The sequence below is a fragment of the Megalops cyprinoides genome, chromosome 15 (assembly GCF_013368585.1).
Source record: "Megalops cyprinoides isolate fMegCyp1 chromosome 15, fMegCyp1.pri, whole genome shotgun sequence".
NCBI classification, from domain to species: domain Eukaryota; kingdom Metazoa; phylum Chordata; class Actinopteri; order Elopiformes; family Megalopidae; genus Megalops; species Megalops cyprinoides.
The window spans coordinates 24,993,746-25,065,834 of NC_050597.1; the positions used below are offsets into that span (position 1 = coordinate 24,993,746).

The 72,089-nt window shown below is 48.0% G+C and overlaps 2 protein-coding genes across 2 annotated transcripts in view; one reads left to right on the forward strand and one right to left on the reverse strand.

Annotated features, from left to right (window-relative positions):
* Positions 1 to 2,669: 2,669 nt before the first annotated feature.
* On the reverse strand, positions 2,670 to 32,904 carry LOC118790114 (PH and SEC7 domain-containing protein 1-like). Its single transcript, XM_036546943.1, has 14 exons — positions 32,776 to 32,904; positions 31,195 to 31,674; positions 23,586 to 23,771; positions 22,890 to 22,970; positions 22,412 to 22,524; positions 22,064 to 22,122; positions 21,529 to 21,618; positions 11,523 to 11,566; positions 6,277 to 6,467; positions 5,847 to 5,917; positions 4,855 to 5,012; positions 3,743 to 3,887; positions 3,279 to 3,422; positions 2,670 to 3,004 (listed from the first exon to the last, which is right to left on the reverse strand). Exons 1-14 carry the CDS (start codon positions 32,844 to 32,846, stop codon positions 2,765 to 2,767), a joined length of 2,073 nt encoding a protein of 690 aa, XP_036402836.1. The 5' UTR covers positions 32,847 to 32,904; the 3' UTR covers positions 2,670 to 2,764.
* Positions 32,905 to 70,725: 37,821 nt separating this feature from the next.
* The window catches only part of LOC118790119 (2-hydroxyacylsphingosine 1-beta-galactosyltransferase-like), a 4,342-nt gene continuing 2,978 nt past the window's right edge, over positions 70,726 to 72,089 (forward strand). Inside the window, exons 1-2 of the mRNA XM_036546949.1 lie at positions 70,726 to 70,974; positions 71,476 to 72,089. The exon at positions 71,476 to 72,089 is cut by the window's right edge and continues 199 nt beyond it. Of these exons, the coding sequence (XP_036402842.1) occupies positions 70,966 to 70,974; positions 71,476 to 72,089 (623 nt within the window). The 5' untranslated portion in view covers positions 70,726 to 70,965. The remainder of the gene's footprint in view (positions 70,975 to 71,475) is intronic.

Genomic DNA, 72,089 nt, shown 5'->3' on the forward strand with positions numbered 1-72,089 from the left:
ACAGTAAGCAGGAGTGACCGATTTTAGTCAGGCTGGGCACTCGTGTGTCCGACAGAGAGAGAAACTCCTACACACCCAGGTCACCGAGGAGTCAGTCACCTCTCAAACCTGGAGCGACGGCCATTCAACATCAACAGACAACCAAAAATGAGCTCTGATTGTTTTCTTATGACGAGACAGCGCTTCTAGAAGACTGTTTCTAACAGTCATGGTCACCAGGGTGGAATGTAGGGGGATGGAGGTGTTGGGAGAGGGCCTGGAGTTGTAAAAGGCAGACAGCCAGTGTCCACATCCATCAGCTTCAGTATTACACAACTGCCAGACAACAGGGGGAATCAGATTTCACGCTCTGCTAAGACTTTCTTTTGTCTTCAGCCACATTCCTGACCTCATTCCTTCCAACGTTAGTGGGATGAGGGCAGAAACCTTTGCAGTCTGCGTGACGTTCCTAACGCACCAACAGAGCAGCAACAGGTGGAGAGAGGCCAACAGCACCACCTGAAGGTTAAATACAGAAATGCACTTTTCAGAGGCCGATTTACCTCATCACAGTAGCAGTGTACCCAGCTAATGGAACTGTTCTGCATGGCGGGAGCCGTTTAAAATATCCAGCATAACAGCACCCTCTGGTGGCATTACCGATATTACTGCATGTGGTTCACTTGTGTACTGGACATTGAAGGCCTGAGTAGAGAATGGCTTATCAAGTTGGGACATGAGACAACATACGCTCTAAATATATTTACACATTCAAATATTTTACATTCTTATATATCTCTCTAAATATACATATATAGATACATATATAACACTGCAAGTGTTTTTTTAATAGTCAGTATTACAGTTCTTTCTACCATTAATAATATATACAATTTTTGCACATTGTACGAAGTAATATAACCTCTCATTGGTTTCACACATATAAAACAGCGTCTCAGTTGGACTGATGTGTCATACATGTGCCTGCGTGGAAATGCTTCCCCTGTGGTTTTTCCTTCCAGATGAAAAAATAGGGGGCTTTTCATAATATCTTAAAAAAATAAAAACAACATCAAGAACGGCAATAATTACTTAATTCATGCTCAGTGTACCTCTATAAAATTACAGTGAAGAACACTTCTTGCCTCAAAACAAACTGAAATGATAGTGTCATTTGATATCACCAGCACAATGGCCTGAGAAATTATGTACTTAAATGAGAACTTGAACCATGTGACCACTGGGGAGGGGGGGTGTTTGACCACCAGGAGCCACCAAACTGGGATATCTGGCGTCCTGGTGTTTTGTGTTTACAGACTAGGCATTTCATGATCTTTTTTTGTCACATAAAATAGACCCATAATCTAAGCCATCCACTTTTTTAACACAATAAAGATGTGCACATTATCGGACGGACTGAACAAGACATTCAGATTCTGCCTGGTGAGTGTTTAAACAAGCTCCGCTAACAAGAATACATCTCTGTACACACGACGAAATAAATACAGCAGGTTACGAATGGGGAATAGTGAGGACACACTGCAATAAATAGAGCAGATGAGCCACCGAGCCGTTTTCGGCCCACTAGAAAAGCAAAGAAAACATTCGACACTAAAGCAAGCGGGCAGATCAGGCAGGACAACGGCATTCGGCCAGCACAAGAACAGCTGCACTCCAAGAGCAAAGCCCAGCACACAGTACAGAGTGCGCTCCATCCGCAGACAGAAAGTGACAAGGTTCTCCTCACGTCTCTCTTCCCTGGAAAACGAACAGCCGAGAGATGGCCAGCAGGAGCCGGCGTGTTTCGGAGCGGAGCTGAGAGCGGAGTGCAGGCCATTCCGGAGAGAGAGAGCGCGGGTGTCATGCACAGGAACCTGGCAGTGGGAAGGTCCAGCCGCTCGTCACTCTGCTCCATCAAACAGAGGGGCGGTTCCTCGTTCCGTGGGTGTCGCAAGGCTGATATGAACCACGGGTCACTGTGGATGCAGCTCTGAGGTACTGACCTGAGTTCTGAGCTGAGTTTCTCCTGACCCGTCCAAAAAAAGTTTGGGGTGCGAGGCTGGGCCACTGACTCCAGTCCTTTGCCTCAACAGCTAACCGATAAAGAGCCACTGCTCAGGACAGCTGGCCAAGGGGGGGGGGGAGTGGCTATGGTCACCACCAGGGTCAAGTGATGTGACCTTCTTAAATGAACAGACAGGGTTCTGTCAGCAAAAATTGACCATCTACAAATGTCCACATAACCACAATCTTAAAAAGATACAACTTGCGGTGATCACTTAGCTAGCATTATTTTCTGTTTTAAATAAGCACGAATTCAGTGGTTTGAGACAAAAAAATTGGTCCTGGTTAAAAATGTCAAAGAGGTGTTTGCATAACACTTGGTGAATGGACTGGGTAGAGGGGGCGTTAAGTGTTAGGGGTCAGAGGTTAGCAAGAGTTGTTGGTGCTGTCTGAAAGAAACTGGGTGTTGTCTACGGTAGCGTTCTCTCCAGAAGCCTTCACCCCTGTGGTTGCTATCAGCCACACCGCCTTCTCACAGACTCTTCAGTCCCACGATCTCCGGCCTCTCCGTCACGCACCTCCCACTGTCGCCGTCCCACCTCCGCGCCCCCGGCCGCGTCAATCACGCGGCCGCCTCCTCCCCCGCTGGCCAAGGAGGCTGGGGAGAGGGGAGGGGCCTCGACGCAAACGACCAAGCCCCCCTCCCCATCCCGCCCCACCTCCGGAATCTCAACGTAAAACCCGTTTCAGGGGGGGCCGCGCCCCGTCCGCCCCCCTTCCCTCACTGCTTGACGGCCTGTCGGTAGCTGTGCCTCTGGGCGTCGCCGCGCTTGCCGCCCCTGGCCCCGCCCCCCTGGCCCTCCTTGCCGCTCTGGCCGCTCTCCTGCGGCAGGGTGGGGCTGGAGTGGGCCCGCTGCAGCCCGCTGTCCTCGAAGAGCCGCGACTCGAACGCCGACAGCTCCTCCTCCCCGCAGCGGATCTTGGCCCGCAAGAGCATGGCGTACGTCCCGTAGCGCGTTTTCTGTGGGGGAGAGCGATGGAGAGAAGAACAGTCATCAGCATACCACTCCTATTTAATCTTCCGGTGGACTACGGATGCAAATTAGCCTTCTGACTAATCCTGGTACATTTGCATTGACGTGTAAACTGAAAAGCTGACTAACGTGCACTGTCCTTGCCAAATAAACTGCTGAAACAAATTAAGTAAATAGCGAATGAACTAATGTAACAAAACAGTGATGATGCCACTCGGCTTGTAGTAGCAGCGTATCTCAATAGTGGTGACAGACACACACCTCAAACTCCAGATACTCCTCTCGCTGGCGGTACTCCTCCAGCTCGCGCCCTTTGAGCTTGCGGTCGGGCGGGTGGGAGCGCAGCTCGGTCAGCTCTGAGGACGTGGTGCGGAAGCGCGCTTCATGGGACTGGACCTGCTCCTCCTGACAACACACACGTGTCAATGCGGTTGGTTACCGAGGAGGTCGAGGGTCATCTCACTGCCTCACTGACATTAGCATAGACTGTAAAATTCAGTGCAGTTAATCTTCATTAACTGCAATTATCACCAGGGCTAATGGTCATTACAGGGCTAATTTATATGCCAGATGTATACATTATTGCTTCACAGGATCTGCCTCTATTTGAGTTCTATGGCATATAGGAGGGTTATATGGCCACAGTGGTAGTGGATACCTAGAGAAGTTTTGAAGGGGTGATTCTGGGGCTCTAAGAACACCCACGTAAGGGTACTGACAGGTACCTGGGACAGTTTTGTGGTGGAGCCCGGGAGCAGTGGGCGGCTGAACTTCTTCTGTGACCCGATGGCTGCTGGGAAGGGCGGGGCCGAGAACATGGCCGCCACCGTGTTGATGCGGGTGATCCAGGACTGCATCTGCTCCGCATTGCTGCGAGAGAGAGAGAGACAGCGTGACTCACAAGCAGTGTCACATCACGCTGACACACCACACCAGTGACGACACATACACCCCAAGCACTGCATCTAAACGACTTCCAGGTCAGTCCTACTCAGCAAGCTCAGATAAACAGTGTGTCATCCCATTTCCTTGAGCCTCCTCTTTCCCCAGAACCCAGCCCTAACCTGAAGTCCATACAGTACCCATCTCCCTCTGTAGAGCCAGAAGCCAGGCTAACACGGGCTGGAGCCAAAGCAGGCTCACCCAGTGCAGCTCCATTGCGTTTCCACTGTATTACCCACAACCAGATCTGCAACATATGAAGCCACACTGGATGCTGCAGTCCACCCAGCCAAGATGCCTGGGCTTTATCTGCAGTCCAAGGCTACTGCTATCTACAGCTGCCTGTTTGCTGTGATCAGTAACATTCCTTCTTCCCTTCTGTGTGTTGTCAGCCTCAATTATTAATGGAAGCAACACAGACACCCAGGTCTGTGGCCGCTGCCCGCAGCCCACTGGTAAGCAGGCCACAGAAGGTCAACATGGGTGATAAAGATGATGGAAAAGTACCCTGGCCCTGAACTGGGAGAGCCACCCCCACAGCGGGAGTGAAGACTGCTGTCTGACGCTGCCCTGACAGGTGATATGGAAGGAATCGGTAATTACAGGTCTCGGTGACAAAGCAATTTATGGCCTACGGTGCACTGAGGAGACCGGGACACTCCGAAGGCCCCAGTTCTACACAATTCAGGCTGAAGTGCCCGACGCAAACTGGAACTGCAGTCTGCTTCTGGAACTCTATCTGGGACAGCAGAGACGGCAACTGGGGCAAAGTGTGGTCCCCCTGGGGAGGACGCTGAGATACTGATCCGGGCAGGTCCTGGGGGCTGGGACTGAACGCGGTCTCCCTGGAGGAAGGCAGGAGTGGGCGGGGTGGGGGGGGCTGGGGGACACTCACGGTGCCTGGAAGAGGAACACCCTCCAGTCGGCGGTGCGCAGGTAGAAGACGTTGGGCCTCTTGCTGTAGTCGGCCGCCCGCATGGCCAGGGAGTGGTGGATGGACACGGCGTTCTTCAGGTCCTCGTCAGACAGCTGCTTCTCCGGCCGGTACTCTCCCTGAGGGTCCGTGCAGAGCAGAGGGGGGTAAATTCACAGCTGATCGCCAATGCGAGAGCAATTCACGCTCAAACACTACAGGGGGCGCCGTTCACACCTGAGCGCATCAGTGTCCAGTCAACACAGAAAGGGTCATTCACATTGAACACAGGAGCATTTACACTTATTCAGTCCCTGGCTTACCACCATCATTGTGATTTCAACAGAGGTACATTGAAATTTATTGAATATGTACAGAATTTAGTTAATAACCCAGTTACTTCAACTAGGTGATTAATTAAATACTATACATATCACTAAAACTAAACTTCAGTCACTGGACTTGTGTGTGGTTCTTGAGATCACAGTGTTACAGAAACAATGCCTCAAAAGTGGCCAGAATCACAGGGTTATATGACCCGCCAGGGATACACAGGGACCCACAGAGCTAGGAACTGTACTGTGCCCAGCACACGCTGTCCAGTACACAGGAGACAGTGAGCCAGGAGCTCCGCAAAGAATGAGGCCGATGAGCTGTGTGTACTTTATGAATTATGTATTTTTTCCTGTTTGTTGTGATGTGAATGGCAAAACTGGGACATTGATATTCATGCAGTGCTGAGTATTGTGAGGTTTCCTTGTGCGTGAGAAATAAGAGGATACAGGGCCATCCTTACCGCTCAATTGAAAACGATCCTCTCAATTTTAATTTGATTTTCTGTTGTGATTTAATGAAAACCGACTGAAGTAGCATAAGAACGTAATGCTGACGACATCAGGTCTCTCAGCGCATCCTGCCTGTATGTAAAATAATGCTAGCAAAGTGGTAGTGAGTGGGAGAGCAGACCACATTACCTTCTGCAGGTAGAGGATGAGCCCCTTCAGTATGGCATAGAAGGTCTTCCAGCCTCTCTTTCCCCGAGGAGCTGTAAATTGCAGGGTCACAGTTAAACCATACATTGATACAGATCCACACAGTCACAATTAAACAACAGGCTGCTACAGAACATGGTCACATGGTCTCTGTATGCCCATCCTGGCGCTCTATCAGTCCTGAACCCCTTGCATCAGAACAAAAACTATTCTCTGTGTTCTTTGAGTACAAAGAAAATGTGACACCACCTAATTCAGCTGTTTCTGTCCTAAAACATGCAACCAAAATGTGTAACTGAACACGCCGTAATTGCAGTTTGGACGCCACTGAATAAGTGGTCAGATGACAGCAAACGCACAAAGTAATGAAAGGGTGTGGAGGTGAAAGCTGGAGAACGGTGGGGGAGCGTACTTTTCTTGCCGTCGGAGTCGGCGTGGACCTTGCGCACCAGGAAGCCGTTCTTGTAGAGGATGGCCCCAGGCTGCTGGGCCACGCTGGTGAAGGGGTTCCCCCCGGCGCTGATCCGCTTCATGGTGTGGGAGGCGGAGTCCGTGCGGCCGTCGGCCAGCTCCGAGAAGGACTTGCGGAGCTCGTCCTCGTCGCTGCGGGGACAGAAGCGCGTGAAGCGTGTCAGGTGAAAACGTTCTGAACTTCAGCAGCATTTTCATGTCACCAGTGATGTATGATGTTTGCGCACAGGCAACCTCATCTAACGATACAGCAATCCATTTCTCTGCGAGTGGAGCTTGGCAGCTTATTGAACCACAGAGACTAATGATTCTTATAGTATGGAGTAGTTTTTAGATGTAGACCAAATTCCTGTGTACAACAGACAACAGACGAGCATTATTGAATCAACGTCAACGGATGTCAAAAGGTGGCTGTGTAGCATAGTGGCTAAGGAGCAGGACTTGTAACCAAAAGGTTGCTGGTTCAATTCCCCGCTGGGGCACTGTTCCTATACCCACAGTTGCCTCAGTAAAAACCCAGCTGTCTAAATGGATAACATTGTCAAAAAAAAACTGTAACCAATACAGGTTGCTCTGGATAAGAGCGTCTGCTAAATGCCAGCAATGTAAGGTAATGTAAACGGTTACCGTTAACATGGCAACGTGGAATATGACAACTGGTTCGCAATGGTGACGTTCTTCGCCCTGGACTATTAAGAGAGGTAATGATACCCCGGTCTATATGTATTATACGAAAGGTTCGAGCATTGCATTTGCCGCTGGGATAAGATGCAGTTGGATAGGCATCTTATGTAAGATTCACATTCTGAAAGGTTCAATGGCTGAGTTTCAGAGCAAAATGTGACTTCTTACATGCCTTCCCAGAATGCCCTTCTCTGAGCGGCTCGTTCTGAGACACCTCCCTCCTATCTTTCTTAAGCCTGACCCCTGCCTTTACGAATGTAAGACGCAACCCTGTGAGGGATTACCTCTCTGTGCGGGGGACTCAACAAAAACACTCCATAACATTATCCCATGCAAAGTTACTTCCAGTCGCTCCTGATTCAGATATTAATATTCAGTTCTGTGAAGATGTGTCTGAAAATATCGCACACAGCGCTTTAAAAACCTGGCCCTGAAACCGCTCAGAGATGATTACCTAAAGCCTCTCTGCGACTCAATAATGAACTTTTAAGCGCTAATTTCAATGAGAGCAGACCTGAGGGCTTTTAGAAGGGAGATCCTAAAGTGGGAGAGAGTGGAAGAGAGAGAGGAAGAGAGAATGGGAGTGAGAGAGAGAGACAGAGAGAGGGAGGGAGAGTGAGAGACAGAGAGAGAGGGAGGGGGACAGAAAGAGGTGGAGAGAGAAAGGAGCTGTAGCTGCCTCATTAGAGTGGCCCCTAAAGAGCCACAGAGGACTCCACTGGAGCAGCAGGCAGCTGCTTCTATAAACTGACTTTTAATTACCAAGCGACAACCAGCTCTTTCAGGCCTCTGTTAATTACAGCACAACTGGCTCTGCGTCATGCCCACGCCCCCCTCCGCCACCCCCCAAAATGACAGCTGCGCACTTTGACGCCCTCTGATCTGTCACCCCCAGATCCCTGCACGGCGAGAGCTCGGGGATAAGATCAGGGGCTGCGATTACAGGCATTAGCGCGCAGGCACAGGGGAGGACAGGCGGCGACATCACTCATCCAGACCCACGGCATGCTGGGAAACCTGACGCACAGATTCTTAACTCCTCAGAGCAGAAAGTCACCAGACAGAAGCTGCTCACAGAGAAGCTTTTTAAGCTTTTTCTTTGGTTGTTTCCTGTACCTAATGACACTCTCGTGTGATCAACCATTAAATACAGCTAATGACTGAGGTTTTTTACCAGCTTGGTAAAGAAAAACAACCATTTACTGAACTGGCTAATTAAATGACCTTTGGTCTAACTAAATGCCTGCAGATCTGGTTGTAACAGGTGACACTGATCCTCCATGCAAACTGCATGCTTGCCATTTAAGATTTGTTACTGTATGCATTAGGTAGGAATAAACACAACTATTCAAAAGTAAATATTAGCATTCGGTGAGACCTCCTGGCGGGTTTCTAATGACTGATCCCTCTGGGCCTGAAGGACACAACAGATACCAGGACACTGCAGTGTGTGCACTCGAGCTGGAAGCAGTCAGAACCAGAATCTTCAGCCTGGATTGATCTTAAATGCACAGCCTGTTCTGTTACATAAACACCAGCACTTCCCAGCCCACCACAACCACTAATTTCACACAGACCGTGAATCACAATACAATCTCTACCTGACCCTGCTGGTGTGGAGATGGTGAAAAATAACTATCAAGCAAAACTAAAATGGATCCTGCACCCCTCATGTTGCCTGTGATACTATGAGGTGTTTCTGCTAACATCTGCGGTTAACCCACTGAGTGCCAGCGCAAGGAGGAGGGGGAGAGAACTCTGTCAGTGAGCACGTGTAGTACAGCCCTTGCCTGTTGCCTGGTAACTGCTGGCCTTCCAGAACCCTACTCTGCACCCAGGCGCAGGGAGGAGAGGAGAGAAGGAAAAGAGAAGAGTAAAAGAAAAGAGGAGAAGAGGAGAAGAAAAGAAGGGAGAAACAGGAGATAAAGATACACAATGCTCGCTGTTAACTGATGCGCTGTTTATGTTCTTACGAATGCATTTTTTTAATTAAACTGGAGAGGAGACAGAAAAGAACAGAAAGAGGATTGGAATCTAGGGGAGAGAACAGTGCTGCTCTCAGGGCTCCAGAGCGAAAACCCTGAAATTGGTTCAGAATACAGAACAGTTCAGTCACATCGGCACCTGACCTCTGTTCTGTGGCTGCCACTGCCACCGAAATAACAGTTCTTCCAAGCTGAAAAACCCCTTCGAAAAGGTGAGCCAACCATTAAGGCAGAAACCCATGCAGGTGTCATACCAAGCACAGTGTAAGTTACTGTGAGTTTTTACTTCAAAAGAACCCACAGCTGTCAGTCATGCAGAGGGGGCAGAACTTCAGCACAGACGGAGCTCTTCTCACTCCCTCACAGCAGCGTACAGAAATGGAACCTCGCATTCGTGGGAATCAGGTGCGGGGAGAAGAGCGGGGAAGCTCGAAGATGCAGGGGGAAAGAGAGCGGGGCGGCGATGGGATGTGGGCAAAGCCACTGATTAAAGCAGCCAATGAGAGACGAGCAGGGAATGAAAGGGAATGGCAAAGCAGACACACTCCCCCTGAGCCCTCTGCCAGAGCTCAGCCACACACACACACACACACACACACACACACACACACACATCCCGTGTGTGTGCACATGTGAGACTGCCCTGCGCACGTGAGGGAGGGTGTGTGTGCCTGTGTGCATGTGTCTGCACGTGTGTGTGTATATGTGTCTGTGCCTGCTTTTGTGTGCACGTGTGTGTGTATATGTGTCTGTGCCTGCGTTTGTGTGCACGTGTGTGTGTATATGTGTCTGTGCCTGCGTTTGTGTGCACGTGTGTGTGTATATGTGTCTGTGCCTGCGTTTGTGTGCACGTGTGTGCGTATATGTGTCTGTGCCTGCATTTGTGTGTGTGTGTATGTGTGCGTGTCTGCATTTGTGTGCATGTGTGTGTGCACGTGCGTATGTGTATAAGAGAGGGAAAGAGAGATATTACATGTGTGAGTGTGTGCGGGACAGAAGGACAGATAAGGAACTTGTACAGTACGAGACAGAGTCTGATTTCTCAGTGTAATTTTAATTAAAGAGCTCCCAGTGTGCCTGCAAGTTTGAGAGTGGAATTTCAATTACATGGCATTGAAAATATTTATATTCTCATCTTCTTCTTTGATTGACTAAACTGCCTGTCTCATTTTCTCTTCTAAACTGCATATTTTACTCAAGTAATCAAAAGAACTTGAAGCTGTCTGTACACACAGGGAATGTGGCACTAAGAGTATGTATGTCCATCTGCTCCGTACATGTTTATTTATGTGAGTCCAGAGAAATGGCTGTCACTCTTAGGTTGTGGACCCTTTGTGTGTGTGTGTATGTGTGTGCATGTGTGTGTGCATGCACATTCGGTGTGACTTTCACCCTCAGCCCATAATTACAGAGGCAAGCCGGGACCTGTAGCTATGGCAACAATGCCTGGAAAGCCGTGGTCTTAATTAGTGGCTCTGATCATCACAGAGGCCGGTCCAGAATAGCAACCCTTGACACCCAAACACTCAGGGAACACGCACATTAAATACATACCGCAGTCACGGCGGCACAAAGCCCACACACCTACACAGTCACGCATCCACCCACACACACACACGCACAAACGTACACACACGCACAGATCCCGAGGAGGAGGAGGAGGAGGTGGAGAGAGTGGGGTTTGGTAGTCCGAGGCAGTGCCCTGTGAAGGGGAGGTGCAGCGCCATCGGCCTGGTGTCGGCTCGCCGTCGGCCCTCCGGCGCACGCCAGAGGCTGTCTGTCCTGACTGCCTGTCTCTGTGAAGTGTATTAAGAGCCCCTCGGTCACTGACAGAGCCCTGAGAGGACCTGGCTCCGTACCCACCGCTGTAGGCACTCTGCCCAGGATACCGTCTTAGAGATCAGCCCCCAAAAACAGCCTCCTGCCAAAACCCCGGGCTCCACTTGACAGCCCCCAGGGTGCTCATCTCTTCACCATCCATCCATCTAAATATCTGTCCTCTTTCTGTCCTCTGTACCACCAATCCCTCCATTCACTTGTGTACAGTCGAAAACCAGGTAATGCTACTATCCATCTGACACTAGAAAACTACTGTATTTTACACACCCTTTCATCAGTGGCAAGTTTCCAACTGCCTGTGCAATAACACACCTGCCTCTATCTCCCTCCCCTGCTCTCCACCCATTCATCTTCCCCAGTCTAATTTTAAAGATGGATGGATAGCGCCATAAGAGCAGACCCGTGGACACAGTGCTATTTATTACACTGTGCTGCAGATCTGTCTCCCTTGTTGGTGGGTTGAGCTGGGCGTGATGAGCAGGAGTGTTAACAGCACTGCACTCTGGGACTGATTTTCCCTGTCTGTGTGCAGGGGAGCAGGCAACTGACACTCACATGCATGTGCGCGCACACACACACACACGTACACACACGTACACACACACACACACACACACACACACACACACACACACATACATGTATACGCTAAGAGCAGAAGTGAAACAGCCAAACCTACATGGTCCACTGCAGCTTCTCGTTCTTGATGGAGTTGTACAGAGCCTGCAGAAGGAGAGAGAGCGGTCAGTTAGACACTGCCAGCTGGGGGGATTTTGGACAACCAGCCAAAACAGAGGAAGGGTGTGTGTGTGTGTGTGTGTGTGTGTGTGTGTGTGCGTGTGTGTGCGTGTGTGCATGCGTGTGTGCATGCGTGTGTGTGTGTGTGTGTGTGTGTGCGTGTGTGTGCGTCAACCCCATAACCTTAGCTAATGTCACAAACTTCATAAGCACTTAGTGTGTTCCAATATGTCTAACCTAATCTTTAAGTTCTTTCCATTTTATCTTTATTTTTTAAAGGTGGACTACAGGTTTCACTCAGGTCACAAAATAGCTGGTTTGAAGACCAAATATCCTCTCATAATGCAGTCTTGAAACATCTGTTAAACCACCAGGAAAGAAGACATCCATTAAATACCCACACTCTCTTGTAGAGGAAACACAGTCTACAGAGAGAAGACTGTCTGTTGCATTTCCACCCTGCAGCCCTGATAAGCAGGCTTGGGGACGCAGCTTTTAGGTTCATAAGTGACGGGATGTGTTGTGACAGCCAGGGGGTTTATACATTTCCCCTTTAAATCAGCTCCCCGGGACAATGTGGATGTGTGAGTCCAAAGCTATGTTTGCAGTCCATTTAGCATTTATCATTCTCTGAGAGTGGAGAAAAGGATCAGCATTCAATCAAACACGGGCAACAATTTCCTATCATCTACGAACACGTCAGTTCCACATGACTGACAGACACACGTCAGGAGCACAGCGGCCAGCGCTAGACAGCCCAGCATGTCCTCACAGGGGACTCAAACCCCCAGCCTTCTGGTCACAAAGCACAGTTCCCCTGACCACAAACCAGCACAGGTGCCTTGACAGACAAGAAACCACAACCAGATGAGCAGCCGGAGCCTCAACATCAACGTCCGGGACTTGAAGCTGCAGCCGGCATACCGAGCTGCAGTGAGTCGCAGGTCCTTATGTAGCATTTCCCTCTTGTCCACCGTCTCTTTGGTTTCATAGCTGTAATAAGCTTCCAAAATTTACAATGAGGGAACTAAGGACATTGGGCCTGAGTGCAAAAGAGTAACAACCTAAGTGCAGCTTTCAGCTCTATGACAGTCTGACAGGCGAAGAGAGTCTGCTCCCAGCACAGAACAGCTAACCCTCTCCTGTACCCCTCCAGTCTCGCTGGGAGTGAATAAAAACTCAAAATTCAATATTTATGAGGTTCTCAGACAGTTTTCCCGACTGCAATAAAGAAGGGACACTGGTATTTACTGCCTGCCTAATAGAAACTAGACAAAAGCCAAATTGAGTAACAGGTGCTAAAAAGGCTTGATATTTTTAAAAGTAAATCTCTAAAGCACTAGAAACAAATAACATAAGAAAACAATAAAACTGCAAGAAAAAAATGGCAGTGATGGGAGGATGAAAAAAATGAAAATGTTCATTCATAAAAACATGACAAATGGATGCCAGCATCTTAACGAGCTGAAAATAAACTCCTGAGTCGATGCGGTCATGTCTTTCCATGGCAACCCAAACTAGCGATGCGTGCTCGCCGAAGTGACAGGTGACAGGTGACAGAGACGTCTGCGGCAAGCGACTCGGCACGCTGATGGCAGAAAGGGACCGTCCCACAAGACAGGGGAGCGCGACAGGTGAGGACATGGCCACGGACGCGGTCGACTGCGGGGGGATGGGGGGGGGGGGCGTACCTTTTTCTTGCGCGCCTGCGGGTGGTTCTGTCCGTCCTGCGCCTTCCCCAGCAGGTCGGGGAACACCAGCGGCTTGAGGGAGCGGGAGCGGGGCGTCCGGGGGTAGCGGAAGGGGTCCATCACCCGAAAGTCACGGCCGTAACGCACAGAACAGAGAGAGCGCGAGCGCAGCCGCCCGGTGGAGTGCAGGCTGTTCACCCCGATCATGGCTGCGGGACGGGGGGGGGCTTGCTGAGCCAACGACGGGACAAGTTTTCAGATCAGAGCCAAACCCCGCTCTGCGTTATTCCCCTCTCTGACTTTCCGCCTGCTTCTGAAAAGCTCTGCAATGGTCCACTAGTGTCTCTCTCCGACAGCTGCTCCTAACGTAGCGGTGAGTGACGGAGGGGTGACTCTGGCGGCCGGTTCAGCCTCAGCGCGGGCGAGCGGGGAGTGGAGAGGGGCGTCAGGCTGTCTGCGTCGCTCACGGCGCTCTGAGCTCCGCGGCCGCTGTGGGGCTCTTGAGGAAATCCTCGAAAGTCACGTGGGTCTCAGCGGAGTGGCGGTGCTCCAGCGCCTGAATAATGCATCCATGTATATTCATAATACATGCTAAACACAGCCATGTGATCAGAGATAGCCTCTGTCCGAATGCAGGCGCTGGCTTCCGCTCAGGATCGAAGAAGTAGCAGACCTTTTTTACAGCCCACAGAGGTGTGATCCATTAGCCTGCCCAGCCAAAGCCAGCCTGCGTGCTGAATTATGGTCCCTAACAGTCCAATTTTCACAGTCTCCACAGTTGTCTGGTCTCCAGAGCTCTCTCTTGCACGGTTAAGAGAGTTTCTCTGGCACTCTTTACAGTGACAGTCGGCGGCAATCGTTCACCTTTCCCGAGAAGAGTGTCCACCTCCCTCCTCTCCTTCTCTATCCTTTTTTCTCTTTCTCTTTTTTCTCTCTCTTCTCCTTCTCTCTCACTCCCTCCCTCTGCAGTGGTAGCTGGCTCTTAGAGACTCCCAGTCCCAGGCATTGGCAGCCCCAGATCCAGACTCCAGCTCCAAGTGACTGCAGGTGGTGTGAGGATCAACACGCAAGCACACACTCGCGGATGCACAGCAACACCTACACACAGGTGCGAAGGGGGAGGCCGAGGAGGAGAAGACCGACAGCTGGAAACACTTTCACATGCACACACGTGCACAGCGCAGGACGAACACACACGCAATCGGCAGAGGTGCAGACTTCCTCCCCCTCACAAACAGGGATTCCAAAAAGTCCCCCTCGATATTGCGTCACGTCACACTGGGGGAGGGTGGCAGAGAAAAAACACCGAAGGTCCGGCAAGAATTTCAGAAGATTTCTGAAGGACAGAGGAAAGCAGGGGGGAAGAGCCAGGCTAAGTGGACGGTTAAGTGGACGGTCAAGAAAGCAGAGGATATCCTGTTGCTTGATGGCCAAGACAGACAGTCGCCCTGAGAAGGAAGGGGGTGACTGGCACTTCCCCTCCTCTCTGCTCACTCCGCGGATCCCTCCAAATCCCCCGTACCGGGAAATGGAAATCTGTCGCTCTCTTTTCTTTGAAGTCCGCTCGTTTCTGCAGCCTCTGCGTTGGTGTCTTTCGCTTTCCTTAAATCCCTTAAATCTGTCTTCCCGTCGCCCTCGGAGAGAAAGCGAAGACCCTCCGCACTCCGTGCCTTTTCCCTGTCTCCTTTCAGTGGCCGTTTGCCTTATTTCTCTGCTGCGGCTGAAAGCTGTCTGAAGCGCAGTGAAAGAGAGCCGATGGAGACAAGCGCTCTCTCTCTCTCTCTCTCTCTCTCTCTCTCTCTCTCCCTCTATCTCTCTCCCCCTCTATCTCTCTCTCCATGCGTATCTCTCACCCCCTCTCTCCGTGCCTTCTGAGCAACGAATCACAGCCCCCCCCACCCCCCCCCACCCCCCCCCCCCCTACCCTTGGATGGCAATTAGCATTCAGTGCTTGTCTCTGCGCTGAGGTAGGAGAGAGGTACGGAGGGAGAGCAGCGAGAGACCTGCGGGGGGGAGCTGCCAGTTTAAAACACAACCCGGACACCACTCCATCAGCTTCACCCCATACGCGACACGCACAGGGCTGTGTTCCACACAGAAAACCACCAGCAAAATAAACACGAGCACAGCTTCTCCTCACAAATCGACAGTGACAAAAAACCAGTGTATTTTGCAAGCGTGAATGGTAAACAGTGTTGTTTTGTGTGGGTGGGAGGCAGTAACACTGGCATAAGGGGTAAATATTGTTGCAGGTGCCAGGAATGGTGAAAACAAGGGCACAAATACTGCATTTACAGCAGAGAGGGGGTTTCTACAGTGCTGTAGACAAAAGTGAGATCAGATTGTTGACAAAGATTTGCAGCTCATCAGACAAGCAGAATCTGACTGTCCAGGATGTTATTTTTAAATGAGAATGCCAGACACAAACACGATTCATCAATCACAGGTTAGACTGGCATGATTATTGACATAAAGATCCTGTGCTCATCACGCAATTAACCACACACTGGACTGGCATGATAGATCATGACATGCTTGTTTTCATTTTGATCCACGTTTATGATTTGTTCCCAGCCGTAGCAGAAGAGGTGGCAGTACATGCGAGAGAGAAGAAGGAGAGGGGACGCAAACTGAACGCGGTTGGGGGTCGACGAAAACACAGCCAGCCTAGAGGTGCCCCACCATGCGTCCTGTCCTGGGAGAACAGCGGCCCCTGTTTCAGCATGAGGGATGCCGTGACAAGCTGATTGTCCCCCGTTCCGTAACCAAGCACACGTCAGCATGCAGCCTGAGGAAAACTACACTGGACCGAGGCCTAATCTTACTGACAATGAGCAGCTGAAACCTTGAGCTCAAGGCAGCCCAAGCTGTGTCTAGAACTCCACACTCATCCCCAGCTTAAAAACACTACAGGTAGTTTCTGACTCCTCTCTGTTGTCCGTTGCTTCAGCAGAGAAGTAAAATAATGGCTTTAATTCCAATTGTCTCTCTCTCTCTTTCTGAGTCTCCCTGTTTCTGTCCGTCTCTCCTTTTCAATTCAGTAGTGCTTTTTTGGCAGGACAACCAACACCAGCATTGCCAAAGCAATAACTTAAATAATATTAAATGTAAGTTAGACTCTAAGGTAAAAAAAAAAAAAACCATACATATACAGAGGGACAAGCAGACTGCCTGTCCCTCTGTCTCTCACTCTGTCCTTCTCTCTTTCTCTCTCCCTCAGTCAGACAGCTCGGGGAGCAGGGGCTCAGCGCTTTAAGCCTCGGCCCTCCGCTGATGTAAGCACCGAGCTCCCGGCGCGTCTCCTCCGAACGTGACCAGGCCGTCCCGGCCCCGCCTCTGCGCCTCGGCCCGAGCGAGCAGGACAGGGCCCGGGCTCCTTCGCGCGGAGGAGACGGTCCCTCGGGGCGCTGCGGTACACCGGACCTGGCTGTCACACGCTGCCCGCACAGAGAGCGCAGGGGGAGCTGCAGAGAGGACGACCGTGCTGGGGTTATATATAAACCTGCCAGACAGATGTCAGGAACAGCTCAAATCAAAAGGGCAAGCAGTCGTCCATGCTGGGCGTGCCTGGATGGGACCTGCAGGGACTTCTTACCCGCCCTGGTGGAAGTCCTTGAGTGACCCGATCAACATCTGCCGCAACATCGTTGACCCCTCCCTACATCACGGACTACCCCTTTTCGAGACTGCAATCATAGCCCATGCATAAAAACACACAACCATCCAACCAAAGTTCAGAGTGCATTTCTGACGTCATCAGCAAAAGTCAGAGTGTATATCCTAGCACAGGACCTGTACTGAAGCTTCAAACAAAGAGTGAGGAGGACAATTTTTGGACAACCCTAGGCAATCAACAAACCCATCCCATCCTAAAGTATAAAACAACCCACTCACCACTTCCTTTTCATGTCCACTGTTCATAGCATCCTTTCTCCACCCCATCTCCTCCTTTCTTCTCTTTCTTTCTAAGTATGATGTTCAAATGGGGGGGTCAACAACCTTGGCACATGGCAAGGTGCGAGCCCCTCCTATGACTTCAAGCCAAAGAACTGTACCACTATACCCTCAACAGCAATGTCACTTCTTGTATTAAAACCCCCTATTGGATGTAACTTGGTAAAAAAAAATTCCCACAGCAGATGCGAGAAAATGATTTGCAGTGCTGTTCTACTAGATCTAGGACTTGGACTCAATTTCGACTTTCATGGTCCATAACTGGACTCCTGATGATTTGAGACTCGGCTTGGACTCGGGTGTAAGTGAATTGAGTGACAATTTGCACGACTGTAACTACTACGGTGAATGCGTAATGGAATGTTTACATTTGCATAACCTGCATAATTTGAATTCATAAAACGGAAAGATGATATTCATACATTATGTTAATTAGGGGACTGAAACTGAAAGAAAATCCGATCAAAGGATTTTTCACGGAGCCTTGAAACTACGCTGTGTGTTTGTTTCTCCTTCCCCAAGGTTAAGTGATGTAAAAAAAATCCCAACTTCTTCCATTTACACGGGGGAAAATGGAACACAGAAAGAGTATGCAAGACTCCGCTCAAATCACACCCAGCTCCTGCAGCAGACACGACCAGCTCATACTTCTGCCCTGACTCTAGGGGCAGTGTCACATTCTGTGGAGCAATCGTGCACTCATCTGAGTGCTGAAACACTCTCCCCCTCCATTCTCCCATAGCAAACTCAGCCAATCAGCACTGGTCCACAACATCCACAAGTCTACGGTGTAACCGGTGTGGTCCGAGCAGGCACTCCAATCCCCGACCACTGTAATTAAGCCTCACAATTCCGACAAGAGACCCAACTAGTTTACACAGCTAAAGACTCAGGTCCCTGGCAAAAGGAACCAGTAATGCTCTGCTCCCAACTCCGAGGGTTGACATCACCTTCTGCAGCTGACTCATGTGCTCTCCCGAGCTCTGCCACAGCCACTCCGGAGTTCGCAGGCTGGCTATACTCCACGCTGCCGCGGCGGCGACAATGGAAGCGTATCAGCGGATTTCATCAGTTAAAACCCAAGCCGAGAGGGAGCCAGAGGCGAGGCTGTCATGCTAATGCCACGACAAAAAGCCCCTCTCAGCGGGAGGCCGACGGGGGTGCTGAGCTGTACGGCTCGGTTTCCCGCCACCCTTGGCAGATCTGCAAGATCCGCCTGCCGTACCTGCCTCTCTGCCCACTGCTTTACCTTTGACCTCTGCCAGCGGGCAGCATATGGCCTAGGGGCACTGTGGGAGCCCATCTCCCCAGAACAACAGCAGGCTGAGCATTCATTACCATCCTAATGACCACTGTATCCATGCAGGGGAGACCAAAACCTCCTTCAGAGTTCCTTGAACCGCGGTACAGTATACTGCCGCAGAAGGCCTGAAGGCCATCTCCAGTGATCAGGCAGAGTACTGAATTACGAATTATGACTGTCATTCTGTGGGTGAACATCCCACAGAACAAAGGGGCCCAAACAAAAACAACTTACAGGTCAGGTCACAAACTAATGTCTCAAGTACATAGTGAAATGACGAGGTGGTCAGGATAAATCATGAATCTGAGAGTGGAAGTCATCCCCCACAACTAAAAACTATAGAATTTAGACAGGCAACAGCAATTTATCCTCCTTGTCTGAACAGATCTGACTTCACCCCAGCTTTCATCAAAGACCACCAAACCTTCTGAAGACTACAGAGAAGGAGGGAGAGAGAGATAAAAGAAAGAGGGAAAAAGATGAAGAAGAGAAACCGAGAGGTGAGGAGACTTTCTTTCCACTGCACTCTAATCCAATTCTAAAACATTCACAAAATATCTTTTGATTTTTAGATAAAGCTAAAAAATTCAAATGTTTCAGCTTACTGCCTTCTTAAGTGGCATTGTGTTATTCTTTTGGCATCCTTTTTTAAAGCTATCTCTACAGCACCACAGTGGATGTATGGGTCAATTAGAGAAATGTTGCTAATCAGTTATTAATTAGATACTCGTGGTCCAAATCCAATCCAAAAAGGTACATACATTTTTAATAGGAGAGCCTTTTGCTCCTATTTCAACCTACAGGTTAAAAAGAATTTCACTTACTTCATACTTAAATGTACTGTAATAAATGTTTTTTCATAAAGATTAGGCTAAAAAAATTCAGTATACCACTCATCAGTAAATCAATGATAGCGTATTACTTAGTTTACATATTTTAGAATAATGAAAGTATGTACACATTTGCATATAACTATCTTTTTTTTTGTTCATGAACAGCAAAAAATCAGCTGTGTCATGCCAATAAAGCAAATTCAGTTGAATTAAAGAGGGGAACTGAATGTGAATTTCAGCTGCACCTTTACTGGTTGCATCTCAGACAAGCATTACAATTTTACAATGAGCTCGGACCAGAAGCAGCAGCATTAAAATCTGCTGTGCCTTTGACACACAGTAAACAGTGTCTAGCCTAACTACTTGTGACGGCTATTCAGAGGGCCAGAGAGACAGAGAGAGGGGGGAAGAAAGAGTGAGGGAGAGATAGACAGAGAGAGAAAGAAGGAGTTACAGAGGGAGAGAGTGATGGAGAGAGATAGAATGCAAGTGCAGGTGGTGGTGGTGGTGGGGGGTTGGGGAGTGAGCGAAACAGAGATTTCCGTAACATTGCACAGAGCGCTAAGCTATGCCATGAATACTTTACTCTAAGTGCCGGGGGAGGAACACAGCCTGGCCATTTCTGTAGGATGCCAGCCTGCGGTGCTCAAGGAAGGGGGGGGGGGGGGGGGGGGGGGGGAGGGGGGCAACCGGTGGGAGGATATAGGGAGGAGGGAATTACATGGATCTCAGAGAAGGCAAGAGACAGAGAGACATGAGAGAGAAAAGACAGAGAGAAACCAACACTACGACAACAGAGACACGAAGAGCGATAAGGTCTCCTGGCAGTGATAATACATATGTGATGAAAAGAGAGAGGGAGAGGGAGAGAAGATAAAGGGGCAAAGAGAGTGGGAGGTGTAAGTGTTCAGAGGGACGGAGCGAGGGATAGAGCAAGAGACAGCGGGATGGCCAGAGGAAAGAGAGAGAAAAGAGACAGAGTGGGAGGCAGGAGTTCTTAAAACTCCCCCTGAATTTAAGCTGTGCATTATCAAAACGGTTACTCTATGACAATCTGCTTCTATTCTTTGTGTTGTCTCTCTTTGTACAGCTCCTAGACACAGCACAATACCGGGTGGACAACATGCACCGTGCATTAATGAGAAGAATAACATTGTGTCAGTCATTTCAGCAGCTGTCCAACTCCAATTATCACACTGGACACCATTACCTAATCGTTACACAGTACAGCGCCTGCTTATAATGACAGTTCTATCTTTACCGCACCACCACCTGTGACTAATGTAAGGATGCTATTTTTATCCCACAGTCCCACAGGAGAGGGAAGGACTGACCTAAACAGCAGAGTTACTAGTACGAGGTAGATCATGGCAGAGTTTGCAAGGACGTACAAGGTAAGCAAAACATTTCTGCCACCAACTCCTCAACAGAGCCTTGCTTTCATACTTGATCGAGAAAGAAGAGACATCATCCCCTTCTCCATTTTGACTCCTAGCAAAGAGCGCCACCAACACGTCAACCAATGGCAGCAACTGTTGCTGGATGGCAAGATCAGGTCTCACGAGGATGTGTGCGGTCGCAGCCAGTTAGCGCTGGGCTCGAGTAAACCAACCATGCATGACTGCACAAGCGTAAAATCAACCATCCAGGTGCATCCCATGACCACAGCCCTCTCTGTGAAACACTTCCACCCTCTGCCCCTGACACTGTCCCTGTCAGACCGGCCCAGAAGGCCACGGGTCGCAAGTGACAGCCTCACATCGCTGTTATGGTCCCTCTGGAGCCACATGCTACCCTTGGGCATTTATCAAGAGCTTAATAAGGAAGAGAAAAGGAATGGACTGGAGAGCCACAGGAACACGCAGACCCATGTATCACTGTATTTTTAGCACCATGAGCATTAATTCATCAGCATCCACTGATGAGTCACTGGAAAGTCTACCTTGATTAATCCTTCCCAGTGATAGGTGCGTGTGTGTGTGTGTGTGTGTGTGTGCGTGCATATGTCTGTGTATGTCTGGTTATCTGTGCATATATATATATATATATATATATATATATATATATATATATATATGTATATATATATATATGTGTGTGTGTGTGTGTGAGTGTGTGTGTGTGTGTAAGCGTGTGCACAGCAGACCAAGCTCCCCAGCTCCTGACCTTGAGCAGGTCCTTAGGGAAGTCCTGTCCATCATTCAGTCCCTCTAGATTCCCGATGAACTGCATGCAGGACATCCTCTTTCCAATGTTCTGTGAAAGAGAGCAGAAAGAGTCACCAGAACCACCCTCCTGATGGACTCTTACAGTCTCCATGCTACACACAGGAACTGAGTGCTCAGGGGTGCCGTTTTCAAGGGGAAGATGTTCACTGCAGCATCAAATTGAGCCTGTGCCACTGTTCTTCTCTTCCCTCACACCAAATTTAACACCCTGTGACTCATCTTGGCTGAGGTTCATCAGGTGTTAGCACCACAAACTGAGGACCACCTGGGCACACCTGGTAGGCTGGACTAGCCTTTTGTTAGTTTCTTATTTTCTTACCACTTTTAGGTTTGTAGCAGAGCACAAACCAGAGCATGTAAAATGCTACCAGCAGATATTGAGCTTGTTGCCTGCATTGGTCTACATCACATTAAGTGCCCCCCAAACACACAGCCAATTTGAACCAATGCCCTCATCCCACCCCGGGACTCACATGGCCATGCAGGTCAGTGTTGAGCAGCATCAGGGCGCAGGTCAGCGTGTGGACACTGTCTGTAATAGAGAGAGACACCAGTGAGGGTTACACGGTATCACAAGAGCTACACTTCTGGAGGAAAATGACCAATTTCATAAAGTTTCCTGATATGACTCACCATACTTCATTGATAACATTAACAAAACCAACCGTTACCAACATAGAGGTGTATATACTTTTGGAAGCTGATGACGACATGACAATTTCCACTGTAAACATACAGGAAGTCTTATGAAATGGGTTGAAACACACCCATGCAAACATGCTCATGCAGGTACACACAGGTTAGCCCTGATCTCCTCTTACCTTCAGATGGGATGGCGTTGGGGTTGCAGTGGAGGTACCTCCTCGAGAAGTGGGACAGCACCCGCTCCCTCTCCTGTGTCTCGCCCATCAGGGCAAACTCCTTCAGGAAGGCCCTGCAATAGAGAGAGGGCCCGGTGGACTTGACAGCATGCCCACACATATGTGAATCCTATTTATTCCCCGCTGTGTGGCAGGGAATATTGAAAATTCCCCCTTTTAGTTGTCAACAGAAATCTGGGGTTGGCCACACAAAGCAAATGATGGCCATAGAGCTAAAAGCACTGCCAGGAGTATGCACTGTGTCCCTCTTTTCCTTCTACAAGGGAAAATAGCAAAATGTGTAACATTCCCTCAAATAGAGTTTGGATGATACAACTTATGAAAGACTGAGAGTGTTTTCTGGTCATAGATAAAATGCTCTTTTTCATTTCACATAAGAGTAAAACTGGGATTCTAGTACCAGTTCCCAAGCTTTTACCTTAGCGCCTGGTCCAAGGTCAGTCCTGTGAAGTTGAAGAACCGCAGATATTCCTCTGCCACCATCCGACTGAAATCATTGCTGCAGACAGATAAACAGATAGACGGACAGATGTATCAGGTGTCTTTGGCTGAGAAACAGGCAATCACTTCCGTTTCTCAGGATTCAGGTTACTGCAGCCTACCACAAGCTGGCAAAGATGAAAATGTTAAAGGTAGTTACTAAAATTCATTGCTAAAGTAGTCCGTTAAAAACACATTCTTTTTTATCCACACCATCAAACAGTGACTCAGCCCAAAGACACAGGCTAAGGGGGACCTGTACCAGCTAAAATCCACACTGAGCAAAGAGACAAGCTGTAATAGATCTGCATCAACCTCTGATCCTGATCCATAGGCTCAAAGGCTGACCCATTGAGCGTCAATATCCCCTCAAAATCTAGGCCCAGCAAACAGAGTGAGAAGATAGCACAAACACTCTACCAGTCTTTAATCCAGACCCAGCAAACAGAGATGCAAGCTGATACTGGTTCTACACCAGCCTGTGATCATGATCCACAGGCTAGAAGAGGATCAGCACCCTCTCAAAATCCAGACCCAGCAAACAGGGAAACCGGATGGTACAGGTTCTCTACCAGTCTAAAATAGATACAGCAAACAGGGAGACAAACCGCACAAGCTGTTTCCGAGCACTCACTTCTTGCTCAAGTGCCTGGCCACGTCGGACTTCTTGAAGCCGTCCAGGTTGAAGAGCCTCTTAGCCAGTCGCTTGGCGGCCTCCACGTCGGCCTTGTTGCCATTGCTGAGCGTGTCGGTGCTGCCCAGCCGGTCACTGATGTCCGGCTCTATCTCCGAGTCGGTGGCCAGGCGTGGGGGCCTGTCCCTGTGGGCAGAGAGTGTTTATTAAGAGGGCTTATTGCTTCAGCATGTACCTGCCAGGCCAGGTGGAGCCAGTGGAACATACAAACAGGTAGCTGACCCCGGGACTCACACCCCAGCTGCACCTTAACATCATCCATTACCATATTGACTGTCAAGCTCATAGCCAGCAGGTGTGTGACAAAGCAGCAAGTTTTGAAAAACACATTGCTAAGTCTGCGGGGGGGGGTGCGTCATAACGTCTCCTGTGTCAGGAAGTCTAGCTTGACCCCAGAAACGGAGAGGGAGTTGTGTTGCTGACATCCTGCCCGTGTTTTACCCCAACCACGTGCCTTTTTTTTATTATCTTTTTTATTTTCAACAAAGCGCACGCACGAGACCACGTGAGGCAGACTTCCAGTTCGCATCGTGGCAAACCTCCCTTTCATTGTCTGCCGCCCCGCGGCGCCTTTCTGATCAATGCCAGCTAACAACAGGCAGCGACCTGTGTTTGCTTTCGGTTCCTCTCCAGAGTTATTTTTAACGGCGCTGTGCTGTAAACATTGCTGTTTGGGACGCAAACAAAATCCGCTCCCAAGTGGTTCTCTTTCTATTCCTGGCCTGGCTAAGTGCTGCGGGTTATGCCTGTTAATTAGGTTTTTTTTTAAGTTGAAATGTCTTTTTTACCACTTCAAAGGGTACGGCGGCAGATATTTCTTAATCTTTCCTCTTCCCTCTCTCTGTATCCCTCTCCCCTATTAAGCCTCTGTTCTTCTCTAAGAGGTTCAGAAGTGCAGCTCATTCTCCCTCTTTACTGCCTTAGTATAGAATGAAAGCACACTTCACCGTACGACTGTATCCACCCTGGCATGGCTAATTCGGGTGAGATTTTTATCTGAGGATAATTATCACTCCATTAATGAGTTTCCCTCTGACTGGTATCAAGGAGAAATGACATCCATACATATTAGACACACATAGCCCCTCCATAGCCTTGTCTTATGTGGAAAGTTTCTGTAATGGGGTGGTTAGTGGTTACCTCAGACTGAAAGTGTTTTTGGAAGTGCTCCTTGACTGACATACTCATTTTCTAATGATATGATACAATGAGTATACTTTCAGGAAGATGTTATATCACACTGGTTAACACAGTTCTGGAATGGAAGCAGTCTCATGCAGCAACACAATTCACTTCTGCCAAAAGTTAAGGATCACTCAACACAAGGTTCTGCCTCATGGTAAAAATTCACAGTTGTTATGAGCTGAATTTTCATACCATTCCATCAGCAAAAAGTAGTACATTTGCTTGTTCTTTCTGACAGCGATCCAGTTTCAGGAAGGTTACTGAGAGAGCAGAGCTGTTGGCACGACTCTCCTACACAGTCAAATCTTTTCCTTGATGGCAGCAGCGCCCCGGTCTTCACAGACTGGGCAAAACCGCAATGCCAACTAGCCTCAGCAAACAGCCCTACCTGACAAACAGCATGTTCCTGTGGGTATACGTCCCATTCGGCTTGGTTTTAAGACTTCTTCTGCCATCAAAACTCCCGGTTTGTTTTAATTCCCAAGAAAAGAAAAAGGACATGATCCAGACTACGGTGCTCCCCTCCCTGGTCACTGCGGTTGGTTCATCCCAGAGGCCTAGCAATGGCCCCTTCCAAGCAGGATGGTCCACCACAAAGGAGAAGGAGGGGGGGCAGGCGGGGTGGAGGGGGGGTTACTTTGTTTATTCTTGAAACAATGGGTTCGTGATCCTCTCCACACACACACAAAAAAAGACTTACATGCACTTTCCGGCTCATTCTCTAGGCTGAAGGGAATGCTAGCTCACAGCTGCAGACAGAGGCCGACACGCTCCCATCAGGGAGTCTCGTTGGAGTCTTTTAACACCATAAAGACAATCTTGTCATTTAAAACCGCTTCTTGCCCCTAATGGCAGGAGTTATGTTTTTTTTCTCTTTGTGAAACACAAAGTACAGGCAATAGGTCAAATTAGCAAATTAGTAGAAAACTGGCACATTCATGGTCATATACACACACATACATACATATACAAACACACACACACGAACACATGCACACACATACCCACACACACACACACAAATAAATACAAAGCCAGCTCCTCGTAGACTCTTCAAAAGCATATCCACAGTCTCATTATATGTAAAGCAAGGCTGAGAATGGCCTGTATCCAATCTATCAACTGAACGTGACCCTTGGACATCATCATATCCCTCCCATGAGAGGATATTGTTACAGTGTTGATGTCCTGTTCTGATTTTCTGTGCACAGGCCCTGTTAGATGATTATCAGGCTCTGGCAATGCTGTGAGTGCTGAGTGCTTTTCAGCCCAGGTGGTGACAGACACATCCCCCTTCCCTTTGTGTACCTGGGCTTTCTCAGGGGCCACATTCCTACTGTCACCTGAGACAGGCCGCGCCCTTGACTGCGACCGCACCTGACGTTCAGTGCCAAGGCTCAACGAGACGGTGTGTGACAGGTGAAGGGCTCCCCTAGCATCTGTTTCCAACCACCTGCCTAAATATTCGGTATTTACCCACTCAGCGAGGCTGATCAGCCTTTCTTACATAAGGTTTATTTTCACCATGGCTTCTCTATCTGCTTTATAAGCATGATACCAACTTATACCTGAACAGAACAGACTTGATTACACATCTAAAATTTCCCTGTTGGGCAGCCATGATGACAGAGTGACTGATCTGTATGGCCACCATTCCAGCTGACACTGAACTGCACCAGTTCGACTTTGCCACTTTGGGGACAGACACACTCTACAGCAAACACATTTAAGGAACCACACCAAATCCGTCTCTCTGACAACGCTGAGCGTGGTGCGCCCCGTCATAACGTCAAGGCCGATATCCCACGTTTCAGCACAATGTGCCATTGTGATCACCCCTCCTGGCGGTTAATCATTGCACCCGATGCACAGATAGAGCCGGCATTACCTCAGGACACACAAATCACAGACCCCATCAGACAGTCTCTGTAGGAGTGCATCACAGGGCCCGCTGAGGGGGACCACAAAGCCTTTTATCCTCATGAGTCCCATGCTGTAATCACCCTGTCTTTCACACCACTGTGGATTAACTGTTTCCCAATGATTCATTATGACTGTTCTCTGTCTACCTGTAGCTCTATTCGGATATAGGAGTTAACAGCACCCCCGGACAACGGCGCCTGTTAAATGACTTGATGCCGATCACCTGAGCAGTCAGACCGGGACGTTTTACGATGCTACTGACCTTAAATGCCCTTGTAAACCTTTGTGTTTCCCATCGTAAAAAAAACACTCAACTCACCGTCTTGCTTCTCCTCTTCAAATAGTCCCCCTCTCTGTCTCTCTCTCCCTCCACTTTTCAGTCTCTTGTTAAAGGCTAGCAGTTTTATACTTTGACAAACAGACACCAGGTAAGGGGCAGAGGGCACTTACCTGGGCCTGGGGCGGTAAGGGGCGTGAAGGTACCTGTCCTCCTGTGCCCTGCCCTGCCAGCACAGCACAGAGCGAGCCATCCTAGCGGAGCCACGCCCCGGGCTGTCCGCGCAACAACCAGGTCACTCCGCCAATGCCCTGCCGGCGCCTCCGGCCGGCCACATGACACCTGTCCCCCCTGTCCCTGGAGAGGTCCCAGAATGCTCTCCTCTGGATCTGTCAGCCTGTCACCGGCTTGCTTTACCCCTCTTCCCTCCTGCTCTGCCACCTTCTGTGCTTCCTGCACTCTCACCCCCCTCTGTGCTGGCCTTTTTCCCTCTTCCCGTCCTTTCTTTTTCTTCTTCTTTAATTTGTGTTCTCCTGACGAGCAAGCCCTTGTCCAGCACTGGCTCACTTCTCCCTCCCTCCCTCTCTCCCTCCCTCTCTCCCTCTCTCTCTCTCTCTCTGGAGCTGTTTCTGACCCCCCCCTTTACCCCTCCCCCACTCTCCTGCTCTGCAAACTTTAGAAATGTCCCCTGCTAACCTTGCAGCCAGAGCATGGCACAAACTTGATGTGTTCCAGGTTCATTTCTCACCCTGTCTGTTTCACTCCCTTTCTCTCTCTGTGCATGCATACGTGTCTCTCCCTGCACAACTCTTGCCAGCCCCATAATTTAGTGCTGCTGGACAAGGTATGCATTTCCTCTTTTCATAAGCCCACAATATCTCTCTCTCTCTTTCTCTCTCTCACGCACACACACACTCACACACACACACACTCGCATCACGTCCATGATATCAGGTTCAATACAGATATCACATTACCAAGAATATAGCAAGGGAAACCAGCAAAGGACAACAACGTGCAGAAACCCTATGTAAATACACACTGATAAGCATCAGGCAGGCTGTGGTGAGAGCCGCTATGTTTTCCTGAAAGCTCCATTCACTCCCTCCCAGAGCAAGAGGGCAGAGTGCTTTACTCTGCGTGTGAGCGTGAGGGGACGTCTCAGGAGGGTGATGTTTACCTGGCTTAACCGAAACTGACAAAAAAATGACCTCATATTGACTCCATCCTGACTCTATCCTGACGCAATTCCTCAACTATGTTAAATTAGGAGCAGAATATAGCAGGATGTTGTCTTGAGGAATGAACTATTTCAAAAGCGGTGGAGAACAGAGATACTTATGATGCTGAAAGAGTTACTGCTGCATACCACGCATTCAGGAATGCATTAGCCTTCAAGCAGGCCAATTTACAGCTGAATGCCTGATATTCAGTTGTTGTAAATCTGAAGTAGCCCGTAACTTAATGTTTCTCTAGACCCTGTTTGTGCAACAACTGCAAATACCAAATCTGGCACTGATAATTGTTCTGTAAGCTCTTAATAAGTTTCATGCAAGCACAAGGCTCCAGTCAACAGTGCTCTTTTCAGGGAGCGGTCAGACTGAAGGCTGGACTCGGTCCATTAAACGGCAGTGTCTGGCAGGGGTCGTGTCCCACTCTGTGGTAATGTGTGTGTGGCCTGTTGTCATCCGTACTGTGAATTCAGCTGCAGCTTTAATGGTTAAGACGGCACAGCAGGCATGGGCCTGGCCTCACACTCAACCCTTCGTTTTGGTTCTTTTTCTATTTTAAACACTGAAATCACAGGGTCCAGGAAGTTAATCTGCTGTGTCCATGGTGACCGAGAACGGCTGGCCGGGCTCCAGATCTGATTGGCTGCCTCACAGGAAAAGGAGTGCAGGTGGCACAGCAGGAGGGGGGGGGGGGGGGGGGGACAGCATTTATTTGCATTATCTTACTGGAATAGAAGCAGTAAATGGATACGCAGACACATACTGCACACACACACACACACACACACACACACACTCTCTGTCCACACACACACTCTCTGTCTTTTACTCACAGACACACACACACATACACACACAAACAGAAACTCTCCCTCTCACACACACACACACATTTACATTCATAACCTCTATCTCACCATACTCCAGAACAGATTGGTGTAGATTTGACTGTGTCATAAAATTATCGCAGGAACAAAAATGTAAATTTGCAGGAGGGTTCTATTTTTCCGTCTATCACCATCAGGAGAGAGGCCACTCAGTAATCTCAGAAACCCTGCCCCCAGACTGGCCACAGGGATCATGTACCCTGCACCTCTCTGCAGCTTTTTCCATAGACTTCCGTTCAAATCTAAATTAATGCTCCTTTCCCACAGGGTCTAAAAGTGCCCGACCGTCTGCAATGGCATCTAAAAACTACTGACAGTTGGACACTGTGCAAACACACCCTCTAACACTGCAAACAGAGCAGGACACAGCAAGAGGCTCAGTGCCAACACCCTCAAAATAAATTCTGACACCTTCCAGGATGAAAAGATTTCACCACTTCAGTCCCCCTCTCAGGTCTGCACGAACTCTGAGTCAGCTGCGGCAATGGATTGGCAAGGGAGCGCAAGCTGTCCTGTTACTTGAGGAATTCCTGCTCACAATCGGCTACTCCTGCCACTTACTCCCGACTTAATCAATGTCAGACTCAGGGTAGAATTTACCCACAATTCTCAAAGCAAGCAAGATACTTTTTCATTTTGGCTCAATGAAGTTTCAGGGCACATTGTCAGAACTCGCTCACTCTCCTGTTTTGAGTAAGCATGCCTCACTGGTGCAAAGCGGAAGGCCTGATAATCACTGTGGCCTGATAGCGCCATCTAGTGGCAATCCTCACATCTTAGGAAATGCTGGATCTCTGAAATCTGTTTTTCACAGCCACCTTGGTTTACTCTTTCAGTGTATCAGGACACAACTACACCTGTGAGAGAACACTCCCACCTTCCTCAAGCTTCAGAAAGTGATATGTTTGTTTCACTGTGTGTGGCTCCTGGATTCAAATTTGGAATCAAAACTGCCAAGTCATTACAAGGAAAAGTGACTAAGAAAAATTACAAGGAAAAGATCCTACCAGTTTGCTCCACAACCATACTGGATTCAATGAAATGTGCCACGCCATCTTAAGGGAAAAAGACACTTTATTTTAATATAGTGCCAAAATAATCTGGGAAGCTTTATTTTTGCTTCTGAATGAATAGCACTTCTGCTTAAGACGACTTGGCAGTTTTGATTAAATCTAGAGATGGGCTACAAAGCTGGCCTGTGCTGGAAAAACCAAGGAAGCAGTCGCTAATGCAGCTGCTGTGATACTTCAATATTTAAAAACCCCGAGAAAAAATCTGTCTGGAAATGTTAAAGTACTCGGATGATGAGAGCCGTATGTCACCCAGCAGTGAACCTCGCTGCCATCTGTCCCCAGTGAGTCCAGAGGAACGCACAATGGTGACAGCGCTATGTGTCAGTTTAATATTAACAAGCACATAACTTTTGTGTGCTACAGGTGAATGAAACCAGTGAGAACAGGTAATAGCTTATAATGGCTCAAGCAGTTGGGGGGCTCGTAACTGAAAGGCTGCCAGTTCAATTCCCAGGTGGGCCACTACATTTGGCAAATTACCAAAACCAAATTTTGCCAGTAAATATCCAGCTGTATAAATGGATAACTAGACTCCATTATACTGCCTACCCCTGGTTGCTTGCTGTGATCAGAGGTGGTGGTACACTCCTTTCTCCTATCCATACTCATGTCTTCACTGCTGGTAGCACTGATGCTAATGGGTGCCACACTGTTAGACAGCCTATGACCACAGTATGCTTGTATGAAGGCCAGCACCACTGACACTAGTGGGCTGTGCTGACACAGGTCCGCAGGACAATGGAAATTGCAGGAAACCTGAACTAATTGAGCCTTCCTGGTACAAATCCAACAGTGCAAAGGGCTATAAGGTTATTATTTGTCTCACCCATATGCACGGAAAGTCAGGTTAAGTGACAGTACAAGGGTGGCTCTGGGAATCAAACCTGCAACCACAGAAGTCTCCCAACTGCTTTGCCACACTGCCGCCATGAGTGGGGTAAAGTGTGGCCCTGCCTGATGTGCAACACTGACCTGGGGGAGTGTGCGTCCTTCCGGCGCTCTGGCTCAGACCTGGAGCTGCTCCCTGGGGGCGTGTCCTCTGCGGTGCTGCCCAGCCCCTCCCCGGACGGGGGTTGGGTGGAGTCGGAGGCGCTGCGGGTCCGGGCAGGGCCGGAGGCGGTGGCGCGGGTGGACTCGGACACGCTGGGCGCCTCGCTCTGGGCCAGCGGGGCGAAGCTGAGCTCGATGATCTGCCGGGCGCTCTGGCAGATCTGGCCCTGGATCTCGGGCGTGAGCGTGGGCAGGTCGAAGGTGAACACCGGCTGGCTGGACGTCAGCAGGTCCTCGCTGTCCAGGCTGCTGTAGGACGTGCCCTTGGCCCGGTGCGACTCCATGATGCTCTCGAAGTGGCGGCTGAAGGTGTCCAGGCCGTCCTCCGAGATCCGCCGCGGGCTCGTCACCACGATGGGGGACTTGAGCGCCCCGGGGTAGTCGGAGAGGCTGCCTAAGGGCCTGCACAGACACACAGCACAGGCAGAGACGGGTCACTGACCCTAACACTCCCATAAGTCCGCACGCATTTGCTTCTGGGTCCTCTGCTGACTCCCATTCCACACTGGGCATAATTATATGCACGTTGCATAATTACAGAGTACACATAATGCACACTGCATAATTATTCATGAAATCCAGCTATAAATAACCCTGCTGGTAAGATGAATGAATATGGAGTGATTATAGTACAAATCTAAGAGAATCCACTCTGTGTGAGAGGAAACTACAGTATCAATGATAATGATTTGTTTAGCTCTATTTTTAACATAAACCATGGAACCAAGGGATAACTGAGCTCTAACTGAGGTCTTTCCTAAAAGCTGAATGATTGTTATTTTTGTGCATACAAGAAAAGGCCAACATCTACACAACATATTGTAAACAGCCAAGATTAGGCAGCCTTCAGTACACCGTGGAAAAATTTTGATTTTAGTTGCAATTTCCTCAGCAAAGGAAAAAAAACTATACTATAAATTCTCCAGGTTCCACCATTAAACTATGCAAGTAATGTAAATGCTGGTGATAAAAAACTATCATGGGGTCATAGTGCTGACCTCCCACTTCTGTGCAATGAGTCTGTCGTGTTTTGTCAGGACTTGCGGTAATATTGATCCTCACACAGACTTCACAGTGACACCACTGCCCTTTAAAATGACTTCCAAAGAGAGATGAGCAGCCATACAGGAAGTTGAAGTAACGTAGCATACAAAAGCACAAAGCAAGGGGTCAAAATGAAGCCTGAAAGTGAAACATGAAAGACACCTGATACAGAACGTGACAGACGAGTCCCATGTCAATCTTTCAGACAGTGCTGCTATAGCTGGTGCTTTCCAAAAAACAGAACTGCAACAGAAAAATGACATTATCACAAAGGAAGGGACGTGTGTCAATGGTCATTGACCATCAGGTGAGAGTGGACAAAACTTTAAGTCTTCAAATATACATGTGGCATTAAACCATGTAAAAGGAACGTGTTACAAAGGAGCAAATGATAGCTGATGGAGCATGGGGATGAGCTGAGGTCAGTGCTGGCCCAGCTGCAGGTCGAGGGTCTCTCACCTCCTCAGCACCAGGCTGAAGACGTCGTCCTCCTCGCGGGTGGCGTGCTGCCTCTTCTTGTAGCCCTGCATCCTCACGCTGGCCCAGCTCACCACCTCCTCCTCCTCCTCCAGCTCCTCCTCCTCCTCCTCTTCCTCCTCCCCGTCCGTGCGGCCGCACAGCGTCCCCCCGAGGGGGCTGCTGCCGGTGCCCGAGGTGCCCATCACGCTGCGGTTGCTCCCGAAGGCCGAGTCGGCGTCCTCCTGCTCCGCCAGCACCTCGTCGATGTTGGTCTCCCGGTAACAGCGCAGCGGCACCGCGTCCAGGTCCGTCTCCGAGTACTTGATGGTCCGGCGGATGATGCCGGTCTTGGGCGACGCCCCCGCCGCCGCGGGGGGAGGGGTCACCAGCTCCACCTCCACGTGCTGCACGTTGTGGCTGGCCAGCCGCTGGGCCGCCTCCTCCCGCTCCTTGTCCTGGGAGATGGGCATCAGGGGCAGAGAGGTGGGCGGCGTGGGGGTCGGGGACTCGCTGGAGGTTCCACTAGGGGGAGCAGTTGAGGCATCTGGAATGTCTTTACAGGTAAAGCATGTGGAAAAGATTTTTTTATTCATTTAGATAATGTAAAAATCACCAAACCTATTTTATAATCATATATTTGTAGATGATAACTCATAATGCATACTCCATTTCAACATTAAGCAAGATGGTTCGATACAATTTAGTGAACTCTTACAATGGGGCAACATTCTATCGAAATCTCAAGCAGGGCCTCTGTATTATTTTATTAGGGATTTATCTGTGCCCCACAAGCTCTTTACCTGAGAGGAAGGCTTAAAACCTTGAATCATTCTGAGAGGGACAGGACAGGACGTCTACTTAGGGGCAGCAGTGCAGCCTAGTGATTATGGAGTTGGGCTTATAGCTCAAAGGTTGCTGGTTCAATTCACAGATGGGCTGCTGCTGTTATAGACTTGGTCATACTTCACCTGAAAGGTCTCAGCTGTTTAAATGGAAATTATGCTTCAGATACAAGTGTCTGCAGAGCAAATTTAATGTATTTAGATCTTACAGTCCTGGACAGTCTGCAATAAATGAATGAATAAATCCTATCACAATAAGGACTTTAAAAGCAAAGGCCATAAACCCAGCAGACTGATGAGGGACATTAGGAAAACGTGTTAGCACAGCCTTCTCCCTCTGTCTACTGCAGACTCCAGCAGTGATCAGTGCCTTCCTCCTGTAATCCACTGACTCACACCGGTAAAGTGGCTTGACGTCACGCCGGGGTGGCGCTAACCCGGCGCGTAATTGGATTGGGGTTGTGTTGTAAAGCTGACGGTTTGTTTTTGAAGGGATCCAGGTGAGCGGAGAGAGAGGGGGAACGTCAGGGTTTAGCGTCTGACGCACCTTTGCTTCCGGTGTTGGCATCTTCGGACGGCGTCCCGAATAAGAACTCCCACTTGGCACGGGCGATCCTCTGAGAGTGCAGGGAGGGGCCCACTGAGGAAGAGCCGCTGTCAGACTGCAGTAAACACACACACAGTGGTGTGAGCCATGCAGAAATGTACACACACACACACACACACACACACACACACACACAGCAGTGAGAACTATGCAACAACACACACACATGCACACAGCAGAGTGAGCCTTGCAGAAATGTACACACACACACACATACACACACACACACACACAGAGCAGTGAGAACTATGCAACAACACACACACACACATGCACACAGCAGAGTGAGTCTTGCAGAAATGCACACACATACATACAAAGACATACATACACATGCACATGTTTGACCCACGGATACAGGTTTCACAAAAAGCAAAATAAAATCAGTAACACAGGAAAACCCACCAAAAGACACATGCCTGTGCAACTACATACACACTCACTTACATACATCAACACACAGGCATACAAACATACTCACACACACAGGCATACAAACATACTCACACACACAGGCATACAAACATACTCACACACACAGGCATACAAACATACTCACACACACAGGCATACAAACATACTCACACACACAGGCATACAAACATACTCACACACACAGGCATACAAACATACTCACACACACAGGCATAAAAATATCAGTGTGCATGCATACACACATACACACAAATAGAGATACAGGCATGCATAAATCTGCACAAGAACATGGATTCACGCTCATATTCTTTCTGGAGACATGTGTACAGACATCTACATAATTTCTCACACTGTATGACAAACAGTCAAAAAAGAAAACCTAGGGATTAAAACACATACACGCACACAAACACACACACACACACACACACACACACACACACACACACACAAACACACATGCATACACACGCGCACACACACACACACACACACACACAAGGATTCACATACACAAACCCAAGGGTGCAGACACAAATTCAGAATCTTTAAATAAGATGGCCCACTATCCCCCATCCCCCCCACACCAAAACCCCCCCTGTGTATTTAGAAACCATCTGTCAACCAAACAACACAGTCAACAAACACCTTGCCATCATCTCTCATCCGGAGGGAGAGCTAAGATGTGTGACACTGGTGCTGTCTGCCTTCGTGACATGACACCTATAGCACTGTGTTACTGCAAGGATTAACCCAATCTGGTGGGCATGACACCACAGACGAGCAGACAGTCCCAAACAAGCTTTTGGTGTAATCCTGCATTCAGTACTCCTCCTCCTGCCCAAAACTGTGAGAGCCAGCATTTCGGCTGAAAGAGCTCCTGCTCGAGTCCACTTGGAGGCTCGGCTGGGGAGTGCGTGTGCTAATCTGTATGCAGAACGGGTTTGGGGATGGTGTCTTCCAAAGGCCAGATCAGTGACATCACGCTGATGTCAGACACGGCGAGAGAAGGGCACTGAGGGGTGTCAGACGAAACACACGAAGGCAAAACTGGCACCATTTTCCTGGCCCAATTCCTGTCTCTCGACTGATCCAGGGTGACCTTGTCAGACAGGGCCTGTGTGTAGCAGATGGTGGTGTTCTTTACAACCACACCTAAGATCACCCCATCAACACCCTCCACACACTACATTACATTACATGCATTTAGCAGACGCTCCTATCCAGAGGGACTTCCATCGCAATAAAACAAACCTCCCAGCACCCCTTTCCAAATACTTTCAAACCCCTACAACCCCAGCTAAATCCCCTACCAACCCCTCCCCTCCCCCGACTTCCTAGCAACCCCCCTAAAATGCCCCCCTATACCAACCTGACCCCCAGGCAGTTCCCCTCCTCCTCCTCTTTACACGCCCCACCCCTTCAATAAGCCCTCACATAAAGTGCAATTAAATGCACTTACCTGCATGTAAATACATAATGCATAACATGACATATTAATGTTGTATGACTCGCAGCCTCATTTTCGGGTTGCCAGGAGAGATCCCGTGGAGACGGTGGTGTTGTGCGATAGATTTCCGTGCCCTGACACCGCTCTGTATCTTCTGCAATTTGTCAACATGACATCACGCGGGCAGCTCCGTTTCAGAAAGACGAGCTTGGAGACTCTTTTTTTTTCCCCCTCTCGCTGTCTACGTATTCCTGTGTTGCGGGGCGACCGTGACACAGACGCACAGCAAACGGCAGGAAACAAAGGAGCCTTTCAGCCGTCAAGATCCAGAATGGAGGCTCGCTCGCTCCTTTATCGTGCCCATATGTGTTCCACAACATTACAAGGACTGCCCTGCACACACACCTTCCGTTTCTAAAGACGACATCATCAGCAGGCGTCTGCTTTCACAGACGAGGTGAGGGACCCCTGTGTGATGCATCAGTGAACACAGCAGCTGTGTGCTAAAGCCTTCCATTTTGGCTCATTACTGAAAATCTGTAATCAGTAACCGTCTTACTGGCCTATCATTTATGGCATACTGCCCTACTTTATTGATTTTTCAAGGACCATCGAATCAACAATGATTAGAACAAGAAAACAGTTATGGTATATATTTAAAAAAGGAGTGGTCCCACACCCGTCTAAACACACACACACACTCCACTCTATACCTGTATTCCAGAGGTGGCATGCCCCGTGTCACTGCTCTTTTGGCTGGACTGGCTGGACTCTGGGGAGATGCAGTCCCTGTCCATCTGGCTCCCCTCCCCAAGGCTGCCGGTGACTCCACTGGAGCTCTGAGAGGACCCCTCAGGGTGCACCTCAGCCTTCAGCAGGATATTAAAGGTGTGCATGCTCTCGTCATACGCTGGCGCCCCCTGCTGGTGCTCCAGCGTAATGGGTGTCAGTAAAGTCACTTCTCTCTTCTGCTGTTCTGATTTCTTCGACAGTAAGACCGGGGAGGCCCCGCTGACGTACTGGTCAGGCTGGTGGCCCACTTTTGGGCTGTCCCCTCCCATCGGGGACACGCCCCCCCAGTGCTGTCGGGATGTCCAGCTCACCGGCACCTCCGCATTGGACACCCCACCGTACTGTTCCATGTAGAATTTCCGGCCCCCCTCGGGGCTGCCCCTGGCCCCCCTCTCGTACCTGTTTTCGTGCCTTCTGTCCAGGCTGGGCGACACGGACCCCGTGTACTGCGGCTGCTGGTGGCGGTGGAGGGTGGGGCTGTCTGTCAGCAGGAGCTCCGCCCTCTTCTGGCGGGGGTCTCTGACGGGGGAGGGGTTCAAGTCGTCGGCGTGCAGGCCGGGCCTGTGCAGCCTGGCGGGCATGGCGGGGGACCCTGCCTCGACCCCTGGCTGCGCCCTCCGGTCCCTCCTCGGGGTGGCGGGAGAGGCGGAGTCCCTGGCGTGTGAAAGTGGGGACGCACTCCCGGGCCCCTGCTCTGCCCTCGCCACATCGGGTTCCAGCCTGCTGTGGGCGTGGACGGGGATGTTCATTTCGGCGCGGGGAGGCGTGGGCGACGCCGCCCCCGGGCTCGGAGGGAGGGGCTGGGATTCCCGCGACTGGCTCCCGGGCCTGGGGCTCTCAGACCCCAGCGTGTCGGAGGAAGAAGGGGTCGGGGAAGGGGTCCGCCTGGCCTCCTGGAAAATGGAGGACAATTTGGAGGCCTCCTCGGCCAGCTTGCGGGCCATTTCAGGACTGTTGGTCGGAGAGGTGCTCTTCCTCCCGCTCAGCTGGTTCATCCCCTCGGTCGGCTTGCTGGGCGGGTTCCCCCCCAGGTTGAAGTTGACCCTGTGGGCCGAGCGAGGGCTGTCGCTGGCGCCATGGTTGGCCCGTTGGATGCCAGGGCTTTGGCTGCATGCCACAGGGGGTTGGTTGTGGGGAGGCTGAGCCGGTTTGCCCGGGGCCTGGCTCACTTTGGGGGCAAGCCTAGGGCTCTCGGCCTGTGTCCACTGCCGTGAGTTCGAGGTGGCCTGGGACCTGGCTTTTGTGGAGGGGGACAGGGTCAGGGGGGACTGCCGGGTGTGGGAGGAGAGCTGGTCACTGGCCGGGCTCCTCGGCAACCCGGCAGGCTGGTTCCTGTCTGGGTCCATTAGGTGGGTGTTCGGGAGGGTGCTGGAGCTTCGCGCCAGGACAGGGGAGCCAGCCCAGGACTGACATCGGGGCTGTTGCTGCTGCTGCTGCTGCTGCTGCTGCTGCTGCTTCTGTTGTTGCTGCTGCTGTTGCTGCTGCTGCCGGTCCCCAGGGCTGTCGGGCCGCCCATTAGCCACCCTGCGCCTCAGCTCGGGGGACCCAAACTCCTCCAGGGCTCGGTTGGTGGCGGCTTTGGCGATGGAGTCGAGGGTGGCACGGCGCAGGTTGGGGAAAGGCACCTGGCTCCCCCCCGTGGCCGGACGGGACAGCTTTGGGCTGGAGCCGCAGGGCGACTCGGGGCAGCTCAGCCAGACGGGGTCGCTCAGCCTCTTTCGGAGGTGGGCGGGCATGGGGGTCTCCTCCAGCGTCCGGTTGAAGGGGTTGGAGGGGCCTCCGCTTTGGCACGCGGCGCCCTGGGTGCTCTCCACCGGCCTGATGCTGGCCTTCTCGATGTAGCTGAAGGTGACGACCGACCGCCTCCCCTCGCCGTCCTCAGTGGCCTCGCAGGACCTGCGGCCTCCGCTGGGCGTGGCGGGGGCGGTGGTCCTCCCGGAGGCCGCTGGGGAGTGGGGGGCCCTCCCCAGGAAGGGCTCGCACTCCGACGAATGGGAGCGCAGCAGCGAGGTTGCCCCACCGGGCGCCGGCTGCAGGGTGGACAGCAGCTGGCCAATCCCGTCGTAGGGCAGGCTCTGCCTGTGGTGGGCGGGGGCCAGGACCGGCTCTCCCCCCGGATGGAGGTGGAAGCTGACAGAGTGTCTAGAGGGAGATTTGGAGGGGCTGACACTCTGGCCGCCGCTGCCCCTCCTGCGCCCTCCCTCAGGGAGCGCAGCACCCCCCGCGGAGGCGCCCCTGTGCTCCGTCGGGACCTCGGCCACCTGTGGCCTGGCCTGGGCCACCCCCTGCGTGTCCCCCTGGCCCTTCCCCTCCTCCTCCGGGACCGACCTCACCTCCACGTACAGGTGCAGGATTTTGCCCGGCTGGGACATGGCGTCACCCCTGCCCCTTCCACTCTCAGCCTGTTCTTTTTCTCTTTATTTAGCTGTTCCTTTTCTTGTTTTTTTATATCTTCTGCTGTTACTGTCTTTTATGTCCCCCCACTTTATCCCACGATGTGGCGGCCCGGGTCACTGAGAGGGAGGAGGGTGGGCCTGCTCATCTTCAGTCCGCCTGCAGGAGAGAGACAAGCACCTCCGTCAGCACCAGGACACAACAGCACACTGGGAAAAAAATCTATCATGGCTGCATCTACCTCAGGCCTACATGAGCAGAAGCTGAACAGAAGCTTTGTATCTCATTCTCCATATACACTATATGGACAAAAGTATCCGGACGCCTGACCATTACACCAACAGGGTGTAATGACATTGTACCGTACACCGTAATGACATTGTATAACAAATGCATATACTTCAATATGGAGTTGGTCCCCCTTTCGCAGCTATAACAGCTTCCACTCTTCTTGCAAGGCTTTCCACAAGATTTTGGAGTGTTTCTGTGGGAATTTGTGCCCATTCATTCTGTAGAGCATTTATGAGGTCAGGCACTGCTGTTGGACGAGAAGGCCTGGCTCGCAATCTCCGTTCCAGTTCATCCCAAAGGTGCTCGATGGGGTTGAGATCAGGGCTCTGTGCGGGCCAGTCAAGTTCTTCCACACCAAACTCATCAAGCCATGTCTTTATAGTCCTTGCTTTGTGCACTGGGGCACAGTCATGTTGGAATAGAAAAGGGCCTTCCCCAAACTGTTGCCATGAAGTTGGAAGCATAGCATTGTCCAAAATGTCTTGGTATGCTGAAGATTGCCCTTCACTGGAGATAAGGGGCCTAGCCCAAACCCTGAAAAACAGGTGTGCCCATATACTTTTGTCCATATAGTGTATAAACATACATATAAAATATACCGAGAATGTATTTCAGAGTATATACTTTTTAGCTCAATCAATGTATTGAAACTTTGTATTTTTTGCCATTTTGGTATAAAGAGAGCCAACAAGGAGCCATAAAAACTGCCCAGACAAGACCTTTGGCATGTGGTGTTCACAGCACCCAAAAACAATTTTATCTGTGATAATCTTTTTATGTTTGAATGTTTTCAAAGAAATCTATGCTCCATGTTCGTATCATGTTATGTTACATTGTTATTTACAGTGTTTCACTGCCGCTCTGACTTTCTCAGAGTAAGATCTAAAAATGATTGCATTTGAAAGAGAAGCCATCCACGAAATCCACAGAAATTGATCTAAATACAAAAGGGATGGAGAGCCTCAATTAATTAAAACTGAGTACTGTAAAACCCAATAAATCCATTCGCTCTTTCACTAAGTAGGTTTCAGCGATATAGATATAAAAACGATAATACTGAAAACACTCAGGGCAAAATGTAATTAAGATAGTCCGGTCTCCCTGCTGGCTCTGAACAGAGGTGTCTTGCGTCTGACAGTTATATAACTACAGTACAGTTTTAAATCATACAGGAATAGTAAAAGCCTTTAATAATATGGTTTATACTTCCACGCCTGGGGCTTTGGAACACTTTATGCACACTGTACATGAAACGTTTTCACTCAGTCAAGAGTCATGTGACAGCCTGATTAGGCACCAGGAGACACTCATGGGCCCACTCCTCTCCACTCCACTTGTGTGAGAGAAGCACATAAAAGCCTGACTTCTACACAAGACTTTTATACTTATGCTACATCCCTAATTTACATACAGGACAATGATCATATGTTGAACAGTGTGAGAGGGCTCTGTGGTGGGGGGATTAGGGTATTGTTCTTTGATGGGACACTGCTGTTACATGCTTAAGCCCGGTTCTTCTTTTTGTAAAACAACAAAGTGAGCAATGCGAGTCAATGTGACAATGTTCACAAATTGTAAGAACTTTGTTTTTAACTTGGGCTTGGCAGATTAATGCACGTGCACTGTAAGACATATATTCTATGTATGTGGGTGTATGTATATGTGAGTCTCTTGTGTGTATATGTGTTTATGTGTACTTGTGGAGTGGGGGGGGGGAAGTTGAAGGAAGGGACGGGGCAGGGATTAGGGATTAGCTGCCCGGTTTATCTGCAGTAAAGCTGGTTATTACCTCCTCTCTCCCTGCTGTGGCACTGCTCCACTCCTACTCCCCCCCCTCGCTCACTCACGCCCCCTCCCATTGTCACACCCACTCGTTCGCTTGCTCCTCAACTCCCGCTTCTGATATCCCCTCTCTCGCCCGCTCACTCACTCGCTCACCCACTCCTCAGCACTGCGCGGATTCACGCACGAGTCGGCTCTGCGAAGTCCCATACACATGTGAACACAGACACACATTCTGCTGAGAATATTAACTCACTGGCCCACACAAAAAGCTCCACCCCTACTAACAGTCGAGGCCCTGTCCATCCCTACTAACAGCCAAGGCCCTCTCTCTATAATCAACAGCAGAGGCCCAATGCCTGTGGAGCAGCTATGAGAGAAGGAATGGTGGCAGAGCGACAAAATGAGGCTTGTAACTAGAGGGTTGCAGCTTTGAGTCCCAGGCACAGCACTACCGTACTCTTAAGCAGGGTAGGTCAGAAAATATATATGACTACTCCCCCCCCTCGCTCACTCACGCCCCCTCCCATTGTCACACCCACTCGTTCGCTTGCTCCTCAACTCCCGCTTCTGATATCCCCTCTCTCGCCCGCTCACTCACTCGCTCACCCACTCCTCAGCACTGCGCGGATTCACGCACGAGTCGGCTCTGCGAAGTCCCATACACATGTGAACACAGACACACATTCTGCTGAGAATATTAACTCACTGGCCCACACAAAAAGCTCCACCCCTACTAACAGTCGAGGCCCTGTCCATCCCTACTAACAGCCAAGGCCCTCTCTCTATAATCAACAGCAGAGGCCCAATGCCTGTGGAGCAGCTATGAGAGAAGGAATGGTGGCAGAGCGACAAAATGAGGCTTGTAACTAGAGGGTTGCAGCTTTGAGTCCCAGGCACAGCACTACCGTACTCTTAAGCAGGGTAGGTCAGAAAATATATATGATGAGAAATGGTCAGTGGTCATGACTGCCATGTTGGCCTTTTCAGCCTCTCTTGGCACCCTTGTTTCTGAGTCCCTCAGTCAGTCCCTAGTAACTGAAGAGCACTGAAGAGCCTAGATCTGCTCTCTTCAATTGCCAAGCAAACAAAAACTGCAATTAAAGTAAGTTTTAAAGTAAGTCTTTCAAGCTGTAAACAGACAGGTATGCACACTGAAGTTAAAGTCTGCATGTCACAATCAGGAACTCTTCTAAAAAATTCCACCTGATTTCACCTGAAGTCATATCTGACTGATAAAATTCAATGATGTTGATGTTGTTACAATATTCGACTAGCAGATAATTGTATTTTGCCTTTTCATATTTCTGTGCATCCACACTGACAGCAAGCCCAGTAAGATGCACTGGATATGCCTGTTCCCTAGGAAAATAAAAAATATTAACATAAATGATAAACAAAAATTTAAAACAGCATATGATGGAACATATCTATCCAGATCATGGATTATCATTTCTAGGTGATAATTTTTACTCAAAAGGAAACAAAGCAAGTGTCCCTTGCTGTCCCATGTTTTTCTGGAATCCCAGTGTGTACCACACCCACTCAACGGCCTCTCACGTAGTTCTATTAGTCGATAAGACGTGGGTGGCTTCCTCTGCCCAGAGGCAGAGCCCAGTGGCTAATCTTCAGATCAGAAGTCAGTGCCAGGCATCGGAACCGAGATCTGGCCTCTCATCACGCCTGTCTCAGATATCCCTGCCTCGAGACAAGCCACCAGGCTCAGAGAGGACGCCCGTGTGCCCTGCTGTAAAATTCTCTCACTCACTCAGACTGCTGAGGAGACTGTAACTCATGCACCGAATGCTTCTGGAGCCAAAAAGTACACTGGGCATCACAGCCCTCTTATTTAAAAAAACATACTGATACAAAGCCTATGTGCATTTGTAAGTATATACATATACATATACACACACACGTATATTTATATATATATTTGTGCGTGTCCATTTTTATAAATATAGACACACTTTTATAAATATACACACAGATTAAAGGGTAAAGGGTAAAGATTTTATGTTTTCTCAGCAATGCGTTGCTCTTGAATACCATTCTAAATAAAGGCCACCATGGCCTTCCGCCTGTGAGAATAAAATGCAACGCTGTAGGTGTCATGCCTGTTACATCATTTCCTGTAGTGAAAAGGATCCTGATTGTAAGTGACACAGATCCAGATAAGGGCCTGATCTCCATCCAGCTCTAGAGGAGGACCTGACCCCTGACCTCCTACTTCCAGGTTGACCCACAGCGGTCACCTGGGTGGGGGCCAAGGAGGGGGGGGTTGGGGGGGGTGGTTACGCAGCGCTAGACTCCGCTCTGTCCTCAGCACACTGAACCAGACAAAAAGAACCCTGTCGCTGACAGATGTCCACTCCCAGCAATTAGCACAGATTAAGCGGTTCTTTCTCCTCTCCGGCGAAGCCATTTTGACAGAGGGCATTAGAACGGATCACAGCCGCTGTCTGCAAACAGAAACTGAGAGCGCGTGCTTGTCTCTTGTGTTGATCCTGACTGCGGGTCCGCTGGCAGCGAATGACATTCGATGCAGAGAGCTACCACGTTTCAGCTGGGCCTGCCCATGTTTGCCCCCGTGCCCCACTGTCATACGCTGCCATGCAGGCGCTGGCCCTCACTGCACCCAATCCACACTGAGGGCACTCCATCTTCCTCCAAAAAATTTATATCCTTTGTTAATGTGTCTTTTTATGGTCTGCCTTGTACAAGGCAGGGTAAAGTAAGGTAAAGTAATATATTATCAAGTACTTCTCACCTCTGGCTCACGAATAAAAGAACTTGCTGCAAATCATTGAGATTTGAAGAGACATACAGACATAAGCGCAGACATGAAGTAGCTTACAAGACAGATTCCAGAATATTCTTAAAGGTCTTTTAACTGGAAAAGCAAAGCTGGCAAGGAAGTAAGACTGACCCAACATTAAACTCCTACAGTAACTCATACTTAGCAAAAAAAATTTCAGCATGATCTTGTTAATGATAAGGAAATACAAATAAGAAGATCCCACAAGAAATGAGTGGACACAAAACTATGAAGGTCAGAAATTCTAGGACTGTTGTAGGTCAGTGTATTTTAAGAATATGGATTCTAAAAAAATGGATTGTAAAACTCATGCACAGGAGGATCTAGGAGCAGGGTAACGATTTTGAATGGGTCTGGGATGTGGGAGTAGGATTATGTGGGCAAGTGCAAATTGTTCTGTTTCACTAAGCATGCCTGTGACCTGAAAAAACCTGAGTGTCATACCAGAATGTAAAGGACACATTCCCAAGACCAAGTACGTTGCATCCTTAATAAATATGATTGAAAATATAACATGATTACTACGTGTAACAATTTATGGTCATTCTAAAAAGTTACACAACTCAGTATCTTCAAAGCATACTACTAATTTACAGACAGATCTGGATATTTTTCTTTCAGTTTGAAAAAGACCAGCTGGAATTGACTGCCAACACTGAAGTAGGTCTGTGAAAAAACAGGTCAGAGACATTTACAAAGAGAGGAATCCCGCAATGGCCAGTCTCGGCTCAGACTGCCCCGTTGCCTACTAGGTACTGAGAGCAGCTTTGACAGGACAGGGCCACCTTCCAGGAGGGAGGCAGACGTGAACCCCGTGAGTTTAGCACTTGCTGCTAAAAATAGCCACCGCAAAGCTGCTTCCTGGAGTTCAGGTGAGTGTATCTTGGGCAGCTCTACTTTACACTCACAGACACACCGGCACACTGGCCTGGAAGCTTACATGTGTTTGTGTGTGTGAAGGGGCAGAGAGGGGTTCATGTTGAAGAGAAGACAACACACCATATTCTAGTATTCATATTAGGAAGCTCATTATGGGGCCCAACGCACTGTCACATTTATGTTATATCCAAAAACACCTGCTGCATGGGGAAACACCATCATTGTGATCAGACTAGTATTCATTAGCGTTTCTGTACCATGAAAACTTTTGTCATGTGTACAGGGTGTTTTTTTTGTTAAGAAAGATTAGCAATACATTCATTAAATGTGGGGTGAGTGAGGGGAACCTCCTTTCTAATGCGCTGGCAAACAGAACCTTGGAGAGTTAATGAGAGATGAAAGACAAAGTATATTTGGGGCGACACTACGTCCCACACAGCTGCCGTGGTCCCCCTCGGCGGCGCCTAGCACTGCCATCACTCTGCTCCTGACATCAAAGTGCAATGTCACCCCGCACCCTGCACGGCGTGTCCCGGAAACCCGCAGCTGCTCGCTCTCGGACAGCCCTGTCCACCTTCAGCAGCTGTCCCGGCTGTGATTTCTAGCCACTGCTCCCTGGCATCGGATGCGCCGTAATGGCTGCATGCAACAGCAGAAGGCCGAAAACACCGCAGCTGCGGAGAAACCGAGCGGATCGGTGAGCTGCTTCCCTGTCATTGATGGTGTCCTGATTAAAGCGGTTACATGGCCGCACAGCTATGCTTATTGACTCGGGATAACAGGTAATCAATGGGGACTCCTTCACATCAGGGGAGAGGAGCAGGTAAAAGGAAAGAGCGTAACGGTAAAAAATGTATCTGCTGTGGGCGAGGAGAGCGGTGAGGAGGCGGCCAAGCGGCAGGCCCACTGACACACTCCCACACGCGGTGCGCGCACACACACTCCGGAGAGCAATAACCGGATTACAGGGCTTACGGAAACAACGGACGACAGCGCAGGCCCCAGCGAACATGCACCGAGGCTCTCCAGGCAGGAACAAAGGCCTGCTTCCCACTCTCCGCTCGACGTGTTTCTACCCACACACTGCGCCCGTGGGTCAGGAGTACCTGAGGGGAGCCAGCTTTGCCATTGACTCAGGCTAAGTACTGGCCAAACCCAGATATGACCGCTGGTTAGCCTCGAGACCAAGTGTGTCATGCGGACATATACCTGTTCTTCCTGTAAAACAGCATACACAGCAAAATCAATAGCGTTACTTCAACACTATAAGTGTTCATTAAACTCTGAAAATCATCTACATTGTCACATTTTCACAGCTATAGTGTTGAATTAACACTATTGATTTTGATGTGTAGCGATAAAGTGTCTTTGACAGCGCCCACTCCTATGGAGTTAGCACGGTCACGTTCACACACCATCGCGTTAGACGTTCACTTCCCCTGCTGGGTGCTGGATCTGCACGTACCTGACACTGGCCCCTGCACTGTGGCCTCTCAATCACAGGGATAAACAGAAAGAGCGGATCGGGATATCGTCCTCCATCGAACGCTTGCTACAAAAGCGCAACGTGACCCCGCTCATTTATTTACAGACAACCACGATGCAGGCAGGCAGAAACAACCAAAAACACGTGAACTCTAAACACGCTCAGAGGGTCAGCAGTAGCTGAACCTGGATCCGTTTCAAAAGAGAGGCCCTGCAGCGAATTCAGAACACTCAGCTGTTAAAAAAGGGGGGCGGGGGTCACCACAGAGATGTCATGTCTTTAGAAAAACAATAAAAGATACACTCTGAGGGGTACTGCCTTTGTCTTTTTTATGTTGAATCATCTTAAATTATGATCATTTAAGAAAACCTAGGGCAAAATAAAGACAAAGAACATTTTCATGACAGACCAGATCAGTTGGAGTACAAGCCGTCATATTGGGCATTAGCGGAACGATACGCGTACAGAGATGTCGGACAGGCAGACACAGGGCTATGCGGTGCCTGCACCTGCGGTGCCCTTGGCTCCCTGTGCCAGCCCGCCAGCCTCAGCCTGCCAGGCACACAGAGCTCTGCTGCACTCTCTACCTCAGTGCCAGGTGTCCCATCAGCAGAGAGCAACTGGGCTCGGGTCATACTGGTCTAGCTAGTGAGGTGGTAAGCCGTGTTTTTCTGATGAGTTACTGATGACTTCCTGTTTGTAAATGGCATACTGTCCACTTACCTAGTTTTAGCCAGCTAGCTGCTAGTTTTGCTAAATGGTAACAGAGTGCTTGGTGCAAGTGGAAGTTCTTTTAAGGTTTATTGCCTGTTCACAGACAGACCCCTGGGCTGGGAAACATGCAGCTAACTTAGTCTGCGTTCAGAACTTGCACTCATCCATGTGAAGGTTAATGAGCTTTGATACTTTGCAATGGCAACCTCATTCCTCTCAACCTCCACCTGTACTACAAAACAAGCCTGACATCCTTCCATCAATCAATGCGGTCACTCATGGTTGCTCCCTGATAATCCATCAGTAGAGCAATGTTTTAACCATTTTTAAGTTGGTTAAGTAGTGTAAGAAGTTTGACCATTACTATAAATATAATTTAACTAGCACATCCAATTGGAATGCAAAACATTAGATATTCTGGAAAAAAGTCCATTGTCATTTGACAATGCTCCTCTGGGGAAGTATTTGGCTAGAAATACCCTGTTCACACCAACATAATGCTCCTCGCAAGGTTTTTTTTAATAAACTCTTTGTACGTTCAAATAAACGCTTCTTTGTTTTCTTTGGGAAAAAAGTAAACTATCTTCTGAAAATGAACCTTACTGGATCTTGCAAGCGTGTGTTTAAAATTCTCGATATGTTCATCCACACACTTCCTCTGGGTTTATTTCTCAGGGGCAGGAATAGCAATCCAACACCCGAGCTGCTGGCAAAGTCTGTTTTTTTTATTGGCAGGCTGTGCTTGGCTATCTCTCTCTCACATGACAAGACTGTATGAGTGTGACCTAGTGGTAAGCAGTAGGGCTTGTAACCCTAAGGTTGCTGGTTTTATTCTGAGGTGGGGCACTGCCGTGTACCTTTAAGCAGGGTGTTTAACCCATATTCCTTCATTAAATATACAGCTTTAGAAATGGATGATATGTAAGCTATGTGAGTTAAGCTGTGTGAGTCTGGACGAGGGTGTTAAGATAATAAATAATGTAAATGTAATGTAATATGTAATGTAGTAATATATCAGTGCAAGTGCGTCAGACTTAATTATAAACATAATTACACATGTAAAAGCAGCATCCACAGGTCTTACAGGAACAGAGCAGCACAAATGAGATACACAAAGCCTTTTTTAATGTTAACTTCACTGAATATGATGACTATATATCTTTAACTCTACTACATTAAGTCTATATTGAAACACTCCTTATTGCTTTTAATAATTCAAAAAAACACCACCCAATTTGAAACCCTATCATGACCTCATGATCTCATTAGCACCTTTTCGGCCTATATAGACTTCATTCAGCATACTCCTTCTTCAAGCCGTTGTCCTTAAAAACTGCTCTCGATCACTTAAAAGCATGAAGAGAGCTAAGCTGCAGATACAGGCTTCTCTTTTGTCTCTTACAGCACAGAATTTGAACTAATGTGCATATTAGCAGTGTGGCAGCTTCATGTCAACAGACAATGAGTTTCCCAGTGTGTTCTGGGAACCGGAGGCAGACAAGGATAAAGTGACACAGAGTGCACTTGGTCTCAAATAAAATGTGAGGAAATATCAGGATTTCAAGGAAACATGCTTAAATGTTTCCGGACAGCCACCTGGCAGCGCTACAAAGGCTGATATGAAGATGGTAAAAAAAGTAATCTGACTTGTTGCAGGAAGTTATAAATCAAGGGCCCTCTCATCGCTCATGCATTAGAAAGGGGGTGCGTCACCCACTGAAATCAGAGAAAGTAAGAAGCATTCTGAGAAAGAGAAATTTCTCTGCAATGAAATTATCCCCGGCTTTTTATTATGTCATTGTACTGTGGTGTACTGTACGGAAAAACAAAAAGATCTGAGTCTTTCAGAGGTTACTCCTTAAATGCCAGTTTATCCACTGCACTAAGAATAAGCAGCACCTCAGCCAGGGCAGGGAGCTAAAATGAGCTCCTCGGATGCTGGTTTTTCGCAGCTGAGATTTCAGCAGCATGACGAGGTTTGCAGAACTCTGCCAGCCTGTGCTGCAAACAAAAGGGCTTAAAAAAGTGCTGAAGAAATAACAATACATGGGAGGAGAAATGCCTGGAGTGGTATTAGGTTTAAACACATTTACACACACACACACACACCATTTACACACACCACAGAGACGGCCAATGCATGCACACATATCACACATACACGCACACCATGGACACAGACGCACGCACACACACACCCACACCATGCACGCATCATGTACTAATACACCACACACAGTACATACAGACACACACCTCACAAACAGTATACACACTGCATACAAAGTATGCACACACACACACCTATTACACACAGACATATACACACAGAACATACACAGCCTACCGACATGCAAACCAAGTATATACACACACATACAGTACACTCAGCATAAGCAATTATACACATACACAGAGATACAGTACACACAAACACACAGTAAAAAGACACATACACACCTACACACAGTATACATACACAGAGTCTCTTCAGCAGTGAGCAGGAAGCAGCAGGAGGAGTGTGGTTAGCCCTGTGACACTGACTGCAGGAATCACCCATCTGTCCACTGATATCTCTCTCTCCTTCCTGCCCCTCCCTCTGTCTCTCTCTCTCTCTCTCACACACACACACACACACACCCTCCCTTTGTCTGTCTCTCTCTAGAAATAATGAAGACACGCGGGAACACTTGACCTCGGTCACCACCGGGACTGCTGTGTCAGACGGATGGGTCAGCCTCATTTTGCAGCGCCAGACCCTGCATGAGCAGAGTAACCCAGAATTCACGGTCTGCGCACCTTTCCGGAAGCCCTTGAAGTATACTGGTCTCAGCACACAATGCAACAGGCTCCTCGAGGGGCTCTGTTACATACAGCAATCACTGATGGATAATTGACTGCACCAGGCTAAGCTTTCTTCTGATGCCTCAGAATGGATGCAAAGACCACATCTGACATGTGCCATCCCATAAGGCCATTTCAGAATTTTTCTTCATTTGTTCCCACAGCAATTCCCAGAGACACCTGCTACTGCAATTCGACAGCGCACCTGGACCCAGTGACTATTTCAATGGACACGTGCATGCACACGTGCACTCCACATAGACACACAGTGCATTGAAACACTCTCACATACAAACACACATATTCAAATGAATACAGTGCACACGCATACACTTGCTGCACACACACACATACAGGAAATCACACGCATGTGCACAAACACACATGATCCCCGCACACAGTTACCAAAACACATGGCCTGAGAACGGATGTGCAGGTGCACTCTGCTGAGCTTGAGCGTCAGCCGGACGCCAAGGCCCCCTGTGAAACCACGCCTGTTCCACAACCTCCTGTGACAGAGAGCCAGACATCATTCAGGGCAGCGTGACTCATGCGTGCGCTCAGCTGCACAGCGCAGAGCCGCCGCTGCGGAGAGGGGCGGAGGCGACGCTCCTTTCCTGGAAACCGTAAACACATCTATCAGGTGGTGCTGCAAGCTTCTGAAAGAATCGCTGGGAAACGGGCGCCTTCCTAATCCTCTCCCCGGCACCGCATCGCTCTCCTGATCTGCCTAAAGTGCAGTGACGAGCTGACGGAGTCCTGGTGACAAGAAAGGACAAACACAGATGGCAGGTAGAGGCGTCTCTTGTTGCTCGTACGCGTGGACACACAGAGGCACACACACACTCAGACATACACACACATGCACGGACTCAAGTCTAACCACGCGTGTTCTCAAAGGTGTCACTGTTTATACTTGGCATCGGCCATTGATTGCAGTCTTGTCCCGATCGATGGTGTTGTGTGACCGGCTTGCTGATGAACTTCCCAGACTCTGCCTGTGTCACCCCCCTCTCTCTCGTCTCCACTGCCACCCCCACCCCACGCCCCCCCACTCCCCCACCTTTAGCTGCAGCGTCAGCCGCTCTCACTCCTGCTAATGGACCCAGGCCAAGGTGAGGTATCGCCTCAAATGTTCCACTTCATTTAATTACAGTGTGAGGCTTACTCCAACACCTGGGGGAGGGGGGGATGCCTGGAACAGTCTGAGATGCAACCACACACCAATGTAACCAAGAACAACCTGAAACATACACCTGTTCAATTAAGTTAAGAGTCCGGGGAAGTCTTCACCAGCCTAAAGTGCATCTATACTGTATACATGAGCACACAGACAGGCAGACAGATAGACAGAAAGGTAGACAGACAGAGAGAGAGATAGATAGATAGATAGATTGATTGATTGACTGATTGATAGACAGACAGATAGATAGATAGTTAGACAGATGGAATGTTTTTTGGTTCACAGGCCTACCACAGAAACTGAAGTCAGGCCTACAGACAGTAACCACAGAAACCACACTGTTGACACAGCAGCCTCCGCCCCCCTCTTTGACGGACAGGCTCCTCTGTGTTTCCTGTTCACCCTCACTGGTTGGGCTTGTGAGGATGAGCAGCACTGTAAGCTCCCAGCGGCCTGGGCTCCTCCGGGAAGCGACAGCAGCGGCGTGGGCGGTGCTGTCCTGTGCTGGAGCTGCCTGGATGCCAGAAGCTCCCAGCATGCTCTGCAGCGTTGGGCAGCACCATTCCCCACAGCGCTCTCTACAGTGAGCCCTTTCTGATGCGAAAGGTGCAAAGTGCACTTCACACAGGAAGGGACCAGACGCAGATTATTAGGAAACATTATGCTGTCACTAAAAAAGTTATTACAGTGATTACACAGGAAAGAAAGCATGCCACTCAAAGCCTGGCTTTCTGAGAGAAGGATTGAGAAATTCAATTAGAATCCTGTCTAGTGCAAATTCCATCTCAGTCAAAGCCACACACTCTCAGAGATGAAAGAGATCTTTACCACAGATTTACACTAAAAAGATGATCAAATGTTGTGACACAGTAATGCACACCATGAACACACAGGCCAGTCCATAGTCTTTTTATCACATGGACATCCACAGTGCCATTAAAATGCTTATAGCTTGGAGAGGGCCTGGATACAGCAATATGGCTACTTTACTGTAGGCTGTGATGGCAGTTGTAGCTGTGGAGATAAAGTGAACAAAGACAGGCCTTATCTGGAGTGGCTGGTCACATTGGTACAGTATACATGCATACAGAGATGGTTAAAGGACCTTACAATACGAGCCTTATAAACCCACTTGCAAAACATGCTTTGACGCTGGTGACACAGTTGCTTGACACAGATACGCAGTTCTCGCTAGACCTTAAAACCTCACGTTTGCACCGACTGCGTGACTCAGAAACCTCACACAGACTAAGAGATGCTCCACTGAATTAAATGGAGTTGAAATGAAATTTGAGAGGTGGCAACATGCAATCAAGGCGAGAAATAATGAAGGACGTGGCCACCAATACAAAGCCATAGCTACTATAGGAGTTTGGATCAGGTAAACTACAACAAACAGAAACAGCACAAGCTCACTCTTTCTGCCCCTCCTCTCACACACATACACACCCCTATATACACACACAGACAAACACATACATATACATACACACCTCCATTCACATGGACACAAACACATACATAAACATACATACCCTCATACAAAAACACACACAGCAAAAGCATGCACACGCACACACACACACACACACACACACACACACACACAAAAGCACAGACACTCATAATCAGGACAGCCAGCCCTACTTTTCCTTATTCAGACTAATAGGATTCCCTCCCACCCCCTTCTGTCCTCCTCTCCTTCACCCACATCGACACGCAGGGGTCCTTGCATTCCGCCGCCACTCTTTGTCTTACCTTAGAGAATTGCCCATCTCGCTAACGCTAGCTGTGCGCGCTGGACCGGCAGCGACGCCGGCAGTTGAAGGCTGCTCCGTCTCTCTCTCTCTCTCTCTCTCTCTGACTCGCTGCTCGCATCGGCCCTGTCGGCTCACCCATACTGGATTTACGCCTCCCACATGACTTAGTGTGCCTGTCTTTTTCCTTCCACCCCTTCCTTTCCCCGGTACAGGTCTGCAGACCTGTCCAACTCCCAGTCCGAGCCTCCTTTTCCTGCCTGCCTGCCACTCAAAGACAGACCCGCCCCCTAATCCGCCTCCTGGCAGCATGTCTAGCCAATCAGCGCAGCCGCTCCGGTCCCCCTCACCACCCCCCACCAGGCGGTGTAAAGTAGCCTGTTTAGGCTGACAGATGGCAAAGAGTGGTTTAGCTATCAGTTGTTTTTTTTTTTTTTTGCATAAGGAACAGGGTCAGAGGGAAGGCATTGATTGGCCTTCCTCTTCAGGATAAAAGGGTGGGCGTGGGGGGGTGTTGTGGCAGATGTGATTCACGCGGAAGACAAAAGGCAAATCCTGTCCGCCGGCACCTTCACATCCACACTCACCGCGGGAAAGGAAAACTCTCTGCTCTCAGCACCTTCCTCCCCCGAGAGTTTCGTCACGCCCTGGCCTCAGCTAATCTCCCTGCGTGTCTCGGAGCTCTCCCTACATTCACAGATCATGGAACGACATCGTACAGCCCTTTCTAAAACCGCAGTCCCGCTTATAGGAGGCTGTCGCCACTGCTTGAAAATTTGCCATACAGCTGTACAAATGATACTGACCATTTACCTGTTGCACAGATGAGGGTTTTTAACTTTCATATAACAGCGCACTCCATCTATGTTACTGATATAATAATCAACTGCATATGGTGATCTAAAAACAGTTAGCCAGAATCACTCAAATGCTAATGCTGTTTAAATACTCTGATTGTAAGAATCAAGCAATCCGCTTATAAGAATCATTTTGGGCTCAGTTGCAAAATGTAATACGATACTCAGCTGAGATCAAAATTGCATTCAATAAAGGGCTGTATTGCAGTAAAGTTTACAATTTTTTCTCTGTGTTTAAAGGATTTAGCTAACAATGTTTCTCTGCTGAATAAGAGGAAAAAGGCTCTTTAAACCATATGCCTGCATTTCAGTCATTTCTTTGTAATTCCGCTTTTATAAAATTAAATCACTTCTAGGAATCAAACAGTCCTGGACTAATATAATTCTTAGAAATAGATCAGAAACACATTAATATGATTCCGAATATTCTACAAGTAACCTTTGATCCAATGATTGGTCAAAGGTTTGTACCATTTGGGAAAAATATTGAATATTTTTGCTAATAAACAAGAAAATTCAAGCTTCAAAAATGCACTATGGCAGGAAACATTTGGCAATGAAGCACATGAACTCCCAACAGCCCATTTACATTACATAAGTTACATTACAATATGTAATATGTAAAGACAATTTCACATTCTGATGGACTGCCCTGAACTGTGATGACCTGCAAAACGAACCACAGCTGAGGACGCCAATGCCACAGCCAATCAGAAACTGCATCCTGCCTTGTTAAATAAATAAAATAAAATAAAAATAAATCCTGCCTGGTGCGTTCAGCTTTACAGTGAGAACATGTCTATTACAGCACCGTGTCTCACTTTAGCACAAACTAAGAAACAACCCCAAGCTATATTTATATCTGGGTTCAGCCAAAGCCAGCCCAAGCCAGGTGGAATCTGGCCAGTAGTTATTATTAATTCAGCTGAATAATTCAGGCAATGATAAGGTTACAGTGGACAATGTATGTATTTGAGACAAATATATAAAAATGAAACAGCAATGGGGAGTGTTGGTTTGGTTGTGGCATTTGCAACAGCCTCTGTAAATAAAAGTTTTTTTTTTTTTTTTACGCACAATTACTGTGTACCAGAGGCTATACTTGCACTTATTAACTGTTTGCATTTGTACCCTCTAATGCTCTGAGGGCCTCGCTGGATAATGGAACCAGTTAAACAAATGAATACTAAAGTAATCTGCAGAAACAGCAACAACATTCTTATTGTTACTCATAACAATGAAATGTACAAGAAAAAAGATTAATGATTCAAAGCAATCTTGCTTAACAGGTTTAAGTATATGTCTCTTTGAGTAAAGGTGACACATCCCTTGGATATTGTCCATGAATCTTGCTAGGATGTGAAAAAAGGATATTACACTATAAAGGGATATTACACTGAAACAATGAGAGCTCAGAGAAGGCGTGACAGTGATTCTTGGTGATACGTGGTTGTAAGGGACTAGACTGAGGGTGAGTTCCTTCTATAATTATGACTGGAAAGGAAAGAAGAGATGACCACGGCATGCTTTTTGAAATGCTAGTAAAAGGATAAAATGAAAAGCCCTCTTGAATGCTAGCCATACGTGTGTGTCAGGATTTGGAATGGTAAATAGCTGCTGAAGCTGCCATTCCCAGGGGGAGTATTTACAGGCTGGGTCACTGCTCAGACACAGACACACTTGGGGGGGGGGGGGGGGGGGGGGGGGGTGCAGACGCACTGAGGGACAAAAACCACTGAGGGAAGAGGAACACAGACACACTGAGGGAAGGGGAACACAGACACACTGAGGGAAGGGGAACATAGACACACTGAGGGAAGGGGAACACAGACACACTGAGGGAAGGGGAACACAGACACACTGAGGGACAGAAACACACTGAGGGAAGAGGAACACAGACACACTGAGGGAAGGGGAACACAGACACACTGAGGGAAGGGGAACACAGACACACTGAGGGACAGAAACACACTGAGGGAAGAGGAACACAGACACACTGAGGGAAGGGGAACACAGACACACTGAGGGAAGGGGAACACAGACACACTGAGGGAAGAGGAACACAGACACACTGAGGGACAGAAACACACTGTGGGAAGAGGAACACAGACACACTGAGGGAAGGGGAACACAGACACACTGAGGGAAGAGGAACACACTGAGGCGTGCAAATGCACTGAGATGTAGCACAGCAGCACTGATAGTGGGGGTTGCAGCCACATTCTGGGGTGAGGGAGGAGTTCAGAGAAACAACGTAGGGTGCTGAAAATGAACAGACCATTACTGCAGGCCTGATGCGACCCTGTGTGACCCGGTGTGACCAAGGGCCCATCACAGACACAAAGAATAGAAGTCAGTCTAGACTTCACTAGAGACATAAAAGAGGAGGGGATGGTAACTGCGAGGAAGGGACTGTCCCATGTAACATGAAAATATCACTGAGTGCTGACGTGCTCTGGTATAACAGTGAATATAATCACAACATGGTAAGCATTCATAATCAGTGGGAGGGGAACCTTTGAGCCTCTATGTCCACACTTTCATTCAAGTGTTATAAACCTTAATGAAAGAGGCTTATTTGCTTTAATTCTGTGAAAGGGCTTTCAAAAAATCAACCAATTAATACATTCACCTATGAAATTCAAGTTAGAAGTGCTCTTTCAGATGTATTGTAAGCTTACCAAATAAATGCCTGACTATTGACTACTGACATGACGTTTTACAGACATGAGCTATTCTTTAGAGCTAAACTGTTCAGACTGATTGAAATGCCAAGGCCTTCGGTGACTGTGATATTGAAGCGTTTGCACGTACACTTGCATTCTTTCACGGTTCAGCGAACCAGCTCGCTTAGGTCTCCAGAGAGTTCCCCCCCCCGCTGTCATGCGTCGGAGCAGACAGAATTCATCCTCCGACACGCCTTACACCTTTGCATTCTGGAACGTGCGCCGGCGACAGCCTATGACTGCTTTAGGCTTCCTATCATCATGGCAACGCACCCGGCACAAAAATAGTGCGCTTATCACACGCAAAAAAGGTATGAATGTGCCTTCGTTTGTAGGCTTTAAAAAAGACAGGGAATAAATCCCACCACTGCACATATTTTTATCCAAACTGCACAGACGCACCATCGCTGTGCAGTGACACATTCCCCCTGCAATGACACGGGCTGGACAATCGCCAGGGGACTCAGGGCGAAGGACGACTCTGCAGTCCGCTCACACTCGGACACCCCACTGTCCGCGAGAGGGGGGGTCAGACGCAGAATAATCGCTTTTTAATGACGTTAATTACGCCGCAACCACCACGGGCACGGTGGCCCTTCTGATAGCGGCGCCCAGAAAGGTGTCAGGCACCTGCCGGCTCTGTGCTGTCCTGTCATTGGCTGTGGCTGGCCAGACATGAGGAACAGAGCTGTCTGCAGGATGGCCGACTCACTTCAAATGAAATGGACTGTGCTGAACGTGCTCAACCGCTGAGGTCTTAGGAGGCACATACAGCTGCATTTTAACGCCATCTCTATTACAGAGTGCACAGTGCTATAGCAGGTGTCGCGCTAACAGCTCAGGTATGATGGCTAACAGGTTCTGGCATGCTATGATGTGTGGGAGATGCTGTAATGAGGGCTTATGAAGCCAGAACAATGTAGTCCATTTGTCCTCAGATAGCATAGCACTATGTTGACTGTCCGGTGCATTTTTTAAAACAGAATGCATTAATCTAGGCTTTGCATTTCTGAAGTTCCAAGCCATCTGTGTTTGGTAGCATGCTTTTGTTTTGAATGTAAGCGTGCAAACTATTGTGGATGAGTTCTCTATCACGATCAACTCGTTATGAGCTCCTGAAGCTGCTTAATAACAAACTGATTATTTAAATCAGCTGTGTTAGAGCAGGGAGAGATCTAAAAGATGCAGGACAAGGGGTCCTCCAGGAGAGGTTTGAGAAACGCTGCTCTATCAGACTCTACAGTCTCTTACAGGCAATGTAAGGTACGTTAATAGGTTCTTAGCATAAATCAACTGGCTAGCTTTAGCACACAAAAACCCAGACTGATCCACTGATATCTGGGAGTCCAAAATGGGTGAATCTAAAGGAAGCCTCTCTCTTCATCCTTCTGTGAAATTGTTTGGTTTGTAAACTGATACAGACAGTGTTGAACTGCTCTACTTTTACCTAGTATTGAAAGTGATAATTATTTTTTCTACACACATGTTCATGCGTAATAAAGTGATGTGCTGTAAACCACTTTGAATAGCATGTCTGTTTCAATGGCATTATACTACTAATCAAAAATTTAATAACAACAAAAATAACTATAAAGACAAAAAGAATACCTATGAAAGCAATAATGTGGTCCTATTAAATAAATAAAAATTTTTAATATTAAAAAATCCCCACCAAGAGGTCTTACTGATTCACCAGAATGCCCTTTGGATAAAGCTGAATTCCTGCCCGGATATACATTGCTGCTTAGAGTGGGACAATTGAATTTGAATTCAAAGCACTGTAATGACCCCGCCGCCCCAGCCGTCACTATCCCCCCCCCCATCCCCTGAGGGGGCTGTGGGTTCCCCAGCTCATTTACTCTAATGTATATTTTCTCCACCAGTATACCGCAGGGACACAATACAGCCCAGTGCACCTGAATATACATCCTCTCCATCCTGAATTAAACCTCAAACACAGGGTGGCTTGCTGACAAAGACACACACTAGATATATACCGCGTACAGAGTACATCAGTTCCTGTGGTTTCTCCAAATCGCTGTTCTCCGCAACCACTTCTTGAGGAGCATTGGGAAGAGAGAGGCACTGAAAGCAGATGCAGGGTGGAACATCTGTCCTGTACAGTGACAACATTTCTTCCACGGGACTCTGGGCCTTTACCTCTGAGGAAACGTACAGCATACTGTGGAATGTAAAGACACTTTCTGGCCTTTAATATTCGTCATTTAGACTGCTGTCTCTCAATTCAGTAATCACGTTTACCTGAAGAACAGCATCAGTACCACATCAACACATGGAGAGGCTGTAAGCATGTAATGCAACACAGCCTTGTTACAGTACAAAGCCTGCCATTTGCAACTGTGTACAGTTCTATTTAAAGCAAATGAAATTGCAACGATCAAATTAAACAATTATGCTGACCATTCTCGTCACTCAAGCTATTACCATGAGACTGTTTCCCTCCGGTGAGGGAACAATTGGATGGTTATGTGTCCTGATGTAAGATGTGGAATTATTTTCATGTCTCTATTTGTACACTTGGTGATCTTTGTTTCAAATGACGTTTTACTCAAATCTGCTGCAAATTCAGTGCAGTCATAGAAGTATGCCATCATCCTTTTCCCCTTTTTTCTGTGTAAAGCATATTCAGCTCTGAGGAATTCATTTTTTGTTTCAGGCTTTTTTAATGAACAGTGTGTTTAACGGTGCTTAATTCTGGTCATGTCTGTGGAAAAAGACCGGCTTCAGTGGCTCTCTTGAAACGGCCTCAATCAAAGAAAATGGGGTTCCAAGCAGCTCCTTCAAACGAACAGCAGAATGTGACAGACCTCTCGATGAACACCACAGAAAGTTGGCTTTTAAACAGCTAACAAGAAAACGGCGCCTTTAACACGTTGTAGTTAAACTGGCCGTCAGAGATCAATGTCTGCTGAAAAAGGAGAAAAGAGGGCTCCATCTGTAAGAAGACAAAAAAAAAAAGAAAAGCAGCATGAATTTTGATGGGAGCGAGGCATTATGCGAAATCAGCGGGAATGCGGAATGCTAATGTTTGCCGCCGCGATAGATTCGCGGCTCAGCAAATGGTGAGCCGGTCTGTTATGCCAGACTCTCCCCTCTGTTTTGCCTTGCTTGGCCCGGGCTTCACAAAAGAAGTCAAATCGGATACAGGCCCGCACGTCTGCCTGACTGAGCAGACAGAGGGGAAGGGGAAACGCGTCTGCTCTCTTTTTCCCCTGTGGATTTGGGGTCCAAGACAGGGGGCGAGGGGGGAGGAGGCGAGGGGGGAGGGAGGGAGGGTGTGCTTAGCACTGACAAAATCCTACCTCCCCTCACAAAGAGGGCTTCGCAGATCTCGACACGACAAGCAGCTCAAGTCATCTGAAAATTGCACGTCGCCGGGGACGTGTGAATGCAGGTGCTGATTTGGATTCTGACCTTGTGACTGTGAGGCTGTGAAACAGGTTTTGACTCCTGTCCTCTGGAAGAATCTGCTTTCCTGACCGATTTAAAACCTTCCGATACAGCATGTCCTATAATTTCAACCAAACTCGTTAACAGAGGGGCAGGCAACTCTACATTTTTTATTATTAATATTTTACAGCTATATGCATCTGAGTAACAGAATGGCAGACATCACAATCTCTATAACAGTCACTCACTTTCGACTGATAACAAAAATACTGATTTCTTCTGGCAGGTACGAAGGCATATCGCTTTTCCTGAAAAACAGACAGGCCTGCTGGGAATATCTAAATTGTTGACATACAAATTCAGGCATTCCAAATCTCCCTTGCCAAGAGTGCTCCTGTGACCTGCTGTGAGCATTAAGTATAGCAGTGTGCACTACAGCAGATCATTCCATCCCAGAGTGTACAGAGAGAACGAGAGGAAAACAATGGTTCGTATCATCCCCCCATAAACAATAACCCATGTCATCCAAACATGTTCAATAATTAAAGGGAAATGCCACAGAAGAAAAATGTAAATTGATATGTCTTACCATACCTTTGTAAGAATGCATGAGAAGAATGCCAGAATTCCACATTAAGACTATTTTCTCAACGTTGTCTTTGTTACCTGGAGACAAGTCTGGGATGGTCTTTTGTCTTCCAGTGACGCAGGCAGCTTGTGGACATGTTTCTCATCTGAATCACCAGGTTTGGTTTAAGACAGCAAATGGCGGGAATAACAATACAGGAAAGCCACGCCAGTTCACAATGAGTTTGTGATTTGCAGGTTTTGGGTGTTTTCATCAGACAGCACAAGAATAATTTAAATACTGAATATGAGATACAGTATTAGGTCACTAAAACAATCACACATAGTGTCACTCTGCGACGGTCTAGAAATTAGCTAGCTATGGGTTTTTTGGTGACAGACAACAGCATGTCCACTTCTGAAAACAATGAGTCACAAATGAGTCCCAATGATACTGCCTCAGTGAAAAATCTGGTGTGGGGGTGTACTTGTGGTACAGTTAGCCAAGGACCTTCTGGGGAGTTTTGCTTGAGATGCACACAAGTTCATTTCACCAACTCTACTTTTTAAATGGGATGGCTGGTATTAGTGACTGAGCAATACCCACCACTAACCAACCAATAAACTCAGTCCTTAAGCCTCTAAATATTAACAATAATGCCACTAAAATAATAGTCCTGTCCCTTTAAATCAATTCCAAAGTCTGCTGACTCCTCCACACTAAATTTCACTCCTATGACGTACCAAAAATCACTATTTTAGCTTGACCAAGCCTAAAACTGGGTAGATTAGCCTCATTTCATTTAGAAAAAAAAAACATAATTCATCCCAAAAATAACCACATATGAAAATAAAGCCTTTAAAAAAACCCCTAAATTATCACAGCACTCCCTTGCCAGCTTGCACGTTTTCGTCAGACACCACACTGTGTGAACACATGGGCTCAAGTTTCTGCACCACGACTGAGCGGGCTCTCCTCCCCCACAATCCGGGTCCAGGTGTGCAAGATGTCTGTTCACAGCCATACCTCTGTTAATAACGCCCCACTGGAGACCCTCTGTTCTTTTGCACAGGGATTTAAAAGTGCTGTTACTTTAAGGAATGTTATTAACATACATTATCAATACGTTTGTGTGTGTGTGTGTGTGTGTTCATAAGACTCTTTTCAACCATGCGAAGATCCCAAATGTCTGCACAACACGTGTTTGTTGATTACGTGGAACATAACTGACTGCACTATCATGGCTGCAGTAACTTTAAAGGTTTGGAAAAATATTCTTAGCCTGTTTTCTATGCCTTAGCAACGCTTGCCAGCCATGTGTCTAATGTAAACACCACGCTTCGAGGCATTCTTACCCTAAACTGAGATTACCCATGCACAAAGGCCTAGCAGTTAAAAGCAGGTAACTCACCAAGCTCATCTACACACACATGAGTGTTTTTTTTATGTAAGAGACAAGTGGGAAACAAGCAACACTTCCCCCCTGCAATTAAGTGTAAGCATACTTATTTCAGTTAAACATATGTCACCAGATTACATACATTAGGCTGCCTGAATGTGAAGATTTTTTGGTCTTGTCATGGTTCACGTCCATTGGTAGCTGTATAGCGATTGATGTATGATAAACCAAAGCCCCCACAGAAAAATCAAGAAACATCCAAAATATCATGTATACATAAAAAACTGTCAAAAATCAAACCATATGACACACAATTGGACTGACACCCATGAATTATAGTGCTTGTATGCTTGAGTGTATTTGCTAGGGTCTTAGACAGAATTTTATTAGTACACAGCAGGGCAATTGGCCTCCAGTTGTTTAACCAAACAAAAACAGCCGTTTTTGACAATAGTGAAAAGATCTGTTTGGTAACACTCGATTTTATAAACACTCGAGACTGATTTCCCTCCCCAGCACGCCTGCAGAGTCAGTGATAATTGCCCTGTTGTTCCTGGACAGCTGTTGCGCTGCAGCTGTGAGCTGCTGCAGACGGACTGCAGCATCCAGCACAGCCGCCCTGAAGCCGCTAGCAGGGGGATGAAGCGGCGTTACATGCCTGCCGCACTGTGAGGGTGCAGAGCCTTCAAGCCTGCGAAGGTCTAAATAAAACCTCACGGAAACGCTTCACATTTCCCAAGGATGGGATGCCTCACTCTTTCCCTTGATGAAGACAATGCATCTGCCTCAGCAAGCTCAGGCAGAGAGAGAGAGAGAGAGAGAGAGAGAGAGAGAGAGAGAGAGAGAGAGAGAGAGAGAGAGAGAGAGAGAGAGAGAGAGAGAGGGAGAGAGAGAGAGAGAGAGAGAGAGAGAGAGAGAGAGAGGGAGAGAGAGAGAGAGAGAGAGAGAGAGAGAGACGGGGGAGGGAGAGAGAGAGAGAGAGAGAGAGAGAGAGAGAGAGAGAGAGAGAGAGAGGGAGAGAGAGAGAGAGAGAGAGAGAGAGAGAGACGGGGGAGGGAGAGAGAGAGAGGGGATGGATACAGAGTGTGGCAATAGACACATGGGAAGAAAAGCATAAAGTGAAGAAAAAGCAAAGCAAGTGGGATGAGACTCAAAGGAAGAGTTGGAGGCAGACAGAACAGGAAAAAATACTTCTTTCCCCCCACAAAGACTGATAAATGCACGACCGCTGGCATGCCTGCTCTGTCAGCCCTTTCCCTGGCGAGCAGGAGAAAACTATCCCTAAATCAAACATGATGGCACCGTCAGTCGATGGGGCTGATCCTGGCTGTGGTTTGATAAACCACCTCACTGCAGCGCTTAAGTGTGATAAAAGGGTATTGCCCTTAAGCACCCGCAGACTGAATTTAATGCAGTTTTGTATTTTTTTTGGGGGGGGGGGTGTATCAGCACCCTCACAAAAAATTAATATGACACCACCACAGATAAAACAACTGCAGTCTTTGCGTCACCATTTGGACGTCGGACGTTCTCCGTATCATGCTTCCATTTTATTCACTGGCAGGCTGATCGATCGCTCACATTCTTAACTTAGTGCCCAGCGCGGGCCGATCAATCAGCTCTCCTGGAGCGCGGCACGCCGCACTACTGTTATTGGAGAAATTTATTCTGTGGAGGAAACGCCGCGGCAGGCAAAAACGTGGCAGCGGAAGCGGAGCCAGCGCCGAGGAGGGTGAAGGAGAGGGAGGGAGAACAGGAGGGGTGCACCTTTGCCTCCACCCGTTGGTCCATCGCGTTCTTTTGCCACTCTCCTGTTTTAAGTCAGGTGAGTTATTGCCGTGGTTTCGAGGAAAATGAGGGAAGAGATGCCGCATGCGGAAAGTCCAGAGGGAGCAGGTGCCAAATGGCAGATGTCTGGCTTCTCACAGGTCTAACTGGCAAGGGAGCCAGGGCTAAACCCGGAGAAAAATCTCCCCCTCAAAGTGCAAAAAACACGTGGACCACAGCTATGAAGGTGTAATGTTATAGGCTGCAGCTGAACGCTGACATTTCAGCTGACGTTAGCTTTATTCCCCCCCCCCAACTGACCCCCCCTGGCAAACGCTTTATGAAATACCACAGGCTGCAAGAACATCTGACCAGTGTCTTTGAGGATGGCTGAAATATTTTGAGCGTGTGCTCTGCTCCAGTCTGGTCATTCACAGCACTCCAGCCAGCATTCCTGGCACTTCATAAGCACCTGCATAAATCACTGATACCACCCGCAGCCCCCAGGGCCTGGCCAAACCCAAACACTGGGCAGCAGCCTCACCGGCTCCTGGCAGCGGAGAAGCATGTGCCAGGAGCGCACCACAGCCGTGCTTTTATCCAAGAGCCATCAAAACAGTGGACTTCAAACGCCGCTCATCAAACGTGCAAGTCTGACATGGACCTAATAAGACATACAACACCCAAAAACACTCTACTGGCCTCCAGAGTCCCAAGAGCCATGCTCAGAAATGGAGAACCTCTTCATTAGCAGCTATTCCAAGGAGTAGACTGCATATGGTAACTATACACACAAAAACATAAGGAGATAATTAATCCCTGTTGCCATACATGACATTTGGTATTCAATAACACTTCCTGTACCCTCTCTCTTTTTTGTTGTGAGAACTACAGAACGCCATCATGCTGACTATATAAAACATTGATTACTCCTGCAAAAATACCAGTGAACATGTATGCTCACTGATATAAATTTCCATAAGGTTACCTACAGTAAATTGGAGTGTCACAGCAATGTTATGAAATGGATGCAGACATAACACACTCTGTGATAGCCTATGCTAGTTGGCATAGGATTTTATGACTGGTTGAGTAATGCTTATGAAAGGATTACATGGTGCTTATCAATGCTTTATTTAGTGATTCGTTTATGGAAAGTGTCCAGTGTTTTGACAGCTAATGAATTTCATACTATATATGAAAAAATGACGTATTATTATTGTATGTATTATTGTACGTATTACGTACAAAATCGTAAAGAGAAATCTCATGAGTGGCTAATGGAATAAACAGTTTAAATACTGAATACGTAATGACTGGTGTAATGTTCACAACGTATAGTAAACAACTGAACCCGCCACTAAAGTATTCCATCAGTGTAATTAATATCATCACTTGATTCCGTTTTGTCTCTACGCTTGGAGCACGCATAAGGGATGCCATTTCCCATATGTGCAGTCCAGACATATCTGCTTGTGTAACTAAAGAAGTCTTCTTTAGTTCGGTAAACAACACGGTCTGCATTGTGTTGCTGGATGTTCTTAAGCGCATTCATCGCATTCACTCAGATAATGAAACTTCTAGACTGCGATTCGGTGTATGGCATGATTAGTGCTGCATCTCACGTACGATCTCGAGCCTTATCGAAACATCTACAATGAGCAACCGTTACTTCACCTTGGCAAAATAAAACAGCGTCGACACATAGCACCGTGCTTCAGAGAAACAAAGGATGCTATTTGAATATCAACCTGCGACGCATCCACGCTCTGACGCGTGATGAACTATGACAACACCGTAGACGTTACAAACAACAGTAGAAACAAAAATGAGATATTCAAAGTCGCTATTGAACTGTACTTGTCCAATGGCTATTCACCCAGCAAGTTTCCAATGGGACAAAGGAGAGCCTCTTTTCAAGATTATTACCTACGTCTTTTCTCCATTAACCAAAACAAGCACATGAGCAACACGTCCGGAACAATCACAACCGGACGCATGAAATACGAACAGACAAAACTTACCTTGCTGTCCAGCGAAATTCTATTGCGTCTGCGAAGAAGGAGTAAGGTTAGAGAACGCCGGTATTTACTGCAGAGAACATTAGCGTTGTCGCTCTCCACTGCGGTCGGCTCACATAGAAACAGTCCCTTTGTTCAGCCCGAATAATGTGGACACTGATCGGTATTGCGTTGAAGCCTCCTGTTCATTATAACGGTAAGGGTGCGGGGTTCTGAAACGGACAGCTCCCGCGTGCCCTGTCCCCTTTTCTGGTAAGTGAGGAGGCGCGGGGAGGACACGCGATTCACCTCCGCGCAGCGCTCCGCTCCGCTCATTCACTTCAGCACACACACACACACACACACACACAAGCGCGCACTCATGCTCACATACCCTGCTCGATCGTGCGCGAGCATGCCCAGTGCTCCTTCCCACCCCGAAAACACACAGGAGCTTTGGTATGACAAGTTTAACGGGTGAAGTTTAAAACGCTAAGCAATCAAACGGGACATAAACCTTGCACAACTGACCGGGTCTGCTCACTGCTAGTATGTGAACCGCGTGAGTTAATTTAGCATTTTAAAAATAAACAATTTTGGGGATTTTAAGATTCGAACGTTATAGATCTCAGAACTTTAAGAATTTAAGTATGCAAAATATAAAATAATAGGCCTACTGACATTTAAGTACACTTCTTGAGGTCCATAGACTGCCTTCATCCAGGGGTACTTTCAGTACATCAACCTGAACCTGAAAAAACTTCTTAAAGTAAATCCAACAGGTTTCTGATATTTAGACCTTACCTGTTTCCCAGAACATTCCAAATAAGTTACCTAATTTTAATGGAGAATTTCATTGTAAATCTTCGTTATTTTTAACCGTAAACAGTGTGTTGAATCGTATCTAATATTACAAGGTTAAGTCCTATTTAAAATAATATTAATGTAAGTAAATAAGTACGCAAGCTTTATTAAAAAAAAGTCAGTGATCTTTAAGACAAATGTAATCTCATACCCTGAGATCACTAATTGTATCTGATCGTTCTTGAGTGAGCACATTCTAAGAACTGTATTTATTTAATTAATAAAATCACCAGTTGCTGAACAAGAACCTTCCCTTCAATGTATTAATAATATAGCGTTAACAGACCTATGTAAATCAAAGTGCTCTACATGGGTCTAATGATGTATATGTTTATTTAATCTTTCTTGTGCACCAGGAGAATCTGCTCTTGTTCTGTTTAACATCTCACATTACATTTTGCAACAACAAGGCATATTAATCTGAGCGCCCACCTATTCAGCTGTGACTGAGATTCAGCAGACTTGCTTTGATATAACTTGAAATTCAGAGGGATTGCTTTGATACCATTACCCTGGGAAGATGGTTTTGGATTACAAATGCACTCTTGGTGCCCTCAAAGGAAGGCAACTGTTTGTGAGCTCAAAAGGCTGTCTCTGAGAGTAATGCACCATATCCCCTCTGGTCCTCTGTATATACTTCCTCTTGCTTTGATCTTTTTCTCCACACAGGAGGGTAAAATGTGCACATTTGTGGGCATGTTACTTGGAGTCCCATCCTTATGCAATCCTATGTTCACAATAATAAAAAAAAAACTGTCAACATTACAGGATCTGCTGCATGCAGTCTTAAGTAGACTTACACATGTTAATTCAACACTAAAAGTGCTAGCATACTCTATGGGTGGTACACTGTCCATGATCCAACCATTAGAGGACTGTAGGAAGATAGGTCACAACAACCTTCATGAATGTTAGCTGGCCAGTTCCACAAACCATTACAATGGTCCTGCATTAAATTATGTCGCCCACTGAGAAACCGAATGGTGGAACCATTCAGATACATAGAACCATGGAGCTATCCTTCAGTTGCGGGCCTACACTGGGCCAAAGTCATAACCAGAGGCAGTTAATCAGATACAAGCTCAGATATCAAATAATGGACATATTCACAAGTATCTCCCGAAATGACTGGGGGCAGCTGGTGCATTTAGTTATGAAATTAGAGAAAACTGAGGAGAGACGGGAGATTTTTGGGACTCTGAGGAGAGGAGACACACAGAGAAAAAAAACATCAAGCACCCATGCACAGTCAGCTTCTACAAGTTATCCTGTTTTATATAAGCATTTGAAAAGCATGCGGGGAGTATGGACATGCCTTGCAGAAGCACGCTGAATGTAAAGATTTTGTGGATGGAAGCACAGTGCACCAGGGACCTTGGAGGACGTGAGGTCTAGAGAAAAGCTTGGAGAAGGCTCAAAAATAGCAAAGAGAGCTGGAGGGCCGAAAGCGCAGATCAATGCAGGGAGAGGGGCAGTTGTCGGAACTGAGGGGTTAAAAGTGGATGTGTTTGCTGTCGGCACACACACTAACCTCTATCTCAAGTGAAAATGGAGCTTCTTGCCTGTGTTTTGCACAAAACACAGTATCTAGCCAACATAGTGGTAGGAGCACAGACATCAGCACTGGTTGTAATACCATAATCAATGCGTTGGTTAATTCTGAAGAACTTCTTAACCAATGCAAGTAATGTTACAAGCATGTTAACAGAATTTTTGAGCCAGCATTAATTTACAGCTGTATCCATATCATGATGACAGACATTTCAAGGAGCTACAACAAAAATATAATCCTACCAGCTTTCAAAAATATATCCATTGATGCAGCGTGTTGAATATTTGTTCTGCAGCCTGCTATGGTGATTTGTGAGAATGTGGGACTGTGTTACAGTGCTCTGTTCTGTGTGCATCTTGGTAAAATCTGGAATCATCACACCACTTCAACCATAGGGCTTTTTATGGTTACCCATTGCTGTCAACAGAACTATTCAATCGATTGCAAATATGCAATCAAAATTCAAGTAAAATTCAAGTAAAAAAGAAGGAAAAGGTTAATAGTTTTAACCTGATGGGTGCTAAAACATACAAAAAAATCTCCCCAGTCTGTTGTCAGTATAAGTCACATAACAGTCTCCAGTTAATAAAGACCTCATACTATCACCACATTTGAGTGACAACGTAACCGCGTAACTTTAAGAGTGACGTTGAACATTGCGTTAGGCTGGGATGAAAGATTTGCATTATCTCGAGCAGGAAACAAACAAGTCTTACCGAGGCAGCTGAGCCCCACGACAACAGAAGCAGCTCATTCCCTGATCGCGTCTCGAGAGCCCACAATCCCCTCCAGATCTCCGGTTGACTCACCTGCTTCCAGATGCCCCGGCTGTGGCCTGTGACGGAACCGACGTCTTCGCCTCGCCGTTGCCATGCTTTCCCTTACTGTCGCTCTGTCTTTCCTCAGTGCAAGAGCACGGGGTTAATTTTAGCTTCCCGCGATCCGCTCCTGTTACAGCGACACTGCAGCGGGCGGCGGCAGGGTTCAGGTGCAACCGCGTGCTGCACCGGCTGCGAACTTGGGGGGGGGGGGGGGGTCTGTATTGAATGTCACACGGTGAAAACTGTGAAATACTAAGGGGGGTGGTGATTAGATCACCTGTCCTTCCTACACAGCAAGGTGAGCTGAGGGTGAGCTGACGGTAACCTGGTATGCAAAGTAACGTGAATGGGACCATGGGTAATGGGGCAACAGGTAATACACACAGGTGTTTAGACAGGAAGCCCCGGTGATACAGTAAGCATCTGGCTTTGTCGCCCTTTGGATTTTCTGGCATTACTGTATTGAGATCATGTCATAAGCTTATCATGGTAAATCCCATCAGGGGACTGTAAAAGCCATCAACAAATACGTAAACAACAACTGCACAACGAATATCTGTGTGGAGTTGATACAGAGGTCTGACGGATTGTAGAGGATTGAGGAAGACAGCACTTCTGCAATCACGTCGATCAACATAGCTCGATCATTAGTGCCAGACACGTCAGTGTCAAAGTGAAAGTCTCTGGTCTGATTGGTCATTGTTTTAGGTTTGTCTGTGTGATCTCTCGGGCTTTGAGCGACCAGGAGGGGGTCAGAGCCGGGACAGGTCTTGGAGTCCAAATCCAGCTGCCTGCCCAGAGTGACTGCATCTAATTTTACGTACCCCCACCCCCACCCCTCTTCTCGGCGTAGGCGGGAGAGATGGGGGCGGGGTGCTTGAGCGATTTCTGCTCTACTGGGGCTACTCTCACTCTACACCCACAAGCCGGCAGCCCTGGCTACATGCCCAGAACACCCAAGGGAACCCTAAAATCACATTTACACTGAGGCCAACCTGAATTCAGCCATTTTTTGTCCTTTGATTCATTTTTTTTTAAATCGCCAGAGCCAACTGATGTCATAAAAATATGATAATGACATTTATTCAGCGTAAAACCTTGGAGATTGTGTTTGCATATGGCTGGAGTTCCTGGCATTCATGCTGTGAATTCAAGTTTTTTTTTATTAAGCATCTATCCTGCGCTAGCTTTTAAAGAGATTCAGCTCACCTCTTAAGTGATGCGTGTTGGGGATTTCACACAAGTGAATATTTTCCTGACTGATAGGCCCCTTCCCCTCTCCTTTGTCCGCAGCGCTTTCAGAGATGAGTGCTGTTTAGTTGATAAGGTGTACTTGTCCAAAATAGCATTTGACAGACATATCTTTGTAGTCATTATGGGCTCTTTTTTGGAGATTTGCTGACTCATGCTCATTAGAAGCTTCACAATCATGATATGCAATTTGTCATCTTTGTGCACAACAACCGTGTTCTCGCGTTGTCCAGAAGATGGCAGTATGTCTGCTCTCACGTTCAGACTTCACCGTGCAATACGCGCAGGTAGCACATCAAAATGATAATGACACAGCAAAGGAAGTCTTGCAGGTATGCTATTTAAGGGCAAAGGAGGCATCGAAGCAAGAAGTTATTCAACATTCCTTGACGAACCGCCCGTCAGAATTACTCAAAAGCATTTGACAAACCGACCGGTTTCCCAACACTAGTCTGAATGTTCCGATGAGAGCAATGCGTTAAGAGATGAACGGTAGTCACAGTTCGACTGAGTAACCGAGTGTTCTTCTGAATATACGTCTTTGGAAGCATATTGCACGTACGATATCAAACATATACTCACAATGTAATCTTTGTTTGATTTTGTTAAACAAAATGAGGAACACACAGCAGGGCAGGGAGGAAATCTCACGCACACTGAAGTAGCGTCTCTGTGGAAGCGGATTGTTCCGCAAGTTTCAATGCATAAGGTAAGTAGCCTAATAGAGGCTAGCGTTTTCCGCGACAACTCTTAAAAAGAAGAGAATCATTTAAAGAATGAAACTGAACACATCTTAAATACATAATATCAATTCACCGTGCAAGAGGCATTAAGTGTTGGACTTGAACTTCAGAGGGTTTAAAACTGCCAATACAGTTTCGTAGTTTTTGCTACTGGCAGAGACACGCTTGTGTGTTGGCTCCTAGCTTTTCGGCAAGATTACATTGCAGAGGTCTCGAGGCAAAATGGTACACATATTTAGATAAGTCTGTGGGGGTCAATCTGAAATAAAGATTTTTGTTTTCATTAAAAAAAAAAAATCTGGCATTTCATATCTTCAATGACCTCCAGATGTTGGTGACTTGCATATTAGAGAAAGACTTTAATTCAGTATACCCATTTGAGCAATCTCTGGCATGGAGATTATCCGTTCGATATGTAAGTGGATCATTTAAACAGGATGTTTCTCTGTCTCTCTTCTCACCTCAAGATGAGCAAATGGATTGTTCTGGCCGTCTGCCCGCTGATCTGCCTCGGTGCCAAGTTCCTGGTGGTGCCTTCCACGGAGCTGGAGAGCCACCTGCTGGTGTTCGAAAGCATTGCAAGTGCTCTGGAGAGCAAGGGCCATAAGGTCATTTTCGCTCTGAACAAAGGACATGAGTGGGCCGGCAGTGACACCTTTAGGGTGCAGATGTACGGGAGTGCCCCAGAGGGCCCTCGATTCCTGCAAGAAAAACTAGGCTCCGTCTTAGCTGGCCACAAGGTTTCTCTGGATCTCCGCAGCGTGGCTCGGCAATCTGTGGCAAACTGTGACAGGATGTTGGGAAGCAACGACTTCCTGTCAAGCCTGAGAGCGGAGCACATCGACCTGCTCCTGGTAGACCCCAGTGAAATGTGTGGCTTTGCGCTGGCACACTTTATTACTGCACCGTCTGCCGTCGTCTCCCCTGGACACTGGTACCCAGCGGAGATTGGTGCCCCATCACCCGTGAGCTGGGTCCCAGAGTTCGATTCCGGCACCACAGATCGCCCGGGGTTCCTCCAGCGGCTGTGGAATGCTCTGGTGTACGTCAGAGGCCAGGCGGACTTGCACTGGGGCGTCTT

Coding starts and splice junctions, on each gene's coding strand:
- LOC118790114 (XM_036546943.1), bottom strand. CDS start 32,846: ATGCAGGGCTACAAGAAGAGGCAGCACGCCACCCGCGAGGAGGACGAC. Junction 22,123..22,411: donor CAACGCCATCCCATCTGAAG/GTAAGAGGAGAT, acceptor TCTCTATTACAG/ACAGTGTCCACACGCTGACC. Junction 21,619..22,063: donor ACACTGACCTGCATGGCCAT/GTGAGTCCCGGG, acceptor TCTCTTTCACAG/AACATTGGAAAGAGGATGTC.